At 42.9% G+C, this 72,089-nt stretch overlaps 4 protein-coding genes across 4 annotated transcripts; all 4 read right to left on the bottom strand.

The window, feature by feature from the left end:
- Window positions 1-27,328: 27,328 nt before the first annotated feature.
- LOC133367756 (olfactory receptor 14A16-like) lies at window positions 27,329-32,471 on the bottom strand. The gene is made up of 2 exons (XM_061591857.1): window positions 32,353-32,471; window positions 27,329-28,302 (listed from the first exon to the last, which is right to left on the bottom strand). Exon 2 carries the CDS (start codon window positions 28,295-28,297, stop codon window positions 27,329-27,331), a length of 969 nt encoding a protein of 322 aa, XP_061447841.1. The 5' UTR covers window positions 28,298-28,302; window positions 32,353-32,471.
- Window positions 32,472-43,984: 11,513 nt separating this feature from the next.
- LOC133367755 (olfactory receptor 14A16-like) lies at window positions 43,985-45,040 on the bottom strand. The gene has a single exon (XM_061591856.1). It carries the CDS (start codon window positions 45,038-45,040, stop codon window positions 43,985-43,987), a length of 1,056 nt encoding a protein of 351 aa, XP_061447840.1.
- A 5,325-nt stretch (window positions 45,041-50,365) lies between these two features.
- LOC133367754 (olfactory receptor 14A16-like) lies at window positions 50,366-57,789 on the bottom strand. The gene is made up of 3 exons (XM_061591855.1): window positions 57,699-57,789; window positions 56,577-57,557; window positions 50,366-51,006 (listed from the first exon to the last, which is right to left on the bottom strand). The coding sequence occupies exons 2-3, from the start codon at window positions 57,550-57,552 to the stop codon at window positions 50,366-50,368; spliced, it is 1,617 nt and encodes a 538-aa protein (XP_061447839.1). The 5' UTR covers window positions 57,553-57,557; window positions 57,699-57,789.
- Window positions 57,790-65,632: 7,843 nt separating this feature from the next.
- On the bottom strand, window positions 65,633-66,613 carry LOC133367753 (olfactory receptor 14A16-like). The gene has a single exon (XM_061591854.1). It carries the CDS (start codon window positions 66,611-66,613, stop codon window positions 65,633-65,635), a length of 981 nt encoding a protein of 326 aa, XP_061447838.1.
- Between the last annotated feature and the right edge of the window lie 5,476 nt (window positions 66,614-72,089).

The raw sequence follows: 72,089 nt of genomic DNA, 5'->3' as shown, positions 1-72,089 counted from the left end.
CTCAGTCAATGGGCTGCAGTGTGGTGGCTTGGCTGGTGAGGAATACTTTGGGATGGGCTCCTACCCACTTTGTCCCAGCTTGGTTCAGTGCAGACATCTCCGCATGTGGTGGTCATTCCCAACTCAGTATTTGAGGCAAGCCCTCAGGTGGCGGGCATGTGCAGACATGCAGTTTGGGACGCAACAATGGCCTCGGTTACCTAAGGGCATGGTCCTCAGTTTGGCAGGCATGTGCAGACATGCAGTTCAGGAGGCAATGGAAGGGCATGGCCCTCAATTTGGCAGGCATGTGCGGACATGCAGTTCAGGAGGCAACAATGGCCTCAGTTACTTAAGGGCATGGCCCTCAGTTTGGCAGGCATGTGCGGACATGAAGTTGGTGAGGCAATGGAAGGGCATGGCCCTCAGTTTGGCAGGCATGGGCGGACATGAAGTTGGCGAGGCAACAGAAGGGCATGGTCCTCAGTTTGGCAGGCATGTGTGGACATGCAGTTCAGGAGGCAACGGAAGGGCATGGCCCTCAGTTTGGCAGGCATGTGTGGACATGCAGTTCAGGAGGCAACGATGGCCTCGGTTACTTAAGGGCATGGCCCTCAGTTTGGCAGGCATGCATGGCATGCAGTTAATAAGGCAATGTCGGCCTTGGGTACATCTGCTTTGGTCAGACATACTCCCGCGAAGGGTTTGGTGTGGTGTCTGGAGCCCGATAGGGATGGACCAAGCGCGAAAGAAGGTCAACCGGCAAATTCGGTTGGCTATTCTGGGGCAGGGGGAGTTGGCTATTTCACACCCTGCATTCAGCATTGGATGGGTGAACTGTACTGGGCCGATGGCATTCACCTGTCTGACGCAGGTAACGTCTTTTTGGCAGACCTGCAGATGTGTCTGCGAGAGGTACTTCTCGGCAGTGGGTAAAAGGGGACTAAATAGAGATTTGTCCCCTTTTTGTGGCGGGAAGGTGCGGAAAGGGAAATAGGTAAGGACAGCTCAGTGGCCCCCTTAGGCACCTTTGGAGGTGATTGGTGGTTCCAGAGGCCTGTCTGTCAGAGCTTTGCAGCTTGAGAGCAGGATATGGGCTGCTTTTGGGGCCAACTTAACTCATCCACCCGAGGGTTGTGTGGCCCCGGGGGGTGGTGACCTAAGAAGGCCCCCCTACTCACCTACTGGGTGTGGCTGGTGGAAGGGGTAAGCAGATGGGGCTTGCCCTTGTCCCAAGCAGGGGCTGGTCGCCCGTGAGCTGTATGGCAAGATGCTTGCTTATAGATAGTTCCGCACCTAGGTTTCCCTCTGCAGGTCACTTTAAAAGGTGTTTTTGTATAGTTTAACAAAGTGGCCCTTGTTCAACCCAACCTGATGTGTCCTTGTCTTATTTCGCCCCTTCACTCGCAAATGAAGCCCCACTTACCTGCGCAGCATGGATAAGCGGGGCATAGTTGCGAGGAGGGAGAGATGCTGCTGCGGCCATCTTCATTAAGGGCAATCTTGTGTGTCGCAGCGTTATGTGTGCATGACGTGCGGCAGGGAGGGGAGGGGCCATGGGCCTATTTAAGGCCAGGCTGCCCCTCCTACCTCCTCTTTCAATGAGTGACACCCACCCTGCCCTCCCTCTCTTATAGTGTGTTCAGTGGTCGCTTTGGGACCGAGTAGGAATTTTTACCCTGCCCACCCTTGTTTGGCGGGCACGTTTTTTGCCTACTCCACACTGTGAGAGTGGGATGGAATCGGGTTAGGGGGCGTTGTGATTAATAGGTGAATTTGGCTAATTTGGCTATTTTGTTATGGTCGAAGTTTAATTGCCCTAGGAGGGCAGTTTATAATTGGGGCACTGGTGTGGGAAGGTGCAGAAAGGGAAATAGGTAAGGACAGCTCGGTGGGCCCCTTAGGCACCTTTGGAGGTGATTGGCGGTTCCAGAGGCCTGTCTGTCAGAGCTTTGCGGCTTGAGGGCAGGATATGGGCTGCTTTTGGGGCCAACTTAACTCATCCACCCGAGGGTTGTGCAGCCCCAGGGGGTGGTGACCTGAGAAGGCCCCCCTACTCACCTACTGGGTGTGGCTGGCAGAAGGGGTAAGCAGATGGGGCTTGCCCTTGTCCCAAGCAGGGGCTAGTCGCCCGTGAGCTGTATGGCAAGATGCTTGCTTATAGATAGTTCCGCACCTAGGTTTCCCTCTGCAGGTCACTTTAAAAGGTGTTTTTGTATAGTTTAATAAAGTGGCCCTTGTTCAACCCAAGCTGATGTGTCCTTGTCTTATTTCGCCCCTTCACTCGCAAATGTATTTTGTTGATAGGCTTTCATTTACTTGGCCACTGAAGGAGACCAAAAGATGGAGATTTGTGTGGCCTCTCTACTCCAGGAGCACTCATTTTAAATAGAAATGTTCGTCATGAGAATATAAGAGTGCTTTATTGTTAGTTGTCATTTTTATTTTACTTTATGTTTATTAAATATCTATTTTAAATTTGTAGTTTTATTTGGACTGTTTTTCTTAACTCTGTTCTTTCTCATAACCCTCCAGGGGCCACATGACAGTGATGGTGCTGTCATTCCACACACTATCATGCACACACAAATGGAGGCACACAGACCATGCTCCTCAGGTGACCCACAGAGATCAGCTTGGAGGGACAGTACCCCTCTCTGCTCAACCCATGATCAGTCTGATTAGCTGATGAGGGGGTCATTTAAATCCTCATCAAGGTGCTATTCCTCCCCCACACAGATACACACAATGTCTGCTTCCTTTTTATTCTGCTTGTCACCACTACTAGATTTGGTGGGGTTTAGAGGGGGCCCTAAATATTGATTCAGGAGCTTCAATTAGGTCCCTTTTTATACGTGTGTGTGTTAGCTACTCTTGTTCTAAATAATTGCATTTCCTCTACTCTGCAGAGTACAATAAATAGGACAGATATCAAATTAATATAAATTACACAGATCACCAATCCATATTTAGAAGAATTAGAATGTCAGTGCATGGGGGGGAAGTGGGGGCTTTCATTGAGAACAAATGGATAATATAGATGTGTGTGTGCATGTTATGTGCCTTCAAGTCAAATTGATGTTTATTTATTGATTTATTGCATTTATTTATTTATTACACTTATGTCCTCCCTTTTTCTCCAGGGAACTCAAGGTGATGTACATGATTTTTCCTCTCCTCATTTAATCCCCACAACAACCCTATGAGTAAGTTTGGCTGAGAGGCAGTGACTGGCTAAAGATCATCCAGTGAGATTCATGGCTAAGTGAGTTTTGAACTCTGTCTTCCAGGTCCTAGTCCAACACCCTAACCACTACACCATACTGGCTCTCATTAGTATGACTAATTCAGAATAATGTTGAGTTACACAATATTCTCAATTATAAGAGATTTTGTTTGCAATATCCACATGGTGTGAAATATAATTCAGAATGCCAAATCTAGTTCTCAACTAGACAGGAAATGTAAGTTATTAGCCGGTATATAATAATATAAAACTCCCAAATATCTTAAATTTTACAGTGTAAGATGGACACATAGCAGAGGCATTTTTTTAAAAGGCCATTTCCCATTTGGGCCTTGCAAATATTGCAGGTGTATAGGAAAAACCTGGGAGTTTATTAAGCCATTGGACAGGAAAGCAAATCTCCTGTCAGGATCCTCAACTCACCTTTAATATATCATAAGGCTGCAATCTATACTAATTTCCCTTTAGAAGTAAACCTCATTGAACTGAGTGATGATGATGCCTGGGTTTATATTGTGTGCAGGCTGGGGGAGATGGCGGCGATACTTTTAGCCACTTCATATCGGCTCATGTAAGAACCTGACTTATTAATTTTTCCCCCTGGCAAACAGCTCCTATTTGTAAGAGTGTACTAATCAAAGCAATACCCAACTTTTCATCTGCCAAAATTTTTATTTAAAGCTCTTCCAAAGCATTTTAGAAGTTCTTGGAGAGAACTCTTGATTTATGCTCTTCCTTCCTGTAGTTGCTTTGCCATAAAGCTTATCTCACAAGATAACATCCCCGGCGTCTTATTACTCCCCTGTGAATTCCTGAGAGAGATTTAGCCTCATTAGAGATTCGAACTTTTAAATAGAACTGAAAGCAAAACTTTTTTTAAAAAAAAAGAGACATCAAGCTGTTGTCTTTTCTCCACCGCCACGTTTACCAAATGGTCCTAACAAGGCAAAGATGTAGAGCCCTGGTGGATAGCCAGCAACTGCAGTCCTATCCAACACCACAATGAGTTCACCAGGTGAAAATCACTTTGTTTTTTCCACAAGACTCTGTCTTTGATATGCAAGACCCAAGAAGTCCAACAGCAGACGTGGACCCAAAGATGACACCGATAATAATGGACTGGTCTCTAAATTACATCAAGGAACCTGCATTGGGGAGATGCGACTCCCACTTTACTCCACTTAGCGTGGAGTTGGCAGACACTGATTCATCATTCAGAGGGATTTCAACAAGCAGCTTACAACCGTGTTCGCACCCTGTGCTGTTCTCTCCCATCATCTCTACTCCGCGCTCCTTACTAAACAAAAGCACGATGACCGAAGAACTCGTATCAAATATGCAGCCTGACAGCAATCTGGGCCTTTCACTATTGATCCTCGACAAACTCAACTTAATGAAGTCATTTTTTGAGGAGTCCAATGCCCTCCTAAAATCCCTGACAATAACAACAAAAAAATTTCTGCCAAATAGCCCATCGCTTCCAGCTCCTGATATAACTAAAGTAAACAACAAGGACCGTCTAAAGCTTACTGATTTGACCACCTATGCTGCCCAGCCAAAGAAATTCAAGAGGCGCAAGAAAGAAGAGAGAAAATTTAAGAAACCCAAGAACATGAAAAACTGCAAACACTTCACCCGGAAAAAGTTTAATTTCAAGCCTTTATTTGAAATCTTGAAATTATTAGACTCTATTTCCTCCTTGCCTCCCAGCAGGCCAGCTCATCTTGAGCCGGGACCAGCACAGGTTCCAAACCGCATAGATGGCGGCAAAAAAAAAACACTTTCCACTCTTATTCCAACTGCTCAAGACTCCCCCCCTAGTTTAAATGCTGAGGCTGGATTGCTTGAAAGCAAGATGCTCTCAACACTGACAGCTGTGAAATCTTCTTCCCAAAAGGTGATTGAAGCAAACTTTTCCAAGAGCCACATGAACCTCATCATGGAACAAACTAAAGTAGTCCTTCTCAACTTTCCCAAATTTCCAAGGGTACGCAGACAATATCCCGACAAATACCAGTTCTGCAAGTTTCTAACTTCTACTGCATCAGTTCATCTCACTGCTTCCGACATAAGCAACCTTTTCTTTCTTCACAGCAATTTTTCCACTACTGGTGTAATAATAACTTTTATAAACAAGGAGGTTTCGCAGTGGTTTTACTCTCTAAAACCACTTCTGGCGGACTATGGACTATTTATTGTCCATTCTTTTAATAATGTAGCCTCCCCCCTCCCTTTGGTGGTCATACCCCCTCGACGATGTAATTCTGCAAGTAAGCCTACTAACCTCCCTTCTGACTCGACTGTTCCTCCTAACTTGCCCGCTCCAGAGCATCAATGTTCTTCTAAGGACAATTGCAACGAATCACATGAGTCGGAAGACTTACAACTAATTGAAGTTTTTTCCGACCTCTCCCGAGAGGAACAAACAAAAATAATTAGCAGAATCGATCGCCTTAAGGCTGACTTGCAGCAACAGCAACAGCTGTCTCCCCGTATCCCTTGCAGCCCTACAGTAAAATCTCCCAAGGTTCCCTCTTTACCCCAAAATGGAGAGTCTACTCCATCCCCTGTTTCTTGGACAGAGAGGCATTTTCTGGCTCCAAACAAGATTGGTTCACTCTCCCAGCCCGTTCAGGTCTCCCGGCTCACTACCCGGAGGGATAAATTGTCCATCACAAATGTAAGCGTAATTAGACCTGATATAGATCAAATCCTCTCTCTAGATGATTCAAACCCTTGAACTTTCACATCATGTGGCGCCGATAAGGAACCACAGTCAGCCCCGGCAGATCCTCCTGTTTTTACGCCTTCCCCAGCTTTTAACCTATTATTTTGGAACATAGCCGGATGAAACAACAAAGCAAACGACCTGGAGTTATTATCTTTCCTCCACTCTTTCGACATTGTATGCCTTCAAGAAACATGGTTAACTGATGAGCAATTCCTCTATGTAAAGGGATTTAAATCCTGGGTAAATCCAGCCAAACGCCCAGCTCAGAAAGGCCGAGCTAGTGGGGGATTAGCATTCCTCATCTCCACTGCCACAATAATGGAAATACCGTATCCACCCCCAGAAAATTGTCAAGCCTTAATTATTTCCCCTAAAACATCCCCCCACAACCTTTCTCCCCCCAATTTTCATTTATATGTATTAATGTGTATTTTCCCCCTATTGGCTCAAGGCCAAGTCTTCAAAGATGGCAAGACTTTACTGAATTCATTGATCTAATTCAACAAAAGTACCCAACATATAATCTAATCATAGGTGGAGATTTTAATGCTAGGATGGGTTCTAGCTTGCCTATACCTCCGGACTTTCCTGACATCTGCCTAGGAGACCATTCATTTCTCCCACGTACCTCTCGAGACAAAGTAATAAATAGAAATGGGCATGCTTTATTCAAGATGCTACTTGGCGCTCGCCTTTTGTGCCTCAATGGCACAAAGTATGATTTGTCTAAGGGATTTTTCACTTTTATCAACAAAAGAGGAGGTAGTGTGGTGGATTACATCTTGATTTCTCCACAGCTACTTGATTTTGTAAATAATCTGTCTATTGCAGATAGACCTGATAGCGACCACCTTCCATTAACGTTGTTATTGTCCTCTTCTCTCAGTCATTTGAAAATTCCATCTAACAATGATGTACACCAGGGCCTAAATCGCCGAAGGTGGTCTCCCTTGTTACTGGAAGAGGTCAAAACAATCCTAACGTCCCCACCGTTGATAGATTTAAGACAAAAAGCTGCTCTGCCAACAAATGACATTAGGGAGATATTTGAGCAGATTATTAAGCACCTCAATCCAGTTGTTACCACATCTAAGATGCATTTAGCCAAGACTCAGTATAGCAACAAACCGTGGTTTGATAAGTTTTGCATGGCTAAAAAGAAGCAAGTTTGTTATCAAACACGCTTCACCAGGCAACATTATTCGGAAACGGCCATAGCCAAACTTTTATCTCTTAAAAAGGAATATAACAACTTATTGAAATCCAAAAAATCAACTTATACCACCACATTTTGGCAACGCCTTGGTCATGCGGCCCTCCAAGGCAACCAGGGGGACTTTTGGAGACTGGTTCACAGCTCCCTATCTGATAACCCCTTTTCATCAAGTCCTCAAATTCTCCCAGAAATATGGACTTCGCACTTCCAATCTATTTTTTCTGATTTATCCCCTCCATGCCAGTCTTCACCTATTTTACCTCCAAATTGTCCAATATGGCCCCCAGTGACTAATGCCGATATTGCCAACTTAATTCCATCATTACGCTTGGGGAAAGCCCCTGGTCAGGACATGATTCCAGCAGACCTGTATCAATCCTTTCCCTCCTGGTGGTGTCCCATTCTTGCAGCCCTATTCACAAAAATCAATGAATCTGGTTGCATCCCCACTGGTTGGACAATGAGTACAGTAGTCCCCATATTTAAAAAAGGCGATCCCACCTTACTGACCAACTATAGACCTATCAGCCTTTTGGATGCAGCATCAAAGTTATATGGATGCTACCTTCTAAATAAACTCCTGGATTGGGATAAAGAACAAACCATCATATCTGATGCTCAGGCAGGTTTCAGGGAAGGAGCCTCTACGTTAGATCAATTGTTTATTCTACACCATCTCATTACGCAAATAAAGTTGAGACCCCCTCATTCATTATATCTAGTGTTCATCGATTTAACGGCCACCTTTGATTCAATCAATCGCCATCTACTTTGGAGCAAATTAGATAAGGCAGGCATTGATAAAAGATTGCTTTGGCTCCTTCAAATCCTACATCACAATACCACCATAAGAATCTGCCTAGGTTATAACGGTCTTTTATCACAAAAAATCCCAGTGGAAAAAGGCGTCAAACAGGGATGTATACTGGCCCCTTTTTTATTTAATTTCTTTATTAACGACATTGTCCCAGCAATGTCTTCCTCCGCATTTTTTCCACCCTCAATTAAAGATAGGAAAATTCCGGTTTTACTTTATGCGGACGATCTACTCCTGCTTTCGCAAAATAAAATTGGCCTCAAGCGAATGCTAGCCCGCCTTCAAGACTACTGTGATTCCCAATGCCTGCAGATTAACTATAAAAAATCTAAAGTAATGATATGTGGGAAACATAGCAAAGCCAACAATACTTGGCGTTTAAATGGCCATATTATAGACCAGGTCCATACCTTTAAATATCTGGGGATACATATCAACAATAAATTGTCCTGGTCACATCAGTTGGCACACATTAAATTGCAAGCACTCAGGGCTCTTGGCCTGCTGAAGAAATTTTTCTATTCTAAGGGAGGCCAACTGGCTAAACTTTATATAATAAAAATCCTCCCGACTATTTTGTACGGATGTGAGATTTGGGGCCCTTCTTTGCGATCATCCCTTGAACTGATTCAAAACACTTTCTATAAACAAATTTTGAGCCTACCCAAGGGCACCCCAGCGGCCCATCTAAGAGCTGAACTTAATTCCCCCTCTCTAATGGCCAGGGTTGATCTAGCGTATCTACGCCTATGGAAGAAGTTTTTGGTTGCTGATCCTCCCTCTCTGGCTAAACTTTGTTGGGAGGACCAACTGGAAAAGGGGGGCTGGGCTAAAAACTTTGCCGCTTTGGGCGTACAGTATCTTTTGACCCCCCCTGCTTGCCAACCTAACTCCAAAGGCTCTGCGACAACAGATCTACGAATACGATGCCAAACAGGATAGTGTTGTAATCGCCACTTCCAAATTTTCTAAATGGTTTGCCCTGATTAGACCTAACCATGTGTGGCCCCACTACTTCAACATTTTAACTAGTGCACCCCTCCGAAAAGCATATACCGAGCTTTGTTTTCAGGTGATGCCTTCGGCGTATCTCCACGGCAGATACCTCGGCATCCCCTAAGCCGAAAGGCATTGCATAGTAGGATGTAAAGTTCCAGAAGATCTAATACATTATATGCTAGATTGTTCATTGTTTTCTTTTCCTAGAGCTAGATTTATTTTACCATTAATTCAATCAAACAATAATGATAACAGGACTCAGATAGTGATCTTTTTATTATCCTCCAATCAGCCACACATAATACTTTCCATCGCCAACTTTGCCTTGGCAGCAAAGAAACTCAGAGCTACCTATGTTATGAATAAATGTTGTAATCAAACTGTCTGAATTTTATCTACCCCTCCCAGAAAGGGTATTTTATTTTCTATTTTATTCTGTACGAATGCTTGTTCTTTTGTAACAGCCGATGTCTATATGCAAATATTAAAATAAAGTAAAGTATATTGTTGTGCGCCTCCCCCAATCTCCGAGCGGTGAGATTGCAGGGGTCCCTGTGCCCATCCAGGGTTTGGTTTCCTTTGAGAAGAAGGTCAGCAGAGACTAGCCGCTGCTTTAAAAAATTGAATTCTGAGGCATCCATCAATATTTCAAAAGAACACCTATATTAAGTCTGAAAACCTCGTTATTCCCCAAGTCATATTAGTATGAATCAGCCATATGGCCAGCTGTAGAGAATAAGATAATGTTGCTCTAAGTAACAAATATTTTCTCCCAGAACAGTATAGACCGAGTTGATAGCTGGTGGAGGGATTAAGTATTTCCAGTATACATCCAGAAAATCATTGTGCAATGGGCCAGCCCAAATACTGGGTATAAATAGGTTTAAGAATTGCTGAAATAGCTTACACACAGTAGTCTGCTTATTTCAATGTATGTCTCTTGCAAAGTTCCAAAGAGTAAAAATTATATTTTTAAAAAATTGTCTTTAGCCCTCCCTTCTGAGTAAAGCAGTGATTTTCCTACAAGAGCACTTATACAAATTAAGGATATTCCTTATACCGCTTGACTGACACCTGCAGACAGTAAGGTAAACTAGTTGTTGACACTAGTCATACTTGCAATGAACACAGAGGGAGAAATTGAAAGGCCTCACTGAGAAAAAATGTATGTAGCTTAACCGTTTGCCAAATCAGTTCAGTCATAAAAGATTCCAATTCTGTGAGAAATCCAGTTTCCAATATTCAAACATTTTTCAAGATATTGTATTGCAAATTGTAAAAATTTGCAAGAGCAAAATGTGTATATATCAAAACATTTGACAGGAAATATATGTCCTCGTAACTTAATCCCTTAGTCTTCAACCTGAACTGTCTACTCATAAGAAAACCATACTGAATTCAATGAGGCTTACAGATAAGAGTGTATTTGTAACTGAAGTTGCAAAAATGCATGCAATATACCAGTGTCTCTCTTTTATCCCTTTCTTCCATTACTTTATCATTCTTTCACCTTATTCTCACAGTTTAGATCGGAAGCCCTTCAGGCCAAACATCCAAAAAAGCCTGCCCAGGCTTTATGATTAGCAACTAAGGCTGCTCTAAGAAACATATTAGCCAGACAAAGACCAGGGGCAGGGACTCTTGGGCAGTGGTCCCACACTTATGGAACTCTCTACTCCAGGAAATGAGAGAACTTATTTTTGAAACTTAAAAAAAAATAACACACCATTTTAATTTCAGTGTCCTTTTTTATAATTACTGATGTTTTTCTAAATTGCTGTGATGTTCTTAACTGGTATGGTTCAATTTTAAAAGGAGTGTGATGTGGCTGAGAGTTTTATCATGTTGTATCTAGTAATAGGCAATTAAATTGGGCATGCAGTCAAAATATCTTCGGCTTATATTACTTCAATCAAACAGGTGGCATTAAATATACGTTTTAATAATTTCAACCATTCTCATTATGTGAAAAATTCCCATAGGACTGGCCGAACTACTTGCAGTATTCATGCATATATTGCTACCATTAGGACAGGGACAGCCAATATAATATCCTCCTGATGTTGTTGGAGTACACTATATGATCCATGGAAAGCACACACTTTAACACAGAGCCTTGGCCTATCCAAAATCAGATTCAGACACATATAGAGTAGATCACAATTTTCATGAGGCAAATAAAACAAAAACCACCATGTGACTAAAGGGCGGGAAAGCACTGCATGCTGGGATGCCTGTCATGTGAGCAGCTGCAGCTAGTGAAAAACTCCAGCAATCTTCTGGGTCCCCAGCCTTGCTAGTGGATTATTTCTGGTATCATTTATCATGAAAATTTGCTCTAAACTTGTACTACATTCCACTAGAATTCTGGAGCTAGCTTGTGTGTCGTGTGAAAGATCAAATATAATGCGCAAATTACCAGGTAAGAAATCATCAGAATAATAGAATAAAGTGCAGTGTGAAAGCACCCATAATCACTTCCCATCACCCAAGTCAGCATGGCCAGTGGTCATAGATGATGGGAGTTGTAGTCCAAATATTTGGAGGACATGAGGTCAGAAGTCTGCTATAAGCACTACACCACACTGATTCTCACAATTTGCAGGATAAATAATAAAAGTTGGCATCAGTTTTAAAAAATCATTTCAGTAGTGATGGTGCAGCTTTCATCACCACCTTGCCAACCCTTGTTCCAGCCTTAACTGGCAATACACAAAACAGTCAGAGAGAATAGAGAGTTCAAAGTGTAAAAAGAGAGAGAAAAAACTGACCCCTTTTGGACTTTTTTCTGTCAGAGTTCTAATGTGTTGAAATTAATTAAAAGTCAGCCATGTTCACAGAGTACCTGTAATTCTATTACTGACCTTGTTCCATACTCTGACCTTCATCTTTTCCAGTTTAAAAGTAAAAAAAAAATCTGGTCAATTTTTAATTAATATAAGAAATTTAGCATTGAACTCAATAATAAGGCCAGGTATGCTCAGTAAGAACCAACTGTCAGTATTCTAAAAGCCAGACTCACAGCTTCTTGGCTTGGCTCATCGGGGGCCACACCAACACCATACATTTATTTCACTTTTAACAGCTATGGCTTCCCCCACAGAATCCTAGGGAGTGTAGTTTGTGAAGGGTACTGAAAGTTCATAGGAGACCCCTATTGCCCTGATAGAGCTCCAGTGGCCAAAGTAATTTAACAGTCAGCTGCTCTGACTGAAGCTCTGTGAGGGGAACAGGGCATCTAATAGCAACTCTCACGACCCTTCACTAACGATACTTCTTTGGGAGAAGTCATAACTGTCTAAAGTGGAACAAAGGTCTGTTGTGGATGTGGCCACTGGCGGCTTTGGTTTAAATGTGGATGTAAAATAAAAAGGTGGGGAAAATGATACAGTGATACTGTCCTCAGTGTTTTCCTTTTTGGAAAGGAAAGAGGCTTGCCCTCTGCCCAGTGCTCACCCACTCAGTCTCCTCCCCTCCCTCTCTCCTTCCAACTCTACTTCTCCTCTCCCTGCCTATTCCCCAGGTCAGTTTCACCTATCCTAAGCATGATTGCATGGAATAAATCCCATAGAACTCAAAAAGCTTGCAAATGTTCAAACCTGCCGACCCTTCCTCCTCCCTCCCATCACCTCCCTTTTGCCCCTTTCTGCCTTTTTCCTTCACCCCTCCCCATCCCTTCCAATCCCCTCCTTCCCCCTTCTTCTGCTCCCTCTCCTCTCCTTCCTTCTCCCCCATAGTCAGTATTATTTATCCTAAGCATAATTGTATGAGAGTAAATCCCACTGAACTCAATGAGCATGCAAATAATTGCCACCATGGGCTCCTACTGGGAGGAAGGGTGGAATATAAATCAAAGAATAAATGAACAAACAAACAAACCTGCCCTCCTCCTATGGTCAGTTTTACCTATCCAAAGCATGATTTCAGGAGAATAAATCCTACTGTCGTGTCAAGGGCTGGACTCAGAAATCACACCAGTCGATGAAAGCAATTCAGTTTTTATTAGAGTAATATCCAGACAGAGACTACGTCTCCTCATGAAGCAACACAATACATGTGTCCTGTGACATGCAAGAGAGTTGACAGAACAAGGAATTCCCGCCCCCTTCTTATTAAGGGGGCTTTCTGGCGCGAATTCTCTCACTCCGCCTTAGGACAATTTCTTCCTTGCCCCTTCTCTCTCTCCCCCTGACCCGTTTTTCCCTTCTCCGGGTTCTGGGTGAGGGTGGAAGCTCTGCCTCCCCCTCCTCTCCTGAAGATTCTGTTTCTGGGATTGGAGAAAGGGGAGGGTGAGCGTCATGCCCATCAGACTGATTTTCCCTGGCTGAGGAGGGAGTGGAATCCCCCCTCCTTCTTGGTCTAACGGCTCAGTGAGAGGTGTGAGTGTGGGAAATTCCTGAATCATGTCTGTAACTTTGTCTGTTGGAGTTTCAAGGCCTCTGCGGTCGCTGGGCAACGCTATCTCTGGGAGTTCTCCCTCCCCCTGTTCCCTCAGCTCTGGGAAAGTGATCTCCTCCTCATCCCCTGAAGTGCTAAGGTCCCAATCCTGCATCCTGACACCATCCCCTATCTCATGCTGTGCCCCCCCTCACCTGCTGGCTTCGGACGATGGGGAAACTGCGTATGGAATTCTTTTACTAAATCTGGGGCATACACATCCCTTTCATTTTCCCAAGATCTGTCAGCTGGCCCATACCCCTTCCAGTGAATTAAGTACTGTAATTTATTATGCCTCCTTCTAGAATCCAGAATCTGTTCCACTTCGAACTCCGGCTGTCCCCCTACTAGAATGGGTGCTCCCGGGACTTCCAGTGGCCGCAACTCACTGGGAGGGGCTGCTTTCGTTAACAAAGAGCGATGAAACACGGGATGGATTTTGAAGGTAGCAGGCAATTTCAGTTTATAGGCCACGGGATTGATTCGTGCCTCCACTTCGAAAGGCCCCAGTCTCTTGTTCTGCAGCTTCCTACACTTGCCTGGCATCTGAAGGAAGCGGGTGGACAACCACACCTGATCTCCTGGCTGGAGGGAGGCCCCCTCTCTTCGATGTTGATCAGCAATTTGTTTGTACTCTAGTTTGGCTTCATTTAATTGTTGTTTAAGCACCTGCTGCACAGCCTGTAATTCCTGCAGAAATTCTCCTGCTGCAGGCACCAGCACATTTGATGCACTACTAGGGAATGCCTTGGGGTGGAACCCATAGTTAGCAAAGAAGGGTGTCTGTCCAGTGCTAGTATGCAAGGAGTTATTATAGGCAAACTCTGCAAAATGCAAAGAGGAAACCCAGTCATTTTGTTGGTACGAAACATAACAACGTAAATACCTTTCCAAGACCGCGTTCAGCCTTTCCGTCTGTCTGAGGATGATGCGCAGAAGAAAGTTTTAACTCCGTCTGCAACTGCTTCCAGACCGCTCTCCAAAACTTAGCTGTGAACTGGGTTCCTCGATCTGAGACTAAACTGTTTGGCAGCCCATGTAAACGGTAAATTTCCTTTATGAACAACTTGGCTGTTTCTTTAGCTTCTAAGGCCCCTGAGCAAGGGAGGAAATGCGCCATTTTCGTGAGGGAATCCACTATGACTAGAATGGCCGTCATTCCTTGGGACCTTGGTAAATCAGTTATAAAATCCATGGATAAATCTTTCCAGGGTTCATTCGGAGTAGGGAGGGGCTCCAACAATCCAGTAGGCCTGCCCGTGTCTGTTTTTGCTCGCATACAGACAGCACAGGATTTTACATAGTTCTCAATGTCTCTGCGCATTTGAGGCCACCAAAAGTCCTTGGCTACATTCTGTACGGTCTTAAAGATGCCAAAGTGTCCCGCTGTGACAGAGTCATGGCATTGACGCAGGATTCTGAGTCTTAGCTCTCCCTTCAGCACATATCTGGCGGCATTACGCCACAACAGCCCATCTTTCCAATGAAAGTTTACTTCTGGTCCCTGGCTCTGTTCCATCTCCTGAATGTACTGTTGTGTGTATGGATCCTCCTTTTGTGCCTTTCTGAGCTCCTCTTCCCAAGAAGGTTGACAAGATCCCAGCACCATTTTCTCTGGTGGAACCACGTACTGGGGTTGGTTGTCAATCTCACCTCCTTTGTATTGTGGCTGTCGGGACAGGGCATCTGCTCTCTGATTTTTTTCATGGGCATGGTAAATAATCTTGAAGTTAAACCTGGTAAAAAACTGTGACCAACGTATCTGCCTCTGGTTCAGCTTCCAGGCTGTCTGTAGGCTCTCCAGGTTCTTGTGATCTGAACGTACTTCTATCTGATGTTGAGCCCCCTCTAAGTATTGCCTCCAATTTTGAAAAGAATCCTTAATGGCTAGTAATTCTTTTTCCCATACTGTGTAGTTCTTTTCAGCATCCTTCAGTTTTCTGGAGAAGTACGCACAAGGGTGTAGCTCTGTTCCTTCCCCATTTCCCTGTAAGAGGACCCCCCCGATGGCAAAGTCTGAAGCATCTGCTTCCACAACGAAAGGGTGGGTAGGGTCAGCGAAGCGCAAGATGGGCTCAGAGGAAAACTTTGCCTTCAACTCCTCAAAGGCTCTTGCAGCATCCTCTGTCCATTGAAATTTCTTTTTGCCCCTTAGGCAGTCGGTGAGTGGGGCTGTTAACTTGGAAAAGCCTGGAATAAACTTTCTGTAGTAGTTGGCAAACCCCAAAAAACGTTGTACATCGTTTTTAGTGGCTGGTTGCCCCCAATCCAATATACAACTCACTTTTTCTGGGTCCATTTCCACTCCTTCAGCTGAGATGCGATACCCAAGGAAGTCCAAAGACTTGAGGTCAAATCCACATTTCTCTAGCTTAGCATACAGATGATTCTCTCTCAGTCTCCTCAACACAGTTTTCACATGCTGATCATGGTCTTCTTGATTCTTTGAGAACACCAGGATATCATCTAAGTAACAGATTACATACGTGTCCAACAGGTCTCTAAACACATCGTTCATGAACTTTTGAAACACGCCTGGGCTTCCCGAAAGCCCGAACGGCATGACCAAATATTCAAACTGTCCGTAAGAAGTCAAAAATCCTGTTTTCCATTCATGTCCCTCCTTCATCCTGATGAGATTGTACGCTCCTCTTAAATCCAGCTTCGTGAAGATTTTTGCAGAGCGCAGTCAGTCTAACAGCTCTGAAATCAGGGGCAGTGGGTAACTGTTAGGGATGGTGATTTGATTCAATGCATGATAGACATTACAAGGCCTGAGCTCCCCCCCTTCTTCTTCACAAACAACAGGGGCACTCCAGCGGGGGACTGTGAGGGACGTATGAATCCTCGCTTCAGGTTTTTTTCCAGAAATTCCTTCAGGGCCCCTCTCTCATTCTCTGTAAGAGAGTAAATTCTTCCCGATGGAATGCTGGCTCCTGGCACGAGATCAATCGCACAGTCATAAGGGTGGTGGTGGGGTAACATCTCTGCCTCTTTTTCATCGAACACATCTCGAAATTCTTCATACTTCGAGGGAAGGGTTACTTGCTTGGCCTCCTGCATTGCTCCAGCCAAGATGTCGGGTTTTTCTTCTGCCTGACAGTTTTGCTGGCAATGCTGAGAAGTGAACCACACCACAGCGTCCTTCCACTTTATCTGTGGGTCATGCTTGACTAACCAAGGCATCCCTAGGATCACATCAAAGGTCGAAAGGTCTGTTACATACAGCGAAATGAACTCCTCATGCCCCGGGATTTGGAGTTTCAATTTCTCTATTGCTCTCGTTACCCCCCTCCTTTCAGGGGCCTCCCATCTATAGTCTTCACCGGCAAGGGGGTGTCCAGTTTCCATTTGGAAATTCCATAACGTTTTGCTAGCTCTGCATCAATGAAATTTGTGGTTGCTGCACTATCAATTAATGCGGTGGAGTTAAACATCACCCCTTTGGAAGTTGTAATCCGAATTGGCAATACCAAGACTCCTCTTGATGGGGGTGTTGCCAGCTGAGGCCCTTTGTCCAAGGTAGCCCCCAGTCCACAGGCCTGTACATGGACTGGGTTCTCTAGTTTCCCGCCGGCTCTGTTTTTCCCCCTTTCAGTGCACAGTCTCTAGCCACATGGCCCGGTTTTGAACAATAGAAGCATAAACGTTCTTTACGACGCCTCTCCCTTTCTTCTTCCGATAGCTTCGGCCTGGCCCCTCCCTGTCCCTCAGTCACATTGCCTGATGTTCCTGGGGTCGGAAGGGTCTTACTGCGAGGTGCTGACACCGAATATCTCTGGACCTCCTGTTTCTTTTCCAGGCGCCTTCCTTCCAACCGATGGTCGATCTGTAGGCATAGCCAAATCAGTCCAGGCAAATTATTTGGGGGGGAGATTCTAGCCAATTCATCCAGGACTTCAGAGTTCAGTCCACTCCGATACATGAACATTAAGGCTGCATCATTATAACCAGTTTCCTGGGACAAAATCTTAAAAGTGTTGGTGTACTCTGACACCGTTCCTTTCCCTTGCTTCAAGGCCCCCAACTGCCTGGCCACCGTCGCCACCCTTTGAGGGTCCTGGAACATCTCAGTCATGGCTCGTATAAAGTCTTTATACCTTTCCAAAAGGCCATCCTTTTTGACCAGGTACGGAGTTACCCACTTGGCAGCTTCTCCTTCCAAGAGACTAATGACGAACACCACCTTGGCAACATCACTGGGAAACTCTGCGTTTCTGATGTCCAAATACAATTCACACTGAGCCACGAAGGTAGAGAGCTGTTCACTCTGTCCCGTATATTTAGGTGGTAATCCTATAGGGATCTTCACCACAGCTGACGGAGGGGCTGCTTGCATCTGATCTACTGTGGTTCTCAGGGTCTGATTGTCAGTCTTCAAAGTCCTGACAGCCGCTAACAAGGTTTGAACATCTGCCTGTAAATCCGCCACATTGGTCCTCAGCCGTCTCACTTCTTCCATCTCAGAAGTGGGATTTGTTCCCCCTGCTCCCTTCTCCATCTTGTCGTGTTCAAGCGGTGGGAGCATTGAGGGTGAAGTAGGAGGTTCTGTCAATCTGTCGTGTCCAGGGCTGGACTCAGAAATCAAACCAGTCGATGAAAGCAATTCAGTTTTTATTAGAGTAATATCCAGACAGAGACTACGTCTCCTCATGAAGCAACACAATACACATGTCCTGCGACATGCAAGAGAGTTGACAGAACAAGGAATTCCCGCCCCCCCTTCTCCTTATTAAGGGGGCTTTCTGGCGCGAATTCTCTCACTCCGCCTTAGGACAATTTCTTCCTCGCCCCTTCTCTCTCTCCCCCTGACCCGTTTTTCCCTTCTCCGGGTTCTGGGTGAGGGTGGAAGTTCTGCCTCCCCCTCCTCTCCTGAAGATTCTGTTTCTGGGATTGGAGAAAGGGGAGGGTGAGCATCATGCCCATCAGACTGATTTTCCCTGGCTGAGGAGGGAGTGGAATCCCCCCTCCTTCTTGGTCTAACGGCTCAGTGAGAGGTGTGAGTGTGGGAAATTCCTGAATCATGTCTGTAACTTTGTCTGTTGGAGTTTCAAGGCCTCTGCGGTCGCTGGGCAACGCTATCTCTGGGAGTTCTCCCTCCCCCTGTTCCCTCAGCTCTGGGAAAATGATCTCCTCCTCATCCTCTGAAGTGCTAAGGTCCCAATCCTGCATCCTGACACCTACTGGACTCAATAAGCATGCAAATGATAAATCCATTCTCAGCAATCTTGCACAGGATCCCATTTCTTACCTCCCGGATTAAAAAGCAGAGAAATTCACTAATAGGCAAAAAAAAAAAAACCTTGCAGTTTAAGAACGTACCTATAGCCCACAGATATTTATATCAAACTTTAAAAAGCAGGGAAATTGGGCAGCTATAGTGAATGCACCAGGGGAGCAGGAGACCTGACTTCCTCTCTGAGATATTGGAGTGCCCTACAAATTTGTCAAAATGCAAACACAATTTGGGCTGGACTTTCATAGTCCAATCCACATCCTGTGTAGCTTGGAAGAACTGGATAATGTGTCTCTGAACATATGGTGAGTGGTGGCAACACCTGCAATCAGCCCAAATAACAGAAAGAAGACATGTGCTGATCTGATCTTGTTTTAGCAGGAAGCAAGCAACATTATCAATACTGTTGATATAGTTCAGATAGTCACTTTAAATATGTCTGTTTTACTTTGCAATTTTAGTGGTTTCCTATAGTAAATCATTTTCTTTTCCTTCTGTGAATATGTGAAGTATAGCAACATTTTGCAACACTAAAAAATCTCCAAAAACAATTGTGGACTAAAGGCACTGACTATTTTGCAGAATAGTCTCCAGTGGTCATGAGGAGTGTCTCAGTTTGCACAAGACAAAACGGTGTGTGTGTGTGTGTGTGTGTGTGTGTGTGTGCACGTGTGTGCGTGTGTGTGTGTGTGAAATATATCCTAGCAAAATTCTAAGTGTGATCTGTTTTTCATTGACCATGCCCACCTTTCCTTAAGCACAGCAGGCTGAAAACATGCATCTTGGGTAGGCTAGGTTTGTTTTTTTTCCAACAGCTAGAGTCATTGCTTAAGTAACAACATATTGTAATCAGTTTGATTTTACATCTAATTCAACTGTTTGTGATTCAACTGTTAATGCACCCAAAATAGAAATAGAATATAACCTCCAGTTTGAAACACAAAAGGCTGTCTTCACCATCATATGACATTGACCAATAAAAAGGCTTTGAAATTAATAAAAATAAATTTGACACAGATTTCTAGGATGAATAATTCAGATTCTACTGTTAATGCACCCAAAATAGTTGCAGCCAAGGGTTGAACTAAGACACAGACACAGCAAGCTGGGTTAAGAAAGGGCCACTTTATTAAACTATAACAAACCCCTTAAACTATACTGCAGAGGGGAAACATAGGTTCAGGATCTGTCTATAAGCAAGCAGTTGCAATCCAGCGCTTGGGTGACCAGCCCCTGCTAGGGCAAGTGCAAGCCATTCTGCTTAACCCTTACCCCACCACACAATGTAGGTGAGCAGTGGGCACTTCCTACATCACCACTCCCGGGGCCCTACAACTCCGGATGGATCAGGTAAGTTGGCCCCAAAAGCATTCCATCTCCTGACCTCGGGCCGTAAAGCTCTGACACATAGGCCTCCAGAGCCACCAATCACCTCCAAAGGTACCTAAGGGGACCACCTAGCTGTCCTTACATACTTCCCTTCCCACACCTTGCCTCCACAAAAGGGGGACAAATATTCCTCTTTCACCCCACTGCCAAGAATCACATCCTGCAAACGCCTCTCCTGACATGAACCCACCCGTACACTACGCTAAACATCCAAGGCCCTCCTCCAGGTGCCTACTCCGAGGGAAGCTGGGAGTCTAGCAACAAGGGAGAGGGCCTTCTCAGTGGTGGCCCCCAAATTATGGAATGATCTTCCTGACGAGGTGAGCCCAGCACCAACACTGTTATCTTTTTGGTGCCAGGTCAAGACTTTCCTCTTCTCCCAGGCATTTTAGCATGTGTTTTTAAATTGCTTTTTAAAAATGTGTTTTTAAATTTGTATATTTGTTTTTAATGTTTTAAATTGTTGTAAACTGCCCAGAGAGCTTCGGCTATGCGGCGGTATACAAATGTAATAAATAAATAAATAGATTCTCATATAATGGAGCCATGTGAGTCCCCATAGCTGTGCCTTGTAGTTGCAGGTAGTGTTCACAATTAAATGTAAAGTTGTTGCAAGTCAGGACTAGTGGGGATAAATTTGAGATAACCTCTGTTGGAGGATTGTTCATATCTCTGGTGTTAAGGAACTCATTCAACATCTCATCATTATGTGGCATATTGGTGTAAAGAGATGTGACATCCAAATTAGCTAGTATAGTATTGTTGTGGAATTGATACTGCTTGTTTAAAGACTCAGTTTTAAGTAAGAAGTCATTGGTGTCTTTGATATATGATGGAAGGTTTTGCACCATATTTTCTAAATTTAAGTCAACTTACAGAGAAATTTCAGTAGCTGTGTTGCTACCAGACATAATTGGGTGACCAGGATTGTTGGATTGTTGTTAGATTAACAAGGAGATCAGCAGTCTCCTCTTTAGGAAGTTTAATATATGTATTGTAAATTCCTTAGAATAAAACCATACTTTTCAATAAACACTGAAATGGGTGGGCAGTGATTGGTGTACATCATGTATCTATTTGGACACTCTGCTATTTTTCCCTTTCTACCATCTACAGTAATCTTCATATATTCTTTGTATTGGCAAATGTATTTAATTACATGCTGTGCAGTCCAGATCCCTGAGCCATGAGCAGGAGACCTCCTAGAAGATAAACTGACCTCCTAAAGAAGACACCATATTCCCACTGTCAGAGAAGCCTTAGCAGTGGCAATCAGGTATTGAGTTAGCCAGAGGAGGGAAGGTGTATGTTTGCCAGCTGCTAAACTGAAGGGGCTGATGAGGCCTTTCTTGGTGAACTTGAATGTACATGCAGGACATTGGCTATTAATTTGAGAAAGGGAGAAAATGTTCGTTATCCAGAACAATTTTAGCATGTGTTTTTTAATTGTTTTTTTAAAAAAATCTTTTTAAATTTGTATATTTGTTTTTAATGTTTTTAATTGTTGTAAACTGCCCAGAGAGCTTCGGCTATGGGGTGGTATACAAATGAAATAAATAAATAAATGGCTGTAATAGCAGAATCCAAGCACAAGAAAGAGGAAAAAGTGGCTAATGAGTAATTATTAAATCCTTCATCCATGACGAGTCTCAGAGTGAATCATCTTCAAAGAGGAAAACAGGGACAATGAGGACCATAAAATAGCCACCCAGCTAGGCCAGGCAAATTATAGTATTTTCCTAATGACAAAACCCGAAAGCAGTAGTCTCATTCATGGGTTGCAAAGCAAGCTCGAATTTCATTGAATTATGGGAGAACTTCAAAGAACAGCACAGTTTGCCTGTTCTGCTGAGTTTCATATTGGTTGTTATTCTGCGTACCTATCTCCTGCTTTTATTCCAGTGTGCAGGGGCATGATTCTTTGCAGATCAATGGGAAAAGAGTAGTACCAGTTTTTATAAGCATCAGACAAAAAGTGTGACTAAAATTCTCTGGATAACTCTAGTGAGTCAGAGTTACTTAACTGTAAATTCTGAGAAGTCCATCAATATTTCAAAAGAACACCTATATTAAGTCTGACAACCTACAATAGTTATCACCCAAGACATATTAGTGTGAATCAGCCATGTGATCAGCTTCCGACAATGAGATAGTGTTGCTCTAAGTTACAAATATTTTCTCCCAGAACATTATAGACAAGTGTTGATAGGTGGTGGAGGGATTAAATATTTACAGTACACATGGAGAAAAAAGATTGTATAATGGGCCAGACCAAATATTGGACATAAATATGCTTAATTGCTGAAATAGCTTAAATACTCTGCTTATTTCAATGTAGGTATCTTGCAAAGGTGCAAAGAGTAAAAATGTTCATTTTTTTAAAAGGACTTTGACCCTCCTTTCTGAGTAAAGCAGTAATTTTCCTACAAGAGCAGAGAAGAGAAAGTGACAAGAGGTCTGAGCAGGCAGACAATCTATTCTCATTCATATAAAAAAGGAAGTTCTTTATATGGCTTGGCTGACACCCACAGACAGAAAGTTAAACTAGCTGTTGACATAGCAATGAACACCCAGAGAGAAACTGAAAAGCCTTATTGAGATATATATATATATATATATATAAACACACACACACACACACTTATTGCCAAATCTGTTCAGCCATACAGGACTCCAGTTCAGTGAGAAATCCAGTTTAAAATGTTCAAATATTTTTTCAAGCTATTGTAGTGCAAACTCCACACATTTGCAACAGCAAGATGTGTATCTATCAAAATATTTAACAGGAAACATATGTTCCTGTAGCTTAATCCCTTTGTCCTCTACTTGAACTGTATACTTATAAGAAAATCAAACTAAATTCAATTAGGCTTATAGATACTGGTATTATACAGCCACACGAGTGGCTGTATATTATAGCCAGCATGGATTTTTCACATTCTGCAATGTTAAATTGAAAATACCCCCCATGACATTCTGATGCTTCCCCTAAACTCATTTCAAAACAAAAACTTACAAAACATTCAGTACTGAACTCAGAAACACTTGCTTAACAACCCTGTCAATTTTCATGGTGATACACAAAGCAGTCTGAGAGAATAGAGAGTTCAGAGTCTAAAAAGAGAGAAAAAAACTTCAGAGCCCTTTTGGACTTTTTTCTCTGAAAGTTCTCATAATCTGTTGAAATTCATTAAAAATCAGCCATGTTCACAGAGTACCTGTAATCCTAATACTGACCTTGCCCCATACTCTGACCTTCATCTTCTGCAGTTTACAAGTTAAAAAAAAAACACCTGGCTGATTTTTAATTAATTTAAGAAATTTTGGCTGGAAGCCAATGATAAGGGTGGGCATGCTCAGTAAGAACCAACTGTCAGTGTTCTAAAAGCCTCACAGCTGCTGGGTTTGCCTAATCAGGGGGCCACACCCACACCAGACTTTGATTTCATGTGAGACAGTCATAGCTTCCCTCAGAGAATCCTGGGAAGTGTAGTTTGTGAAGGGTGCTGAGAGGAGACTGTTATTCCACTGACAGAGCTTCAGTGGCCAGAGTGGTTTAACAGTCAGCCACTCTGATTGAAGGTCTGTGAGGGGAACAAGGCATCTCCTAGCAACTCTAAGCACCCTTCACTAATTTGGAACCTTTTGGAGGCGGCAGGGGTTGCTGGGGCCAGGTCAGACTCTTCACTATGTGTCTGTGGTCGAGGTTAGTTTTCAGGCAGACTGGTGGTGCAAGGGTCACACCATCATTTTATTCTGCCCCAGGATTGGACACCTGCCCTGTGAGGGTGTTATAGTGTTCTTGGATGCCTGAGGCGTCAAGCATGGTTGTCTGATACTCATGAGGAGTGATCTCCCCACACAAAGTTTGGTTTAGTGTCACAAGACTTTGGAGCGGACCCCTTGGGGGGGTTTAGGGACATGCTGCTCCAGAATTTGAGTTGCCTACATGGTAGTGGAATTGCCTACCTGGCACAGTCTATCTTGGGTTTTCATAAATGCAGGTACAGGCCATCGGAAGGTGGACATATAGAATACATTCACCCCTGGGGCGAGCCTGAAGGTCCAGGACCCAACATTCACAATTGTTTCTGTATTGGCAGGTTGCTGGATGGGGATGGAGCAGATGAGCAGCCTACTCTGCAGCCATGGCAAGCTTACGTTGGTTCACAGCTGGGCCTCTGATGGTGGGCCATGGTTCGTTGGCTGGGTCAACAGAGTATGCTCTGGGATGGGCTTCTACCCACATTGTTCCAGCATGGTTCAGTGCAGACAGTTCCGCATGTGGTGGTCATTCCCCTGGGTGGGAATGACCTCGGTTACTTGAGACAAGGCCCTCAGATGGCAGGCATGTGACGACATGCAGTTCGGCAAGGCAACACTGGCCTTTGGTATGTCTGCTGTGGTCAGACATTCTCCCACGCAGGGTGTGGCATGGTGCATGGGATCTGAAGGGGATTGATTGGGCATGGAAGATCAACCAGCAGATTCGGTTGGCTCTTCTTCAGCAAGGGGGGTTGGCTGTTCCGCATCCCCACATACATCATTCAAGGGTTTAACTTTATAGGGCCGATGGCGTTCATTGGTCAGATGCAGGGAACAACGTCTTCTGGGGAGACCTGCAGAGATGTCCGTGAGATATTCTTCTTGGCAGTGGGGTAAAGGGGGACTCCTTTTGTGGCAGATAGGTGCGGGAAGGGAAGTAGGTAAGGACAGCTTGGTGGCCCCCTTAGGCACATTTGGAAGTGACTGATAGTTCCGGAGGCCTGCCAGGAAGGGCTTTATGGCCCAAGGGCAGGATATGGACTGCTTCTGGGGCCTTCTTGCCTCATCCACCCGAGGGTTGTATGGCCCCGGGGGGGTGACGTGTGTAGGCCCCCGTGCTCACCCAAAGGTGTGCTGGGGTAAGGGGTATGAAAAAAGGGCTTATACTTGTCCCAGTAGGGGCTGGTTCCCCGAGAGCTGTAAACAAAGTCTTGCTTATGGATAGTTCCGCACCTAGGTTTCCCTCTGCAGGTCACTTAAAGTTCTGGTTTTATAGTTCAATAAAGTGGCCCTTTGTTCAACCCAGTTTATTGTGTCTGTGTCTTATTTCAACCCTCGGCCACAATGTACCCTTGTCTCTCTTTTATGCTTTTCCCCCTTTAACTATACCATTATTTCACCCTATTCTCATAATTTAGATTGGAAGCCATCCAGGGCAAAGACTCAAAAAAGCCTGCCCAGGCTTTAATGATCAGCAACTGAGGCCCATCTATAACACATATTAGCCTGACAGGGACCAGGGACAAGGACTCTTGGGCGGTGGCCCCACACTTATAGAACTCACTGCCCAGAAAATGAAAGAACTCATTTTTAAAACTTTTACAAAATAACATACACCATTTTAATTTCAGTCTCCTTTTTATAATTGCTGCGGTTTATATAAATTGCTGTGATGCTCTTCACTTCTGTGGTTCAGTTTTAAGAGGAGTGTGATGTTGTTTAAATTGGCTGAGTATTTTATCATGTTTTATCTAGTAATAGGCAATTCACCTTTCTTGTCCTCCTTGGTCTCTCAGCGGCTTTTGATACTGTCGACCACAGTATCCTTCTACTTCGCCTGGAGGGATTGGGAATTGGAGGCACTGTATTACAGTGGTTCCATTCCTTTCTCTCCGACAGGTACCAACAGGTAGCATTGGGGGAGGAGGTTTCAGACCCTTGGCCTCTCAATTGTGGTGTGCCACAGGGCTCTATCCTCTCTCCCATGCTATTTAACATTTATATGAAGCCGCTGGGGACAATCATTAGGAGATTTGGGCTGCAGTGTCACCAATATGCGGATGACACTCAGCTCTATCTCTCGTTTAAATCTTCACCAGAGTTGGCTGTGGAGACCTTGTCCAAGTGCCTGGAATCCGTGAGTGGATGGATGGGAAGGAACAAGCTGAAGTTGAACCCCGATAAGACAGAGGTGCTACTCGTGGGGGACAAGAGAAGGTTGGGAGATGTTGACCTGAAGTTCAATGGGGTGAGTCTACCCCTGAAGGACCAGGTCCGCAGCCTTGGGGTTGTGCTTGATTCCAGGCTGTCCATGGAGGCTCAGATTTCGGCAGTGAGTCGGGCAGCCTGGTATCAACTACACCTTATACGAAGGCTGCAACCCTACCTTCCTGTTCATCAGCTCCCACTAGTGGTACACGCCCTGGTCACCTCTCGTCTGGACTACTGTAACACGCTCTACGTGGGGTTACCCTTGAAAACGGTCCGGAAATTACAACTTATACAAAATGCGGTGGCTCGACTACTTACGAATAGTCGCAGCCGGGATCACATCACACCAGTGTTGTTCGATCTACACTGGCTTCCAGTTGTTTTCCGAGCCCAATTCAAGGTGTTGGTATTGACCTTTAAATCCCTACATGGTTTCGGCCCAGTTTATCTTACGGAGCGCCTTCAACGCCACCAAGTATGCCGCCCAACAAGATCGGCCACACAGGGCCTTCTCTCAATCCCGCCAACAAAAACAGCCAGATTGGCGGGTACTAGAGAGAGGGCATTCTCAGTGGCGGCCCCCACTCTTTGGAACTCCCTCCCACACGATCTCCGGCACGCCTCTTCCCTAAATGTATTTTGGAAAGCCTTAAAGACCTGGCTTTTTCAACAGGCCTTCGGGATCTCCGGGGAGGGTTAATTTTTATAACTCAAATGCCTCCTGCCCTGTTTTAATATTGTTGTTGCAGCTGCATTGTTTTTACACTGTTTTTATATTGTATCACTGTATTTTATGATTTTGTATTTTAATGATTTTGTACGTCGCCTAAAGTGGCCATTGGCCAGATAGGCGGCACAGAAATTAAATTTATATATATATATATTTTATTATTATTATTATTATTATTATTATTATTATTATTAAATCAGGCACTCAGTCAAAATATCTTTGCTTTATATTACTTCATCAAACAGGTGGCATTAAATAAACAAATACGTTTTAATAATTTGCACCATTCTCATTATGTGAAACAGTCCATAGAACTGGGCCAACTACTTGCAGTATTCATGCATATATTGTTACTATTTAGGACAGGGACAGCGAACACAGTATCCTGCTGATGTTATTGGAGTACAGTTACTATCAGCCCCAGCAAGCATGGCCAATTATCATGGATGATTGGAGACGTAGCCCAGCTAAATCTGGAAGTTGCCACATTTCATAGCTCTGGTGAAGAATAATAGGGATGAGTTTCCTAGATATTTCTGTATGCATTCACAGGTTGCCAGAACACCTACATCTACACAAAAAAGAACAAATTCTTAGAAGAGTGTCTTAAACCCAATAGCTTTGACAGAGAACTTTTTATCTCTTTGTTTCTCATGCTATAGATTACTGGATTCAATAAAGGTGGAACCAAGGAATATAGCACTGCAAATGCTAAATCCAGATGCAATGAACTATCAGAGGGCAGCCTGAGGAAGGCAAAATATCCAGTGAATAAATATATGGAGACAACAATGAGGTGGGGAAGGCATGTTGAGAAGGCCTTTTGCCTTCCTTCAGTGGAGGGTTTCCTCAGCACTGCAGTGAAGATGTGCACGTAGGTTATAATGATGAAGATAAAACATCCTAAGCTAATGAAAACACTTAACACAATAACTCCAGTTTCAATTAGATACAAATCAGAGCAAGCCAGCTTAAGTAACTGTGGGATTTCACAGAAAAACTGATTGACAACATTGGAGCAAAAAGGGGATGCAAAGGTGCCTCCTGTGTTTAACACTCCATAGAGAAAGCCAGTGATCCATACACTAGCAACCATTTGGATGCAGGCTTTCTTATTCATCAACATTTCATACTGTAATGGATTACAAATAGCAACATACCGATCATATGCCATGACGGTGAGAAGAGAGAAATTTGATGCTGAAAAGAAAACATGTAAGAGGACTTGAGTAGCACACCCCAAGTATGAAATGTGTCTGGTATTCATGAGAGAATTGGCCATGGATTTGGGGATAATGACTGAAGCTTGGCCCAGGTCCTGCATGGCTAAGTTCATCAGGAAGAAGTACATGGGGGTGTGCAGGCGATAGTCAGAGGCGACTGCAGAGATGATGAGAAGATTCCCGATAACTGTTGCCAGGTAAAAAGCAAGGAACACAAAGAAGTACAGAATCTGCAGTTCCCGAACCTCTGAGAATTCCAGGAGAAGAAATTCTGTCAGAGAGGATTGATTAGCTATGCTTTGCTCCTTCACATCCATGTTGCCTTTGGAAGGAAAAAGAGGACAGGTATTAAATTGAGACCATGATATATTAACACCTGGAGCTTCAGTATTTTAATTTTTAGCATATTGTTATTATTTTTCAAAATCTAAATAATTAGAAGAGGAAGGAGGGAACAAGTTCTATGCAATAAATGCTATGTTTGAATGATGATAATGATAATGATATTTATGCTTGTAAAGTCTTTATTTGTGCAGATGTCACTAAGACAGAATTTTATTTTTCACTTCCGGGAAGGGTGACTTCGCTTGTGCCTGCTTTTGAGACGGGCTCCCGCCTCAAAAGAAGCTTATTCAGATATAAATCAGTCAGAACATTTTTTTTTTGACTGATGAAATTTCTCCCGGGCAGGGAGAAATGTAGAGATCAACCTCAAAAGCCTGTTTTTCTTGGGAGGACTGGATTTCATTAATTTATGAGAAAAGGTCCTGCCAGCAATGCCGGATGGACTTCCGAACAAGCTCTATCTGTTTATGCGATACGTTTATCTTTTCTTCAAAGAGAAAACAGACTAACAGGCAAGCACCCTTCTTTCCATTATTTTTTTTACTTGGTTTAAATTGTTGCAGCAAAAGGAGATTTGTCAGATTGATCGGCTTTGGAGAACTTCTGGGTGAGCTATAACTCTTCTCTGTTATTCACGAAATTAACAGCTTATCTCTGTTTTTGTTGCAAAAAGCTGTCCTGGAAGTGCATTCTAAAGATATAAACAGAAGAGGGATTTCTATTCCGAGGAACATTATATTGTCTGGGACTATTCTCTTTTTGGTCTATTTTATTTTGACGAATCTGCTTCTTCACGACGCCACTAACTGTTTTGATGCTGGGAACTAAATTTGTTTTGTATTCTTGAACATAGAGAGATAAGGCAGGCTGCTCTGTTTATACTGTGATGTCATCAAGCCTGGAATATTAACCCAATTGTTGTTGAAATAAGAAGTGGTTCTTCTTTATTTTTGTTTTGCTTTGTTTTCGTGGTTTTAAAAATGGCAATCAAGAAAGTGGCTGAGAATCTGGAAGTAATTATGTTTCAGAAAATAATGGATGAGATTGAGTTAACGAAACAAACCCTGCGACAGGGCAGTAAGGAGCTGTAAATTGAACTTAGCAAAATGACGCAGGAGCTTAAAGAAATAGGGGGTCCTGTGAGAGAGGAGAATGAGAACAGAGATGAGAAGAAAAGAAAAAATAAAGGGAAGATACAAGCTCTGGAGATTGGAACAAATGTGGAATTGGAAAAAGATCTGGAGTTTATGGATATTAGAAATAAAATCTACTGTTTCGAATTTAACGTTATCTCTGAAGAAATTAATGAAGATATTAGAGATAAAGTTATCAATGGCTTGGATAATCTTCTGGACTGGAATGACGTGATGGAGCTTGATATAGAGAAAATCTATAGAATTAACTGCAGCCATGTGACAATGGAAAAACTCTCAAGAGATGAGCCAGTGCATTTTGTAAAAAAGAAGAACAGAGATATGACTTTACAACAGTACTTCAGCAACTTATTCAGAATGGATGGCAAGAAAATATTTGGGATAGAGGAAATTCCCATCAGACTCTTATTATATGACTATGGCTACGACAGCAAGATTATTATGGAATACTGATAATGGAAGATTGGACACTGAAATTACTGGACTTAACAGGACTACTGAAGATGGAAGATGGAATTAATAGGGATAATGGAATAATGGCTATTGAAATTATTGGACCTAACAGATTTTGATGAGATGGATTAATTGAAATGTTTATTTGGACTATGGTTATGACAATAAGATTATTATTATTATTAACGAGATGGATTAATCGACATGTTTATTTGGAGGAAAATTGATAGATATATTTCTTAAAGAATTGAAACCTCTCTTTGACTTTTTGTGGAAAGAATAAAGTAATGTTTATGAGATTTGATGATTAATTAAGATAACTACTGGAGGAAAGTGATTTTATAATATAATTTAAGAGACAGGATTGTTATATATTGTAGACCTATAACTGATTTGATCTGTGACAAATGGGAAGTCAACATTTTATTTTTTTGTTTAATCATTTTTGTTTTGTTTTGTTTTTTGTCTTTGAATGTTTTATGATTTTGTTTTGTATGTTTTATGAAAATTTGAATAAAAATTATTGTAAAAAAAAAAAAGACAGAATTTTATTTTAAAGTCTGAGATTCTAAACAAAATAAACTGCCAGGTATGCCACCTTCCACCAACTGAGTTCCTGCCAGTGAATGAAATTCCACTTTCACAAAAGGGTTGTTCCACATTTACAAGTGATGCTAGGTTCCAAGCCAGTCGTACTATTTCCTCCCTCAAAGTATGAACAATAAATGGAAAAAGGTCATTTCATACCGTGTTAGAAACAAAGATGATGAGGTGAAATGAATAGTGATGATCATCAACAAGTGGTAATTCACCACAATGGACATACCTAATCTTTAACATACTGAAAAGTAGAGAGAGGAATGCTACCATTTCTTTGTTACTCTTGATTTTGTATCAGGCACAGATGCTTGGTAACATGTAGTAAACGTATAACTTACTGCTATATACAGTATGGCATTGGTGAAAGGCTGTAGCTCAGTGACAAAGTACATGCTTAGATGGAACAAACTAAGAATTCAATCACTGCTCTCTCTAGTAAGGACTAGCAAAGATCTCTGACTGACATCCTGGCGAGCTGCTGCCTGTCAGTATACTCCAGCCTGTTCCAAACTGGTGGCCTCTAGAAGGTTTCGACTACAACTCCCATTGACCCTAAGCATTGGTCATGCTGCCTGGGACAGATGGAACTGTACTGTAAAAGTGGTGGAGGGCACTAGGTTGGGGAAGGCTGTGGTAGGCATACTGAATCCAAGGAATGAATGGTCTGACCCAGCATGAGGAAGCTTCCTATGTGACAATGGTAGCATGCATTCCACCAGAGAGAAGGCTTTGAAAGAAGAGGCCATTGCTGCAAATAGGTGGTCCAGAAATGGTTACAGATGATGACCAAAAGGAAAATGAAGGTTGGCTTGTGGGGAGAAGGAGAGAGAGTTTGATGTTGGTGAAAAAGGTGAAAAAGTAGCTCTCTGGGAATCACAGCATTTCTTGATGTATGAAATATAATGACTAGAAATAAGGTGAAAATGGAACTGGACTGCCTTCAAGTCAATCCTGACTTATGGCGACCCTATGAATAGAGTGAGTGTTCATGGCAAGTGGTATTCAGAGGGGGTTTACCATTGCCTCCCTCTGAGGGTAGTCCACCCCAGCTGGCTAGGGCCTGCTCAGCTTGCCACAGCTGCACAAGCCTGCTCCTTCCTTGTCCGCATCTGCCAGCTGGGGGGCAACTGGGCTTCTTGGGACTGTGCAGCTTGCCCACGGCTGCACTGGTGGCAGAGCATGTAACCCCTGAGCCACTCACTGTGGGGTGATCTTTAGCTGGCCCTTGACTTCCAGGAGACACGAGCAGGGATTTGAACTCACAGACTCTGGCTTCCCAGCCAGGGTCTCCTCCCCACTGTGCTATACCAGCTTACAGAAATAAGGTAGTTGTTTTTAAAGAAAATTTAGCTTCCACTGTGACATTATTCAGCAATGACATAGAAGCAATTCACACACTCACAGCATATTCTTCCATTACTTCAGAGAATATTGACTTATAATGTGTGAATTCATACTCCTGAATATTTCAGGGCTTTCTTGGAAATGCTTCTTATTAAACTTCCAAATTCACTTTACATTAATTTTTGATGGCAGATCTTCATGCCTATTGTAGATCTCTTGGTCTTAGAAATTATGCAACATTCCTTTAATTCCTTGTTTATGTTCAAATATCCAGGAAAAAAAATCCAAAAAACAGAGAACTCACATAAGGCAGTGTACTTTTGTTTACGCCTTCTTCATGGACAGAGAGAGAGTTGCAGGAGAGAGTGACTAAATGTGGAAGAGAGAATATCACAGATGGAGTTGGGGTAGTGAAACAGCAAGCAGGAGATATTCATTCTTTTGATTGTAAAGAATTAATTAGATATAGGAAGTACCTTACTATTTTTGTTCAGAGATTTCTCTCAACTTCAGGTTCTCTGCTCCTCCAGTGATGTTAGCTTACTGCGTATGTGTCAAGTCATACATGCCATTTTATAAGAGTCCTCCTGTGTTCCGATCTGTGATGGTAGAGAGAATATATCAACATGAGGTGATTTCTTATCATCTCTTTTGTGTTCCCAGAGATTTGCTCCCAGAGGAATCCAACACAACTCGTTATTAGAGGCACACAGAAAGAGAGCTAACTTTTTCATGCTGGCTATATCAACTTTATTCCTTTACATGCAATTGTTATGCTTACTAATGACTATGCTATGTACATAGATAGGGAACCACATGAGGTGTAACCCGTTAACTATGGCATAGAAAAAATAAAACAAAACTAAATTGTCTGAATGTTCTTGAAGCTTTTGCACTGCACCCAGATGGTATCTCCTCACTTTGAATTAATCTGTAGCAGAAGCACTCTACCTCTGCTGTATTAAAGTCTGAGAATGAAAATATCAGGGAAGGTTTGGGTATCTTGTCTTGAGAATGTTTGGTGATCTTTATGCAATCTTCTATACAAGTCCTTGTAGGAAGATCTGCAACATCACCTCAAATTCTATTTTAAACCCAAATTAGAAAGCAGTTTGGAAATTTTGCTGGTCTCATCATATGAGGAAGATGTCTTTCCCTATCTGCTTATCACTCTCCCAAATTCACAGGAAGTGACTGACCAGAGTTTTGTCCCAATGAGGTGATATAAATGCTGCTGCTGTTATTGCTGCTGCTTTGTAATATCCCACTGCCCACCTCAAAGAAGCTCAAGTTGCCATGTGTTGTTCTCCACCCCCACAAACACACTCGTTTAATCCTCATAGCAATTCTAAGGCTGTGTACACACCATACAGTTGAAGCCCATTTAAAACACCTTCCCCCAGGAATCTTGGGAACTGTAGTTTGGTCCCTACAGAGCTACATTTCCCATCACCCTTAAGAAACTATAGTTCTTAGGATTCTGTGGGTGGGGAGGTAATGTGCTTTGAATGTTCGGTATGTACACAGACAAGGAGGAAGGTAAGCTTAAAAGATAGTGACAGGTTCAAGTTCACACAGTAAGCTTTGTGGCTGAGTAGGAATTTGAACAGAGTTCGATATAAACTAGATTTCCCAAACCTGGAGCTCTCCAAACGTTTCTCAGTACAACTCCCATCAGTACCAACCAGCATCACCAATGGTTACTTTAGTCCAAACCTACTGCGGAGCACCAGGTTGAAGGGGGCACCAGGTTGGAAAAGTGCAAGTGCAAATTTCAAAGAATGGCTGAGTTTTGGTTCTCATATTCTTTTGGAAAGTGCACATTTGATAGATTCGGCTTTAAATGGGGACAGAATCAAACTTTCCCCAATCCCTAGCTGTCTTACATTGTTTTCCACTGACCCCACCCCACCCAACTCCCTGGCTCTCATTTTACCCTCATAGCAACTTGAAGAGGAAGTTTAGCTTAAGAGATGGGGACAGATCCGAGATCATAAAGTGAGTGGGAATTTGGATGTAGTTCAGTGTGGTGTAGTGGCTTGAGTTTTGGGCTATGACCTGGGAGACCAGGGTTCAAATCCCTACACAGCCATGAAGCTCACTGGGTGACCTTAGGCCAGTCACTGCCTCTCAGCCTCAGAGGAAGGCAAAGGTATACCACCTCTGAATACCGCTTACCATGAAAACCCTGTTCATAGGGTAACCATAAGTCCATTACCATTTTCCAATACTCTAAGCTACAGTCCCTCAAAGTGGTGCCCTCCTGATGGTTTTGGCTTTTGATCCCATCAACCCCAGTCTGCGTCAATGATAACTGATTAGGAGGGGGTTCAATCCTGCAAGATGTTCCTTTGCAAGCAGCTTTCCTGAGAGATGAAATCCTCCCTCAGCAGCTCTTTGTATGGAAGATTTGACACTGCAAGGTGCTGCTTCAGCAAGTGTGGTGTTGTACAGGAAGAAGAGTCAGGCATCAGGTGGGAAGGCCAGGCAGGAAAGGAGCACCCCGAGCACTATATCCAAAGGCTTCTAACTCTGCCTTCACCCATGAAGATGCAGCTAGTCAGTTAGGTCTACCTAGGCCATTTTTGTGGTTAGTCCTTCCTATAGGATACATGCTTCTCCTACCTGCCTGATGCCCTACCCCCTGACAGCCCAAATCATCCTGAACCACCCACCAGGCCCAATGGCAATCAAGTGCTCTCTCAAACTGACTCAGGAGATGCCAAAATCTCCCCAGATAGTCCCAATTCTGTGCAGGACATGGCCAAATCATGTGCACAGCCCTACTTTGTAGGTCAAAACTAGTACTTTGACTTGGCCTGGAGAGGAAAACAAATCTCCTTGTACCGTAGGCCAGAGACCTCAACCCAACTTAAATGCATAGTAATGTTGTAATCTGTCACCATCAAGGAGTCCCAAAAGCCTGGGAACCAGCTATTGTAAGACATCCTGCAGTTGCCAATCTTACCAGGATTGGAAGACTAACCAAAACCTACCCCGTAAAGCTAGTCACACTGCCACTATTCCTTCTGTCCACCTGTTTGTGCCAGAAGACCCCAAAACAATAAGTTAAACAGACGTCCTTAAGATTTTAAAGATGCAAAGCTAAAGACCAGACTCCCTGCTTCTTGGAACCCTAAGCAAAAGAGTTATACCTAGGATTGCAAGGTGTCCAGTTTTCACCTGGAGACTCTAGATTTTGGGGGTCCTCTTGTTGGCATGAGGCCTAGTAGTTTTCCATCAAGTCCGAAAGTTAAGAGGAGTTATGTCTTTGCCCTGTCTGGGAACAGACAGTGAAGGCCATTGTTATGGTAACCATCAGGATATAGACTGGGGAAGTTCTAACAGAGTCTGTGAGTTGTGGTTCCTTCTGCTTCATGCCTCTGACCTGAGAGGCTGTCTTACTTTTGCTTTCGGAGAGAAATGTGCTGTAGAGCTAGAAGGGGGGTGAATCTGCTGAAAAGCCTTAATGTCTTAATAAAGACTCTTAACATGCTCTAATGCTCTGAAGAAGTTTCTTGCTCAACTTAACTCCAACGTAATGTATGCTGTTTCACGCAACAACGCACACACGCCAACACCTCTCTGGGTCTCTGGATCAGTCACCTAAATCTCCTGACTTTCAGCTTTAATTTTTTTAAAAAATTGTTTCTAGATGGCGTGGTTCAAGAGATATACACCAAAACATCAGCTGCCCCCCTGCAACTTCTGTTAAATGAGCTAGTCACTGGCTGCTCTAACCCTGCCCTTTCAGGTTTGTTGCCAGTATATGAAGTCAGGGTTGTGACTGACAAGGGATTCGTTGACCTCTAGGCAATAGCTAGAACCTATTGCAAGGCCAGAAAACTGTTTTTTCCTGCTTGTCGGAAAATATCAGGAGGTTTATATCTTTCCTCAATAGCAAAAGTTGTTCTCACTTGTGTGCAGCATATCTTAATGCCGTTGTGATGTGTTATGCTTTTCAAATTATGAGGGGTCAAACAACTTTACCTTTTCCTGTGCTGTTGAAGATGGCAGTGTTTTGCAAACCTTCCCAATATGAAGGTTTAATCCTATACTTGCCTTTCTGAGAGTAAAGCTGCAGTGCTAATCCCACATACCAGGAGTAAACCCCATTGAGTTCTGTAGGACTTACTTTTGAATAAACATGGTTAGGATTGTGCTGCAAATTTATGGGACTGTTGAGTGAACTTAGAAAAGGATTGTGTTTGAGTTGTAAATCTTTCTCTCCCCCATGAATCCTACCCTTTAAAGCAATTTGGCAGCACTTACTTAGGTGCCATTGCTTTTATTATGTAGGAAACTAATACTGAGTTTTTAAACAAATGTTCTGCAATAACCAACTGCTTTTTACAATAAACTATTATATAGGGTGTATGTATTTCACATCTCCAGTGTGTGTGAATATGGAGTCTTTCCAACATCCCTATGAGGTAGGGTTGCTGACTGGAAACCAAGGCAGTTCACAATAAGAAATAAAACCCTTTAAAATCCAATAACTATAAAAACAAGTATAAAACAGTTGCAAAACAGCTTAAAGTGGCATTATTCATAGTCTGGGTTAGGTGAGGTGGCAGTTCTGTGCATGCTTCCGTGTTTGAGAAAGCACTATTGAATACATTGGGACTTTCTTCTGAGTAAATATTCATAGGATTGCACTATAAATATCTTTACAGATTGTGTAAATAATAAAGATCTTTGATAGTCATGCTTATTTAAATATTTTTTCATACTATGTCCCAATAAGTAACTGATTTCACACTATAGTTATACATTATTTCCTGTACATTTAATTGTGCTCATCTTTTGGGGGGTGGTTATGGTTCCCATCTGTTGTTTTCATCCTGAGGGACAGATTAGGCTGATAGAAAGTGAATAGCCCATGGTCACCCACTAAACCTTATAGCTCTTTCCAATTTAAAAAAAATAATAAAAATATTTACATGCAGGCAAAGTTTATGAAGTCGATCCACACAATACATTTAAAGCACATCCAACTTGCATTTAAAGTGCATGACTTCCCTCAAAGAATCCTGGGAAGTGTAGTTTTCCCCTCACAATCATTGTTCCCATCAACCTTAACAAACTACAGTTACCATGATTCTGTGCTTCAAATGAATATTGAATGTGCTTTAAATGCATGCTGCAGATCTGCCCTATGTATACTATGCATTCATTAGTGAATTGATTTCTTTTAAAAAAAAGATTTTTAAAAACACAGGAAGGGCTGTAGCTCAGTGGTAGGACATATACTTTGCATGCAAAGGTCCAAAATTCAATCTCTGGAAAAGACTATTGACTGGAATCCTGGAGAGCCGATGCTAGTCCATGTTATCAGTACTGAGCTATGTGGTACCAAATGGCCTGACTTGGGATAAAGCAGATTCCTTTGTTCCTAAATGTGGAAAGAGACCCAAGGGCCACAGTGACTCCAACATTTATTTATTTATTTTATTTATAACATTTATATACTGCTTTATTGTAAAAAATAAACCCTCAAAGAGGTTTACAGAAGGAATTAAAACAATAAAATAATTGGCAAAAGCCGTTAGACAGGTATTTAAAACATTCAAAATAATAAAACCAACAATGAGTTAAAAACAGATAACAGATGTGGCACCTGTAACATGGGAAACATACCTTAAACTTGGCCTGGTAGCAAATCAGCAACAAGTGCAGATTTCAGAGCAGAACTATCATGTGCTGATAGGGTCTCACTCATTTCAGCAGTCGTGCCACAGCATTCTGCACTAACTGCAGCCCCTTGGTCAGGTTGTGCTGCATGATTATTGTGATCTTGGCTGACTGGCTGCTAGGATTTTTTTTAGTTTTGGTTTTTGGTTAGAAATCCTGACTGGTTGTGGGATGCAGGGTTTTCTGCATTATTCATAGGAATCTTGTTGTGGTTACTATGTTATTGCATTTAGGAAATCATCACTGTCTTTTGTTTTTCTTAAACCCACTGATGATGCACCTTGTTGGTTGCATGACACTTTGTTTCTTGCCCAATAGTGAACATTCCAGGCAGGGGGTTGTGCCAACCCTGCTTGAATATCAATAACTTTGCAGATGATACATAGTCAAGCTTTACCAACAGAACAATCCAAACCATACCTACTCAGAAGTAGGTCCTATTGAGTTCTATGGGGCGTAGTCCCTTAGTAAGTGTGTTTAGAATTTCAGCCTTCAGGGGCATCCATCTTTACTCCTGAGTGCTCCCATCTAACACCTCCACAACACTAGACTCCTTTCTTCTACAATGGTCTTCAGGTGACTTTCCTGGCCTGAGGGCACTTGAGCCCTTCTTGCCAGAAGCATGTAGGCAAGATTAAATGTTCTCTATCCAGGCTCCCTAATCATGTGAGAAGGAATGATCCCATCACTTCAGCTGAACCTGGGAATACCCTCATTTAGCTATGATTTCTATCTTAATTTCCATTCAGAGAAATGTTTTTGTTTGAATTGTGTGCAACTGTGGTGCTTAATCTATCATGCTTAATGACATCTCTAGGGCCCGCCCCTGTAATATCACTAAGGCCCACCCCATGACATTGGGAGATGCCTACACTGGGTCTGGTCTCGTAATGTACCTCTCATACTAGCCCCAGCACAGATCTCTCACTATCCCACTAGTAGGTGCCGCCACCTGACACTCTAATGCAATACTGCCCTGAGACTGTGCCTTAGTCTCCTCCACAGATTGCTACGTAGTGTCTGGGTGCACTTACAAGCCACAACCCCCCTGTATCTTTCTGCCTTTAAAGATTACAGCCCTGGCTTTATTTTGGATACCTGCTGCTGTTACACTATCCCTTCACCGCTGCCACCATTGATACTGTTCCCAGCTTGGCATTTGCTCTGCCCACCCTTCTGGTCTGTAATATCCCAGCCAAGGATCAGCTGTGTTAGTAAACCAAAACTATTTACTTAATTCACTAATAGGCAAAGAAAACCTTGCGGTTTAAGAACATACCTATAGCCCACAGATATTTCTATCAAACTTTAAAAAGCAGGGAAATTGGGCAGCTATAGTGAATTCACCAAGGGAGGAGGAGACCTGACCTCCTCTCTGAGATATTGTACTGACCTACAAAGTTGTCAGAATGCAAACACAATTTGGGTTGGTCTTTCACAGTCCAATCCACTTCCTGTGTAGCTTGGAAGAATTTGGTAACGTGCCTTGACATACCATTTAAATTTCCTTTTTTCTCATGCTGTAGATTACTGAGTTTATCAAGGGTGGGACAATGGAGTATATGAGACTAAATGCCAAATTCAGATGTGATGGGGTGTTAGAGGTGTGCTTGACATAAGCAAAGTATCCAGTGAATACGAATATGGAGACAACAATGAGATGGGAAGGCAAGTATTTTGCCGACTTGGGCTCCAGCTGGGAGGAAGGGAGGATATAAATCAAATAAATAAATAATAAATAATAATTAATATATAACTAATTCAGCATCCCTGACAGATGGCCACCCAGCCTATCTCTAAAATCTTCTAGGCTTCTTGCTCATCATCTTTTAAGAAATTCTGTACTACTGACAAATAGCTCATGCTGTCAGGAACTTGTCCCTAATGCTTCATCAAAATCTTGTAATTTATTTATTTGTTTAAGCCATTTCTATACCGCTTAATATTTATAAAAATCTCTAAGCTTTATGAAAGATAAAACGACTGCAAATATAAATATACAATAAAGCGACAATACAAAAGCATACCTAATACAAATTAACAAATAAATATTAAAACAATTGCCTTGCACTTCTCCACTCAATATCTCTTAACCTCCTGGCTCTCACCCAGGACTCCACCAATCCACCTTGGTTCTCACCCAGGGTCCAACACACACAAATCACCCCCAAAGTCTCACAAGCTTCCCAGGGGATCCCAAAAATGGCGAACAGAAGGATGTGGGGGCAGCTGGAGGCCCGGGCCACCCCTGCGCTGGAAGAAGCTGTTGACAAGGATGCCGTTCTTGCCGAGGCAGCATAGGTAGAAGTGTGGGGCAAGGAAGGCGAGCGCCAGGTGGTGGCGCGAGATGAAGCTGGTGTGGTCCATGTTGAAGTCCACCAAGTCCTGCAAGGAGCCACGACCCATAGTCACCACCTCCCACTACATCACAAACTCCAGGTCATGGCCCTGAAGATGCACCAGCACTGGAATGCTTGAGGGCCACAAGTTCACTGCCCCTGGCTTACTTCATGTATTCCCCAACTTAAAGTGCAATCCTATATGTTTCTACTCAGATGTAAGTTTCATTGAATTTGAACCTGTTGGTGCAGGTTCTTCCTTCTGGATCCACAGAGAAAGCTCAGCTAAACATACCGAACTCCTCCAATCATTCCTCACAGGATGCCCAGTATTATATCATTAAAGCTATATACAAAATTAATCTTGGCAGAATAAGACTGGAGAAGGTATTCAAAGATAATTGCCTAAAGCCTAATAGCTTTGACACAGCATTTTTAATATCTTTGTTTCTCAAGCTGTAGTTTATTGAATTTATCAAGAGTGAGACTATGGAATATATCATGGTAAATGACAATTTAGAGGTGTTAGAGGTGTGCTTGAGGAAAGCAAAGTATCCAGTGAATACAGATGTGGAGAAAACAATGAGGTGGGAAGGCAAATTCAAAAACCATTTTGCCTTTTGCCGACCTCGGCTCCTGCTGGGAGGAAGGGAGGATATACATCAAATGATAGATAGATAGATAGATAGATAGATAGATAGATAGATAGATAGATAGATAGATAGATAGATAGATAGATAGATAGATAGATAGATAGATAGATAGATAGATAGATAGATAGATAGATAGATAGATAGATAGATAGATGGATGGATAGATGGGTGGGTGGGTGGGAGGGAGGGTGGGTGGGTGGGTGGGTGGGACGGAGGGAGGGAGGGAGGGTGGGTGGGTGGGTGGGTGGATGGGTGGGTGGGTGGGTGGATGGGTGGGTGGGTGGGACAGAGGGAGGGAGGGAGGGAGGGAGGGAGGGAGGGTGGGTGGGTGGGTGGGTGGTTCGATCGATTGATCATAAGAACATAAGAACATAAGAAGAGCCCGCTGGATCAGGCCAGTGGCCCATCTAGTCCAGCATCCTGTTCTCACAGTGGCCAACCAGGTGCCTGGGGGAAGCCCGCAAGCAGGACCCGAGTGCAAGAACACTCTCCCCTCCTGAGGCTTCCGGCAACTGGTTTTCAGAAGCATTCTGCCTCTGACTAGGGTGGCACAGCACAGCCATCATGGCTAGTAGCCATTGATAGCCCTGTCCTCCATGAATTTGTCTAATCTTCTTTTAAAGCCATCCAAGCTGGTAGCCATTACTGCATCTTGTGGGAGCAAATTCCATAGATTAACTATGCGCTGAGTAAAGAAGTACTTCCTTTTGTCTGTCCTGAATCTTCCAACATTCAGCTTCTTTGAATGTCCACGAGTTCTAGTATTATGAGAGAGGGAGAAGAACTTTTCTCTATCCACTTTCTCAATGCCATGCATAATCTTATACACTTCTATCATGTTTCCTCTGACCCGCCTTTTCTCTAAACTAAAAAGGCCCAAATGCTGCAACCTTTCCTCGTAAGGGAGTTGCTCCACCCCCTTGATCATTCTGGTTGCCCTCTTCTGAACCTTTTCCAACTCTATAATATCCTTTTTGAGATGAGGCAACCAGAACTGTACACAGTATTCCAAATGCGGCCGCACCATAGATTTATACAACGGCATTATGATATTGGCTGTTTTATTTTCAATACCTTTCCTAATTATCGCTAGCATGGAATTTGCCTTTTTCACAGCTGCCGCACACTGGGTTGACATTTTCATCGTGCTGTCCACTACAACCCCGAGGTCTCTCTCCTGCTCGGTCACCGCCAGTTCAGACCCCATGAGCGTATATGTGAAATTCAGATTTTTTGCTCCAATATGCATAATTTTACACTTGTTTATATTGAATTGCATTTGCCATTTTTCTGCCCATTCACTCAGTTTGGAGAGGTCTTTTTGGAGCTCTTCACAATCCCTTTTTGTTTTAACAACCCTGAACAATTTAGTGTTGTCAGCAAACTTGGCCACTTCACTCCTCACTCCTAATTCTAGGTCATTAATGAACAAGTTGAAAAGTACAGGTCCCAATACCGATCCTTGAGGGACTCCACTTTCTACAGCCCTCCATTGGGAGAACTGTCCGTTTATTCCTACTCTCTGCTTTCTGCTTCTTAACCAATTCCTGATCCACAAGAGGACCTCTCCTCTTATTCCATGACTGCTAAGCTTCCTCAGAAGCCTTTGGTGAGGTACCTTGTCAAACGCTTTTTGAAAGTCTAAGTACATTATGTCCACTGGATCACCTCTATCTATATGCTTGTTGACACTCTCAAAGAATTCTAATAGGTTACTGAGACAGGACTTTCCCTTGCAGAAGCCATGCTGGCTCTGCTTCAGCAAGGCTTGTTCTTCTATGTGCTTAGTTAATCTAGCTTTAATAATACTTTCTACCAGTTTTCCAGGGACAGAAGTTAAGCTAACTGCCCTGTAATTTCCGGGATCCCCTCTGGATCCCTTTTTGAAGATTGGCGTTACATTTGCCACTTTCCAGTCCTCAGGCACGGAGGAGGACCCAAGGGACAAGTTACATATTTTAGCTAGCAGATCAGCAATTTCACCTTTGAGTTCTTTGAGAACTCTCGGGTGGATGCCATCCGGGCCTGGTGATTTGTCAGTTTTTATATTGTCCATTAAGCTTAGAACTTCCTCTCTCGTTACCACTATTTGTCTCAGTTCCTCAGAATCCCTTCCTGCAAATGTTAGTTCAGGTTCAGGGATCTGCCCTATATCTTCCGCTGTGAAGACAGATGCAAAGAATTCATTTAGCTTCTCTGCAATCTCCTTATCGTTCTTTAGTACACCTTTGACTCCCTTATCATCCAAGGGTCCAATCGTCTCCCTAGATGGTCTCCTACTTTGAATGTATTTATAGAATTTTTTGTTGTTGGTTTTTATGTTCTTAGCAATGTGCTCCTCAAATTCTTTTTTAGCATCCCTTATTGTCTTCTTGCATTTCTTTTGCCAGAGTTTGTGTTCTTTTTTATTTTCTTCATTCGGACAAGACTTCCATTTTCTGAAGGAAGACTTTTTGCCTCTAAGAGCTTCCTTGACTTTGCTCGTTAACCATGCTGGCATCTTCTTGGCCCTGGCGGTACCTTTTCTGATCTGCGGTATGCACTCCAGTTGAGCTTCTAATATAGTGTTTTTAAACAACTTCCAAGCATTTTTGAGTGATGTGACCCTCTGGACTTTGTTTTTCAGCTTTCTTTTTACCAATCCCCTCATTTTTGTGAAGTTTCCTCTTTTGAAGTCAAATGTGACCGTGTTGGATTTTCTTGGCAATTGGCCAGTTACATGTATGTTTAATTTAATTAATTTAATTTAATTTAATCAATCAATCGATAGTAGAGGGGATTCTCAGTACTCAGTGGCTCCATACTTATAGAACTCTCTACCATAGGATATAAGTGAGCACATTATTTGAACCTTTTCAGAAATATCTTACACTATGTTAATTTCAGTCCCCTTTTTTGTAGTTACTCCTGTTTTTATAAATGGTTCAGTTTTAAGAGGAGTGTGATGTGGTTTTAATTGGCTAAGTATTTTATCATGTTTTATCAATTAAAGGGGAAATTGCATCCTTAACAGGCAGTTAAATCAGGCAAGCAGTGAAAATATCATTGCCTTATATTACTACATCAAACAGGTGGCATTAAACAAACATGTTTTAATAATTTCATCCATTCTCATTATGTGAAAAACTACTTGCAGTATTCATGCATATACTGCCACCATTTAAGACAAGGACAGCCGACATTGTATCCCTCAGATGTTATTGAATTACAGCCAGAGCTTGGAAAAGTTACTTTTTTAAACTACAACTCCCATCAGCCCCAGCCAGCATGGCCACTGGATAGGGCTGATGGGAGTTGTAGTTCAAAAAAGTAACTTTTCCAAGCTCTGATTACAGCTACTAACAGCCCCAGCAACCATGGCCAATGCATTAGTTTGGGATGATGGAAGCTGTAGTCAAATAACATCAGGAAGGCACCACATTTCACACTCCTGGAGAAGAAGAATAGGGGATTAGGTACCCAGATGTTTCACTATGCATGCAGAAGGGACCAGAGCACCTACATCTACACAAAAAATTGAAGAATGCATTCATAGATGACTGTCTAAATCCCAATAGTTTTGAAAGGGAAAGCTTCATCTCCTTGTTTCTCATGCTATAGATTACTGGATTCATCAAAGGTGGAAACATAGAATACATCATGGTAAAAGCCAAATCCAGAAATGATGGTGTGTTAGACATGGGCAAGAGGTAAGCAAAGCACCCAGTAAATACAAATGTGGAAAAAACCATGAGGTGGGGAAGGCAAGTTGAAAAAGCCTTTTGCCTTCCTTCAACAGAGGGGATTCTCAGCACTGCAGTGAAGATGTGCACGTAGGTTATAATGATAAAGATAAAACAGCTAAATGCAATGACAGCGCCTAACAGAACAGCTCCAATTTCAATTCGGTTCAAATCAGAGCAGGCCAGCTTAAGTAACTGTGGGATTTCACAGAAAAACTGATTGACAACATTGGAGCAAAAAGGGGATGCAAAGGTGCCTCCTGTGTGTAACACTCCATAGAGAAAGCTGCTGATCCATACACTAGCAACCATTTGGATGCAGGCTTGCTTATTCATCAGCATCTCATACTGTAATGGATTGCAAATAGCAATGTACCGATCATATGCCATGACGGTGAGAAGAGAGATATCTGATGCCAAAAAGAAGAGCAAGAAGAGGACTTGAGTAGCACACCCTAAGTATGAAATGTGCCTGGTATTCATGAGAGAATTGGCCATGGATTTGGGGATAATGACTGAAACTTGGCCCAGGTCCTTCATGGCCAAATTCATCAGGAAAAAGTACATGGGGGTGTGCAGATGGTGGTCAAAGGCTACTGCAGAGATTATGAGAAGATTTCCAGTAATAGTTGTCAGGTAAAAGGCAAGGAACAGAAAGAAGTGCAGGATCTGCAGTTCCCGAACCTCTGAGAATTCCAGGAGAAGAAATTCTGTCAGAGAGGATTGATTAGCTATGCTTTGCTCCTTCACATCCATGTTGTCTGTGGAAGGAAAAAGAGGACAGGTATTAAATTGAGACCATGATATATTAACACCTGGAGCTACAGTATTTTAATTTTTAGCATATTGGTATTATTAAAGTAGAAGTAATTAGAATATGAAGGAAGGAACAAGCTAAAATGCTGAGATGATGATGATGATGATGATATTTGTAAACTATTGTGCTTGGATATCACTAAGACATAATTTTAATTAAACATTTGAGATTCTAAACAAAATAAACTGCCAGTTATGCCACCTTCCACCAACTGAGTTCCTCAGTGAATGAAATTGAGTCTTATTCCACTTACACAAGAATGTTGCTCCAAATTCACAGGCAATGCTACACTCCAAGGCAATCATATTATTGACTCCCTCACAATGTGAGCTGTAAATGGGAAAAGGCCATTTTGTACCATACCGGAAACAAAGATGATGAGGTGTATTTGAGGGTTAGGTTAAGTAAATAGTGATGATCATTGATAAGTGATAATTCATCACAGTGGACATAGCTAATCTTAAACGTTTTGCAAAGGAGTGAGACGGATGTTTCCACCTCTTTGTTAACCTTGATTTCTTGACCCAGTTACAGAAACTTGGAAACGAGTAGTAAACCTATACCTTACTCCTTCTGTATATAGGTTTGGTTAAAGGCTGTAGCTCAGTGACAAAATACATGAATAGATAGAAGCCAACAGTCCAATCACTGCTCTCTCCAGGAAGGACTGAGAAAGATCTCTATCTGACATCCTGGGGAGCTGCTGCCTGTGCGTATACACCAGCCTGTCCCAAACTGGTGCCCTCCACAAGATTTGGAATACAACTCCCATCAACCCTAAGCATTGGCCATGCTGGCTGGAACAAATGGAGCTGCCGTCTAAAACAGGTGAAAGGCACTAGGTTGGGGAAGGCTAGGGTAGGCATAATGAATCCAAGGGACAAATGGTCTGACCCAGCATGAGGAACTCCCTATGTGACAATGGTTTCCTGCATTCAGCCCGAGAGAAGATTTTGAAACAAGGGGCCATTGCTGGAAATAGGTGGCCCAGGAATGGTTACAGATGATGACCTGAAGGAATATAAAGGTTGTGGGGAGAAGGAAAGAAAGTTTGATGTTGGTGAAACTGGTGAAAAAGTAACTCTCTGAGAATCACAACATTTCATGACGCATGTGATATAATGAGTAGAAATAAAGATTTTTTTAATAAAAAAAATTAGCCTCCACTGGGGATAATGTGACAGTATTCAGCAATGACATTCAAGCAATTCACACATTCACAGTATAAAAGTCCATTAGTTCAGCAAATATTGACTTTAGTTTGTGAATCCCCTCCCCTGAATAATTTAAAGCCTTCTGAAATTCCTCCTATTAACCTTCTAAAATCACTTTGAAGTAATTTTTGGTGGCAGATATTAATGGCAATTGTACCTCTTGGTCTTAGAAATTGTTCAATAGATTCCTTTAATTCCTTTTTTTGGTTAAAATATACTGGAAAACATATCCAGAAAATAGAGAACTCACATCAGTGTCTGTGCTTTTATTTATCCAGATTCATGGATAGAGACAGTTCACTTGCAGAAGATAGTGACTAAATGTGGAAGAGATAATGTCACAGATGGGGTTTGGGCAGAGAGAGAGCAAGCAGGAGAGATTCATTCTTTTCATTGTAAAGAATTAATGATATATAAAAAGTAACTTACTATTTTTCCTCAGAAATTTCTCTCAACTTCAGGTTCTCTTTCTCCTCCAGTGATGTTAGTGTACAGGGTATTTGTCAAGTCATACATGTATGTTATAAAAGTCCTCCTACACTCAGATCTGTGATGGTAGGGAGAGTATATCAACATGTGGTGATTTATTAATATCTCTTTTGTGTTCCTAGAGATTTGCTCTCACAGGAATCCAACACATCTCAGTAGTAGAGGCACACAAAAACAACATTTTCTCTCCTTTTTATGAATATGTCAGTTTTTGAGTTCATGAGGATGACATAGCAAGATAGAGAGCTAACTTTTCCTTGCTATCTATATCAACTGTACTCATTTACACACAATTGCTATGCTTCACAATGACCAAACAATGTGAATTCATAGGTATGGAGCCAATGTATAACCCTTTATATGTGGCACAATAAAAGCAAAATAAAATAAAATTCCTGAATGTTTTTGCATTGCACCCAGATGGTATCTCCTCACTTTGAATTAATCTGCTGCAGAAGTGGTCTACCTTTGCTCTATTAGACATGGTCTGAGAATGAAAATATCAGGGAACAGTTTGGGTGTCTTGTCTTGAGAATGTTTGGTGATCTTTATTCCATCTCTTTTACAAGTCCTTGAAGAGAAATCTGCACTATCACCTAAAATTCTATTTTAGACCAAAATTGGGAAGCAATATTTCCCAAATTTTGAAATGCTCCTCATGTAAACATATGAGGAAGGCATTTTTTTCTATCCACCTCTCACTCTTCTCAATTCAAAGGAGGTGACTGACCAGAGTTTGTATCTCAATGAGGTGGTTTAAAAGGTGCTGCTGCTGCAGTTATTGCTGTTGTTTTATGCCATTGTTCCACCTCAGATAAGCTCAAGTTGTCATATATTGTTCTTTCCCCCCCCCACACACACGCTCTTCTTTTATTCTCAAAGCAATTCTAAGGCTGTGTACATACATATCATACAACTAAAGCCTATTTAAAGCACACTTCCAGGAATCCTGGGAAATATTGCTTGGCCCCCACATAAGTACAATTCCCATCACCCTAAATGACTTATGTCCCAAATATCTGAATGACTACCTTCTTCCCTACAGGACCTCTAGGGTATTAAGATCAGCAGAGGGCCCTTTTCGTGTGTCTGCTACCCTCGGAAGTTCCAGGGGGGGTAGGAGAGGGCATGCTCTGTGGCAGCCCCCAAGCTGTGGAACTCCCTCTGCACAGAGATGCTTCTGGCAACTCCACTCCACTATACAATTTCCAGTGAATGCTGAAGATGCACCTCTTTACTCTGGCCTTCGACATCTGAGATGTATATTTTTAAGATCCACACTATTTTCTCTGATGTTGTTTGGGTTGTTTTTAACTGTTTTTCATTATATATTTTTAAATTGTTGTAAACCATCCTGGGGCCTTTGGGTGAAAGGTGAGTAATAAATTCTGATAATGGTAATAGTAATAATAGGCCAAGATGATGGGCTTAATACCAGGGCTTACCTGAAAGAACACACAACAATAATTCAAGGTAGGTTTATTAAAAGTAGCTAATTCAAAGTTAGAGCATAAAAAGATCCAGAACACCCATAAAAATTACAGGAATAAAACACAATTGGGAATTATAAATGAGAAATCTATCTAAGCTTAGCCCTGTACATACCAGCAGGGCCGGCCCCAGACATGCCAGGGCCCTTGGGCACCAGCTTGTCCTGGGCCCTGGCATGCATGTGCGCACACACACATACATGTCTGCACATGCCCAGGGCAAGCCCCAGACATGCTGCAGCCCTTGGCCAAAAGCCTGCCCCAGGCCCCAGCGCTGCCCTTCCGCGATTCGTGCACGGCGAGAGCTTTGGGACTCCGCTATTCCCTTGCTTAACCTACCTTGTTCTGCAGTTGTGCACGCAGCGGTGCCCTTAAGAAAGATGGCGGCTGAAGTTTTTCTAAGGGGCTGAAGCCTCTGCCTCCATCTTGGCTGATGGCACGCATGCATGCTGAGCACTCGCATCCCTGCCCCGAAGCTCTCGCCGTGTGATCCACAGCAGTGATTCTGCCGCAGATCATGGAAGGGGAGCAGAGGGGCCCCTCAGGGACTCCTGTAGCCTAAGGGACCCTCAGGCCAGTGCCCTACCTGGCCACCCCTTGGAACCAGCCCTGCATACCAGCATAGGTAAGTAAGAAGATTGACCTCACCAAGAACTGAATAACACATCATCAAGTTGTTGCAGGTGTCAGTGAAGGTGTGAGATAAAAGCTAACTTTTTAAAGGAAAAACTCATAGCAAATGGATAGGAGCCTCAGGGCCAATTAAAGAACTCATGGGGTGGAACTTTTCAGGGGTTCCCTGGCCATAGTGTACTTGCAGTTTCTCAGCTAGCTAGCAGTCCCATTTAACTAGCTTCAGCTGTTGTGTTGAAGGCTGCTCCAAACATAACACAAATGCCTACAGAATAAGGTCATTTCTTTGGTGATGAGAACAGGCCTCTGCCCAGCAAGAAAATCATTCCTATAACTCAGCATGGCAAAGCCATGTTCTGAGGCCAAAGAACATGGTTTTGTGAAACAATCTATATTCATTTACCACTGGAAGTTAAACCTCTTTGAATTCCGTGGCAGGTATGTCTCGGTTGACATGTGTATGATGACACTGTAATTTTGTGTAACTGGAATGGCAACTAAAGATAAATTCAGACACAGCTAAAGCAACAGTGAGCACCAGCCAATATAAGCTGACAAAAACAATGTGATTGGTGTAGGTGAGTTGGAGGAGATGAAGGAGGCTGACTAACTTACACAAACAGAAGTGGGTGTCTGATTATTCCAATGCACCAATAAAGCAATTAGTGTTTTACAGAATTAGAGTTAGGAGTGACTACAAAGGTCATCTTGTCCAACTCCCTACTGATGTAGGAAATCCACTCATACAGCATCCCTCACAGACAGGCATCTAGCCTCTGCTTAAAATTTTTAAAGTCTGAGAAACTCTGCTATACTGTCGAATAATAGTGCATGCTATCAGGAATGTCTTCGTAATGCTTAGTCAAAATCTGCTTGAATGTAATTTGAACCTATTAGTTCTTGTTCTACCTTCTTGAGCAACAGAGAAGACTGAGCTAAACATAACCAGTGCCTTCAAGGATGCTGCATAGAATTTCCACTTCCTTATCACTGGAGTTATACACAGAATTCACCGTTGCAGAATATCACTTGAGAAGGTATTCGTAGAAGAATGTCTCAAACCCAATAGCTTTGATAGAGCATTTTTAATATCCTTGTTTCTCATGCTGTAGATTATTGGATTCATCAAGGAAACCTGGAATATATCACTGAAAATTCAAAATATTAGAGGACAAACTGAGGAAGGCAAAATACCCAGTGAATACAAATATGGAGACAACCATGAAGTGGGGAAGGCGTGTTGAGAAGGCCTTTTGCCTTCCTTCAGTGGTGAAGATGTGCACATAGGTTATAAATTCAGAGCTTGGAAAAGTTACTTTTTTGAACTACAACTCCCATCAGCCCCAGCCAGCATGGTCACTGGATTGGGCTGATGGGAGCTGTAGTTCAAAAAAGTAACTTTTCCAAGCTGTGGTTATAATGATGAAGAGAAAATATCCTAGGCAATAATAACACTTAACACAATAACTCCAGTTTCAATTAGGTACAAATCAGAGCAGGCCAGCTTAAGTAACTGTGGGATTTCACAGAAAAACTGATTGACAACATTGGAGGAGAAAGGGGATGCAAAGGTGCCTCCTGTGTGTAACACTCCATAGAGAAAGCCAGTGATCCATACACTAGCAACCATTTGGATGCAGGCTTGCTTATTCATCAACATTTCATACTGCAATGGATTACAAATAGCAATGTACCGATCATATGCCATGACAGTGAGAAGAGAGAAATCTGATGCTGAAAAGAAAACATGTAAGAGGACTTGAGTAGCACACCCCAAGTATGAAATGTGCCTGGTATTCATGAGAGAATTGGCCATGGATGTGGGGATAAAGACTGAGACTTGGCCCAGGTCCTGCATGGCCAAGTTCATCAGGAAGAAGTACATTGGGGTGTGCAGATGGTGGTCACAGGCTACTGCAGCGATGATGAGAAGATTCCCTATAACAGTTGCCAGGTAAAAAGCAAGGAACAGAAAGAAGTGCAGAATCTGCAGTTCCCGAACCTCTGAGAATTCCAGGAGAAGAAATTCTGTCAGAGCGGATCGATTAGCTATGCTTTCCTCCTTCACGTCCATGTTACCTGTGGGAAGAAGCAGGAGTTTGTTGAAATGGAGAGCCCTTTGAATTTTAAGTTATTTTTTTATTATTAAATCTAAATTATTTGAAGATGAGATTGTGTCCTGGGAAGAAAAGCTGAATTTGTTTATGACAATGATGATTGTGAGTACTTCTACCACTATTATTATTAGCAGTGGTGTTATGCCACTGAGGCAGTACTATAGTGAGGCTGTAAGAAAGTTACATTGACCAGGTCAAATAATTGTAATCTCAATATCAGCAGGGCAAAGTAAGCCAAATAAATAAATAATATAAAAACCAACCCCTATGTGAAGATCTACATGGAAGTGGCTTTGGCCAAAGGGATCCTCCTATCATGGCCCATTTCAGAAGACCCATTCCACCTTTGTAGAGGCCAGGGCAGCATCACAATCAGCCTAAGCAAGAAATGAGTGAGACATGGAGCAGGTACTTCTGCCTGGTACTAATGAAGCTCTCTTGGAGTTGCTGAGATTAAATAGCCCAGATTTAGTAGTCATGGGGGGAGGGGAAGAAGCTGAGACCCTGCTATGCTGTGGCTCTCCTGAAGCATCTTCCTTTAGTAGCTGGGAGGCACAAGGGAGTTGGACAAGAGGCTTCCTTGATCACCCATAATCTCTGGGACAGGGTTATTGTAGGACTGTCCTACTGGGGATTGCCCTAGAGTTTCCTGCAAAGGGGCCAGCAGGCTCGGCCAGGGCCATTCACTTTACAAAGAAACGTTTTTGACTACTTCAGCAGTTGCTTCTACTGCAAGCTCTAGACTTACAGATCTAAAACATAAGACTTGGGAGAGACCCAAAGACATCATCATCCAAACCAATACGCATTCCAATAATATTATACAGGGTTTTTTATGCTACTACCAGCCAATTAAATTTACCCTGTAAGATAAGTGGTAGCCAGTCCAATTTTTTCAGCAACAGTGGAATGTAAATATGGAGAAAACTCTCTCTCTCTCTCTCTCTCTCTCTCTCTCTCTCTCTCTCTCTCTGTGTGTGTGTGTGTGTGTGTGTGTGTGTGTGTGTGAGAGAGAGAGAGAGAGAGAGAGAGAGAGAGAGAGAGAGAGCGTAGAGCTGAGACAGGTGGGGAATCTGCTATCCCTTGCTATTTCCTGCAAAAGGACCAGCAACAGAACCACTGGACATGTCACTCCCCTCTGTGTGTTAGATATTGTAGAAAGTCTATGGAGTAATTAGTCTAGCACTTACATGATCCATCTTGGGTATTAGCTATAGTGGGGATAGGTTTCAGAAGGTTCCAAAATGGGAGAGAGGCTTTCTTCTAGGGATGGATTCTGGCCTCTGCTGCCAATTCATCACCAATAAGCCCAGTGCCCACCCACAGAGAAGGAGGTGGTGGAGAGCATTCCCTCCCCCTAGTGAAATGATACAGTGGAGGCCACAGTGACAGCCTCCCCACCAGACCAGACCACAGATAAGGAAGAAGAAGAGGGGACACTACACCATGGGGAAATCAACAGGTTGCAGACTGGGATAGGGAAGATATCTGCTTAATTCTGAACCCCCCCTCCCTGTGAAACATTAGCTTTGTTGCTCTCTGATCAGTTTTGCATTGTTTTTCTTTGCATCTCTCAAAAATAAGTTGCAGAGCATTACAGGATCTGAATACATTCATCCTGGACCAACCTTGCAGGGATCACATAATGTTGATGGGTGCAGCCATTCCATAGTATCAAATGCACACACACAGAGAGAGAAGCACTCACAACACACTTCTCATCTGAGCCATAGAGATCAGCTGGGGGGAGGGATTACTCCTCTTTTTGTCACTACTGCCAAATGTGATGAGTTTTAGTGAGGGGGCTAAAAAGATTGTTTGAGAGGCTTGGATTAGGTCCTGGGCAGATAACCTCTCGTGTTCTAAATAATGGAATACCCCTCCACCTTTCAGAGACCAACAGATAGGACAGATGTCAAACTGGATATGGATTACACAGATCACTAGCACAGTTTGAAGAATTAGATTTTTTTCAAACTTTTTATTTCATTTTTGTTATACAAATATATGTTCATTATAAAACTGTCATAATGCATGACAAACAGACAAACAAGCAAACATTTAATGAACAGAGCATGGGAAAGGAGGTGTTCATGGAGAATAAACAGATATTAATGTACTGTTAATTTCTGGGCAATTCAGCATAATGTGGAGTTATACAATATTTCAAACTATAAGAGGTCTAGTTTACAATATTAATATTTTGTGGAATATATTTCAGGATGTCAAAGGCAGTTCTCAACTTGAAACGAAATGTAATTACCTGTGTATTATACTACGGCTACTACTACTACAACAAATAATGATAATGAGAATGACAATGACAACAAAACAATGACAATGACAACAACAACAACAACAATAATAATAATAATACACGACCTCCCAAATATCCTGAATTTTAGAGTGTAAAGGGTGGCATGTAGTATAATTATCACCAAAATATTATTTTCCACTGGGAGCTTGCAAATATTGCAAGCTTGCAAGATATATAGGAAAATCTATTTGTCAGGGAAAGAAATATTCTTGTGCTTTAAACCAGCAACCCCAACTTAACTTAAATGTTTTAAACTTATTTGTTTTAATGTTTTTAGTTATTGTAAACCGCCGAGAGAGCTTCGGCTATGGGGCAGTATATAAGTACAATAAATAAATAAATAAATGTGCCTTAAAGCTGAAATCCATACTCATTTACCTCTTGAAGTAACCCTCATGAAATTCACAGGCAACTATGTCCAAGCTGACATGCATAGGATTGTGTTGTAATTCTGTGTAATTGTGAAAGACAACAAAAATAAATTCAGACAAGACTACAGTTATAGTGAACACAAGCCAAAGTGAGCTGGCAAAAAAAAAGTGTGCAGCAGCACTGGAGAAGTGGAAAGAGGCTGACTTTGTGATATGAAGAGTATTTTGTGTCTATACAAAGATAATTTTGTGTCTTTCCCAAAATGTACCTATCAATGAATTAGTGTGAGTCACAGAAGCTGAGTCGGGAGAGACCAGAAAAGTCATCTTGTCCAATCTTTCTGTTCATTCAGGAAATCCACTAATACAGTATCTATCCCTGACAGATGGCCACAAGTTTATCATGGATGAAATATATCATGGTAAATGCCAATTTAGAGGTGTTAGAGGTGTGCTTTGGTAAGGAAAGTATTCAGTGAATACGGATGTGGAGAAAACAATGAGGAGGGAACGTAATGTAAAAGTACTGCCTTCAAGTCGATTCTGACTTATGGCAACCCTACAAATAGGGTTTTCATGGTAAGCGGTATTCAGAGGGGGTTTACCATTGCCTTCCTCTGAGGCTGAGAGGCAGTGACTGGCCCAAGGTCACCCAGTGAGCTTCATGAAGGCAAGTTCAAAAACCATTTTGCCTTTTGCCACCCTGAGCTTCTGTTGGGAGGAAGGGAGGATATAAATCAAATAAATAAATAAACAAACAAATAAATAAATAAATAAATACCAGAGGGGATTCTCAGTACTCAGCTGAACATTTGGACATAGGTTATAATGATGAAGGTAACACAGCGCGACCCAATGACAATGCTTACACAACAGCTCCAATTTCAATTTGGTACAAATCAGAGCAGACCAGCTGAAGTAACTCTGGGATTTCACAGAAAAACTGACTGACAGCATTGGAGCAAAAAGGGGATGCAAAGGTACCTATAGTGTGTAACACCACATAAAGAAAGCAACTGATCCATATACTAGCAACTATTGGGATGCAGGCTTGCTTATTTATCATTATTTCATGCTGTAACGGATTGCAAATAACAATTACCCCAACATAGGCCATGACTATGAGAAGAGAGAAATCAGATGCTAAAAAGAAAAGAGGACTTGAGCAACACATCCAGAATAAGAAATGTGATGTGTGTTCATGATGGAATTGGTCAAGGTTTGGGGGATATTGTCTGAAATGAACCCTCTCAATGGAATCCTGTACATGTCTAATCATAGCAAATTGATTTCAGTGAGACTTACAGATAAAAATGCATTTAAAACCAAAGTTGCAAATATGCATGGAATGTAACCTTGTCTCTCTTTTATCCCTTTCTTCCATTACTGTACCATTCTCTCACCCTATTCTCACAATTGAGATTGGAAGCCTCTCATGGCAAAGATCAAAATAGGCCTGCCCAGAATTTATGATCAGCAACCAAAGGCCATCTATAACACATATTAGCCTGACAGGGACTTTGGGGCAGTGGCCCCATACTTATAGAACTCTCTACCATAGGAAATGAGTGAGCACATTGTTTAAACCTTTTCAGAAATATCTTACACTATGTTAATTTCAGTCCCTTTTTTGTAGTTGCTCCTGTTTTTATAAATGGTTCAGTTTTAAGAGGAGTGTGATGTCGTTTTAATTGGCTAAGTATTTTTATCATGTTTTATCCATTTAAGGGGGAGATTGCATCCTTAACAGGTAATTAAATTAGGCACTGGTCAAAGCAAGAAGCATGTGTCCTCTCCATGTCATCTAATGATCTAATTTTATGGATAGTTGAATTCCCAGTCACTCAGATGACTTCTACCAAGCATGCTGTACCTTGCAAAGACAAATTTTGTTACACAGAGTTGTATTTTTCCCTCCTCTGATGATACCCCCAGAGGCTGAAGGCAGAAGTAATCCCCCGGCCCCCGCCCAGAGAAGTGAAGTCAGTTTGCAGGAGGGATTGCTGTTTGAGGTGTGTGCAAACTCACTACACTTTTGCATCAGGAGGAACTTTATGTAAGATCATACAATAACCCATGGCAAGAGGTGGAATCTGATCACAGAACTCCTAAATCTAAATTTCACTTTCTATAACCTGGACCACATGGTATAGGATTGAAAGCTCTGGGCATCTAATTGATCTTCCTGTTCTTTTCCATACCAAAAAATCTCCACAGCAGCCATTTTTCTTCTTCAACTATTTCAGAGGAACATTTGGGGTTCTGATACATGTGTCTGCTTATATGGCTCTATCTATCTATGACAGTAAACAAGCACACTGACAAGTTTTTACATTGTTTCTATTTTTTAAATTGTGTTTTAAATTAATTTTTGTGTTTTAAAATTTGTATATTTTTAATGTTTTTAATTGCTGTAAACCGCCTAGAGAGCTTCGGCTATGAGGCGGTATATAAATGTAATAAATAAATAAATAAATAAAATAAAATAAAATTGCCTTATATAACTACATCAAACAGGTGGCATTAAACAAACAACTTTAATTAACTTCATCCATTCCCATTATGTGAAAAAGTCCCATAGGAGTAGCCAAACTACTTGCAGTATCCATGCATATATTGCCATCATTTAGGACAAGGACAGCCAGCATTGTATCTTCCAGAGGTTATTGGACTACAACTACCATCAGCCCCAGCGAGCATGGCCAATGCATTAGTTTGGGATGATGGGAGCTGTAGTCAAATAACTTCAGAAAGGCACCACATTTCACACTCCTAGAGAAGAAGAATAGGGGATGAGGTACCCAGATGTTTCTCTATGCATGCACAAAGTATCAGATCACCTACATCTACACAAAAAATTGAAGAATGCATTCATAGATGACTGTCTAAATCCCAATAGTTTTGAAAGGGAAAGCTTCATCTCCTTGTTTCTCATGCTGTAGATTATTGGATTCATCAAAGGTGGAAACATAGAATACATCATGGTAAAAGCCAAATCCAGAAATGATGGGGTGTTCGATGTGGGCAGGAGGTAAGCAAAGCACCCAGTAAATACAAATGTGGAAAAAACCATGAGGTGGGGAAGGCAAGTTGAAAAAGCCTTTTGCCTTCCTTCAACAGAGGGGATTCTCAGCACTGCAGTGAAGATGTGCACATAGGATATAATGATAAAGAGAAAGCATCCCAAGCCAATGACAGCACTTAACACAACAGCTCCAATTTCAATTAGGTACAAATCAGAGCAGGCCAGCTTAAGTAATTGTGGGATTTCACAGAAAAACTGATTGACAACATTGGAGCAAAAAGGAGATGCAAAGGTGCCTCCGGTGTGTAACACTCCATAGAGAAAGCTGCTGATCCATACACTAGCAACCATTTGGATGCAGACTTGCTTATTCAACAACATTTCATACTGTAATGGATTGCAAATAGCAATATACCGATCATATGCCATGACGGTGAGAAGAGAGATGTCAGATGCCAAAAAGAAGAGCAAGAAGAGGACTTGAGTAGCACACCCTAAGTATGAAATGTGCCTGGTATTCATGAGAGAATTGGCCATGGATTTGGGGATAATGACTGAAATTTGGCCCAGGTCCTTCATGGCCAAATTCATCAGGAAAAAGTACATGGGGGTGTGCAGATGGTGGTCAAAGGCTACTGCAGAGATTATGAGAAGATTTCCAGTTACTGTTGCCAGGTAAAAGGCAAGGAACACAAAGAAGTGCAGGATCTGCAGTTCCCGAACCTCTGAGAATTCCAGGAGAAGAAATTCTGTCAGAGAGGATTGATTAGCTATGCTTTGCTCCTTCACATCCATGTTGTCTGTGGAAGGAAAGAGAGGACAGGTATTAAATTGAGACCATGATATATTAACACCTGGAGCTACAGTATTTTAATTTTTAGCATATTGTTATTATTTTTAAAAATCTAAATAATTAGAAGAGGAAGGAGGGTGTCATGAACCTGTATATGTTCATGAGTTATTAAAATCCATAAATGTAAAATCTTGGCTCAAGCAAAGAACTCTGGGAGTTTTAAACGTTAAGAAAGACGGGCCTCTGACAGAATAACACATTAGATTTCGGTTTCCAGCTGAGGACGGTTAAGAAGAAGCCTAAACAAGAACCACCTGGCTATCTGTGCTGATTAGCAAGTGCCTGGCACTCAAGGCCATTCTTGGCCTGTGAAGTTTGAAACACTGTTTGGGAGGGGGGCCTGGAAGGCACGAAAAAGTGAGAAACATCTAGAAAGGGGTTACATCAGAAATCTCCTGATTGGTTAATGAATCCTGGACCGTTAGGATTCTTTTCCTTAAGTATAGGGCTAGAGACCCATAGTTGTTGTTCCCTCAGGAAGGTTTTGAAAGGTTCCTTCGGAGTGTTGCCTATGGGAGGTAACCTATGCCTGGTTCCCTTGCTTTGTGTTTAACATCAATCTCTCTTAGGAGAGACGCCCTTCAACCATCTACCTCATGTGTAAGTATTAGGTTAGAAAGGTTGTTATTTTCCTGTTGTGTGTATGAACTCTCTTGTATGTACCTAAACCCCTGTTTGGGTGTATGGTCTTAAAGGATTACTTGCTGCTATATTTTGATGTGCACTTATATATTTTTAATAAAGCTACTTCTATTTAACCTGGTGTGTTCATTGAGAGAAAGGGTGGTTCTGAATTCAGCACCTTGACCATCTCAGTCACGTAACTACCAAAGAGGGAAAAAGAAGTTAAAAGCTTGATTCTACTTTGTGGGTTTTACCAGAGGTTTCCTGACAAGGAGTATAAGTTTGGCTCTTGTCTTTTTGGACCTTGGTTTATCTATTGTCTGGGCTCAGAGATCCCCTAGCTCTGAGTGGAACCAGTAACAGGGGTGGTGGCAGCCTACCTTCTACTTTGCAGGGTTGGTGTTGGAGTACACAGCCTTGGCAAGGGTGAATTGGTATTTCTGTTCCAGAACAATTGCCCTAAGGGTGGGAATTGGGTCTGATGCATGGTCTTTGTGCCTTGATGGCAGGGATTCATGACAGAGGGAACAAGTTCTATGCAATAAATGCTCTGCTTGAATGATTATAATGATAATGATATTTATGCTTGTAAAGTCTTTGTGCAGATGTCACTAAGACAGAATTTTATTTTAAAGTCTGAGATTCTAAACAAAGTAAACTGCCAGGTATGCCACCTTTCACCAACTGAGTTCCTGCCAGTGAATGAAATTCCACTTTCACAAGAGGGTTGTTCCAAATTTACAAGTGATGCTAGGTTCCAAGCCAGTCGTACTATTTCCTCCCTCAAAGTGTGAACAATAAATGGAAAAAAGCCATTTCATACCATGTTAGAAACAAAGATGATGAGGTGAATTTCAGGGTGAGATTAAGGCTGCTTTCACACATAGGGCTGATTGCGTTAGTTTAACGGATTAAAAAGATAGCACTTCTGTCCCTATTTCTAAAATCCCTTTCACACTGTAGTACCTGTTGTGTTACAGAACAACAGCTTTTTTAGGTTGATATATCAGCATTTCACTCAACCATCTTTCACACAGCCGGTTTTCGTCCCTCACCCATGCGCACAGTTCCTCACTGTGTAGGAGCTCTCATCCCATCATCATGCAAGCCCTCTCCCTTTAGGATCTGATTTTTAAGATTGTTTTAGTTGTATCAAGACAGGGATGTGTGTGGGAAATACTGCTGCTATCTATGCCAATGCCGGAATACCACTACACTGCTTGTCAGGCAAAAAAAACAATCATGCTTGACTAAAGGGCAGGAATGCACTGCATGCTGGGATGCCTGTCATGTGAGCGGCTGCAGCTAAGGAAAAAACTCCCATGATGTTCCATGTTCCCAGGCTTGCTAACAGATTATTTCTGGTATTTATCACAGAAATTTGAGCTAAACTTCCACTGCATTCCACTAGAATTCCATAGCTATCTTGTGCGTCATGTGAAAGATCAAATATAATGCACAAATTACCAGCTAAGAAATTGTCAGAATAACGGAATAAAGTGCAGTGTGAAAGCACCCTAAGTGAATAATGATTATCATTGTCAAGTGATACTTCATCACAGTGGACACACGTAATCTTTAACATATTGCAAAGTAGTGAGAATGACTGTACCATTTCATTCTTTCTCTTTATTTCGTATCTGGCACATATGCTTGGTAACATGTAGTAAACCTATAACTTACTTCTTCTGTATATAGGGTTGAAAAAAGTCTGTAGCTTAGTGATAAAGTACATACATAATTGGAACAAGCCAACAGTCCAATCACTGCTTTCTCCAGGAAGGACTGATAAAGATCACTATTTAACATCCTGGGGACCTGCTGCCTGTTAGTACACACCAGCCTGTCCCAAACAGGTGCCCTCTAGAAGATTTGGAATACAACTCCCATCAACCCAAGCACTGGCCATGCTGGCTGGGACAGATGGGAGCTGTAGTCTAAAACAGGTGAAGAGCACTAGTTTGGGGAAGGCTGTGGTAGGCATACTGAATTCAAGGGACAAATGGTCTGGCCCAGCATGAGGAAGCTTCCTATGTGATAATGGCTGCCTGCATTCTGGAGAGAGAATGGTTTCAAAGGAGGGGCCATTGCTGCATATAGGTGACCTAGGAATGATTACAGTTGATGAGCCATAGGAATATAAAGGTTGTGGGGAGAAGGAAGGAGAGTTTGATGTTGGTGAAACTAGTGAAAAGGTAGCTCTCTGAGAATCACAACATTTCATGATGCATGTGATATAATGAGTAGAACTAAGGATTTTTTGTTTGGTTTTTGTTTAAAAGAAATTTAGCCTCCACTGGGGATAATGTGACAGTATTCAGCAATAATATTCAACCAATTCACACATTCACAGTACATTAGTTCAGCAAATAATTACCTTAGTTTGTGAATCCCTTCCCCTGAATATTTTAGAGCCTTCTGAAATTCCTCCTATTAAACTTCCAAATTCACTTTGCTTTAATTTTTGATGGCAGATCTTAATGGCAATTGTACCTCTTGGTGTTAGAAATTGCACAATATTCCTTTAATTCCTTCTTAGGTTAAAAAACACAGGAAAAATACCCAGAAAACAGAGCACTCACCTAAGTAGATGTACCTTTATTTATCTATATTCATGGATAGAGAGACAGTTCACTTGCAGGAGAGAGTGACTATGGAAGAGAGAATATCACAGATGGGGTTGGGAGAAACAGGGAGCAAGCAGGAGAGATTCGTTCTTTTGTTTGTAAAGAATTAATGATATATAAAAAGTAGCTTACTATTTTTCTTCATAGATTTCTGTGAACTTCAGGTTCTCTTTCTCCTCCAGTGTGAGTTTACTGTGTATTTGTCAAGTCATAGATGCCATTTTATAAAAGTCCTCCTATACTCAGATCTGTGATGGTAGGAAGAATATATAAACATGTGCTGATTTATTGACATCTCTTTTGTGTTCCTAGAGATTTGCTCTCACAGGAATCCAACACATCTCAGGAGTAGAGGCACACTGGGAAGAGAGCTAACTTTTCCATTCTAGCTAAATCAGCTGTACTCATTTACACACAATTGTTATGGTTCACAGTGACCACGCAATGTAAATTCATTGGTAGGGAGGCACTCCAGGTACTGTATAACCCATTATCTATGGCATACAAAAAAAATGCCTGAATGTTCTTGAAGTTTTTGCATTGCACCCAGATGGTATCTCCTCACTTTGAATTAATCTGTTGCAGAAGTACTCTACCTTTGCTGCATTAGAAAAGGTCTGAGAATTAAAATATCAGGGAAGGGTTTGGGTGTCTTGTCATGAGAATGTTTGGTGATCCTTATTCAGTCACTTTTACTAGTCCTTGAAGTGAAGAAAAATCTGCACTATCACCTAAAATTCTATTTTAGTCCCAAATTAGGAAGCAAATTTTCCAAATTTTGAAATGCTGCTCATGTAAACATATGAGGAAGGTATCCTTTTCCTATCCACCTATCACTCTCCTCAATTCAAAGGAAGTGACTGACCAGAATTTATATCTCAATGAGGTGATTTAAAAGGTATTGGTGCTGCTGTTATTATATGCCATTGTTCCAGGTTGTCATATATTGTTCTCCCCCCCTTTGCTCTCTCTCTCTCTCTCTCTCTCTCTCTCTCTCTCTCTCTCTCTCTCTCTCTCTCTCTCTCCTCAAAGCAATTCTAAGGCTGTGTACATACCATACAACTAAAACCTATTTAAAGCACACTCCTGGGAATCCTGGGAAATATTGTTTGGCCCCCACAGAGCTACATTTCCCACCACCCTTAACAAACTATAGTTTCTAGGAATCTTTGTATGGGGAGGTAATATGCTTTAAATGTGTGGTATGTACCCAGACAAAATAGAAGGTTAGCCTAAGAGATAGCACCGGGTCCAAGTTCACACAGTAAGCTTTATGGCTGGGGAATGGCCATAGCTCAGTGGCAGATAGGTGACAGTTTCAATCCAAGTATCCAAGCATCTCCAAGTAGAGCTGGAAGATTCCTTCCTGAAACCCTGAAGAGCTGCTGCCAGTCAGTGTAGAGGGAACTGAGCTAGATGGTGTGACTAAGTGCAAGGCAGCTGCCTACATTCAATATCATAAACTAGACTTGCCAATCCTGAGGCTCTCCAGATGTTTTTGAGTACAACTCCCATCAATACCAACTAGCATAGCCACTGGTTACTTTTGATGCGAGTTGTAGTTAAAAATTACTGGAGAGTGCCAGGCTGGAGAAGTGCATAGCAAAATTAAGATAAGTGCAAAATTTGAAAGATGCCTGAGTTTTGGTTCTCTTATTGTTTTGGAAAGCGCAAACTTGACAGATTCAGCTTTATATGACAGAACTGAATTTCTCCCCCATTCCCAGTTGTGATACATTGTTCTCCACTCACCCACACAGACAGACTCACACACAGAGACACACACACCAGCCTTCATTTTATCATCAGAACAACTCCTAAGAAGAAGTTTAGCTTGTGAGATAGGAACAGATCCAAGATCACAATGTGAACTTTATGGCTGAGTGGGAATTTGAATCTAGTCCAATGTAGTACTCTAAGCTTGACTCCCACAGAGTGGTGCCTTCCTGGTGGTTTTGGCTTTTGATCCCATCAGCCCAGTCTGCATGGCCAATGGTAACTGATGAGGAGGGGGTTCAATCCTGCAGAGTGTTCCTCTGCAAGCAGATTCCCTGCAGGGAAGCCACTTGCAAGGAGCACACAGCACCTGAAAGATCAAATCCTTGCCTCAGCAGCTCTTTGCATGAAAGATTTAACACTGAAGGGTGCAGTGTCAGGGGTATGTGGTGTTGTGCAAAAATAAGATTTGAACCAAAAGAGAGAGGAACCCTCAAGGTGACACAGCAGCAACTTTGGCAATCAGGGAAGCCACTTGCAAGGAGCACACAGAACTCTGAAAGATCAAATCCTCCCTTCAACAGCTCTTTGTATGGTATGTGTCTGAGATGTATATTTTTAGGATCCACCCTATTTTCTCCGATGTTGTTTGGGTTGTTTTTAACTCTTTTTAATTACATGTTTTTAAATTGTTGTAACCCGCCCTGGGATATATGGGTGAAGGGCAGGTAATAATAATAATAATAATAATAATAATAGGCCAAGATGATAGACTTAATACCAGGGCTTACCTGAAAGAACACACAACAATTATTTGACGTAGCTTTATTAAAAGTAGCTAATTCAAAGTTATGGCATAAAAAGATCCAGAACACCCATGAAAATTACAGGAATAAAACATAATTGGGAATTATAAATGAGAAACCTGTCTAAACTTAGCCCTGTACATATTAGCATAGGTTAGTAAGAAGATTGACCTCACCAGGAACAGAATAACACATGACTCAGATGTGCAGGTGTCAGGGAAGATGTGGGGCAAAAGGCGGGGTAAAAGCTAACTTTAAAAGAAAAAAATCATAGCAACTGGAAAAAAGACTCAGGGCCAATTGGAGAACTCCTGGGATGGAACTTTCAGGCACTCCGTGGCCATAGTGTACATGCAGTATCTCAGCTAGCTAGCAGTCCCATTTAACAAGCTTCAGATGAGGCGTTGAGCACTGTTCTCAATATAACACAAATGTTATAAGCTCATTTCTTTGCTGACAAGAATAGCCCTTTGTCCAGGAAGAAAATCATATTTGTAATTCAGCATGGCAAAGGCATGTTCTGAGGTCAAAAACCATGATTTCCTGAAACAATCTATACTCATTTACCACTGGAAGTAAACATCTTTGAATTCCCGTGGCAGGTATATCTAAGTTGACATGTGTATGATGACACTCTAATTTTGTGTAACTGTGGAATAGCAACTAAAGATAAATTCAGACACAGCTAAAGCAACAGTGAACATCAGCCAATGTGAGTTGACAAAAAGAGAAAAACTGACTTGTGTAGGTGAACTGGAGAAGATGAAGGAGGCTGACGAAGATACAAAAACAGAATTTTGTGTCTGATTACTCAAATGCACCAATAAATTTATTACATTTATTTATTTATTTATTTCATTTGTATACCGCCCCATAGCCAAAGCTCTCTGGGCAGTTTACAACAATTAAAACATTAAGAACAAATATACAAATTTAAAAACACATTTTTAAAAAACAGTTTAAAAACACATGCTAAAATGCCTGGGAGAAGAGGAAAGGCTTAAACTGGTGCCCAAGAGATAACAGTGTTAGCGCCAGGCGCACCTCGTCAACATAATCATTGCATAATTTGTGGGGCACCACTGAGAAGGCCCTCTCCCTTATTGCCGTCCTCCGAGCTTCCCTCGGAGTAGGCACCCGGAGGAGGGCCTTGGATGTTGAGTGTAATGTATGGGTGGGTTCATGTTGGGAGAGGTGTTCCATCAGGTATTGTGGTCCCAAGACGTGTCAGGCTTTATAGGTTAAAACCAGCACCTTGAATTGAGCTCAGAAACATACAGGCAACCAATGCAAGCAGGCCAGAATCGGTTTTATATGTTCTAATCGTCTAGTTCCTGTTAGCAACTTGGCCGTTGCATTTTGCACAAGCTGCAGTTTCCGAACCATCTTCAAAGGCAGCCCCACATGGAGTGCATTGCAGTAATCTAACTTGGAGGTTAACAGAGCATGGACAACTGAAGCCAGGTTATCCCTGTCCAGATAGGGGCATAGCAAGGCTACCTGAGCCTCAAGTGACAGAGATGGTTCTAGGAGAACCCCCAAGCTACGAACCTGCTCTTTCATGGGGAGTGCAACCCCATGCAGGACAGGTTGGATATCCACCATTCCATCAGAAGAATCACCCATTAACAGCATCTCAGTCTTGTCTGGATTGAGCCTCAGTTTATTAACCCTCATCCAGTCCATTGTCACAGCCAGGCACTGGTTCAGCACATTGACAGCCTCACCTGAAGAAGATGAAAAGGAGAAATAGAGCTGTGTGTCAACAGCATACTGATGGCAACATACTCCGAAGCTCCGGATGACCGCAACCAATGGTTTCATGTAGATGTTGAACAGCATGAAGGACAGAACTGACCCCTGAGGAACTGGTAAATGAACTCACCAATAAATGAACTGGTGTTTCACAGAATCAGAGTTAGGAGTGACCTCAATAGTCATCTTGTCCAACTCCCTACTGATGCAAGAAATCACTCATGCAGCATTCCTGACAGATAGCCAAGTAGCTTCTACTTAACAGTGTCTGTTCTCCCCTTCTGAGAACTTCTGTTCTACTCTTGAATATTAGTGCATGCCATCAGGAACGCCTTCCTAATGCTTAGACAAAATCTGTTTTCATGTAATTTGAAACTATTAGTTCTGCTTCTACCTTGTCGAGCAACAGAGAACACAGAGCTAAACATATCGAATTCCTTCAGCCATTCTACATAGAATTTCCACTTCCGTGTCATTAAAGTTATACACAGAATTCACCTTTGCAGAATATGACTTGAGGAGCTATTCACAGAAGAATGCCTTAAACCAAATAGCTTCGAGAGAGCATTTTTAATATCCTTGTTTCTCATGCTGTAGATTACTGGATTCATCAAGGGTGGAACCATGGAATATATCACTGCAATTGCCAAATCTAGGTGTGATGGACTATTAGAGGGCAACCTGAGGAAGGCAAAATATCCAGTGAATACAAATATGGAGACAACCATGAGGTGGGGAAGGCATTTTGAGAAGGCCTTTTGCCTTCCTTCAGTGGAGGGTTTCCTTAGCACTGCAGTGAAGATGTGCATGTAGGTTATAATGATGAAGATAAAACAGCCTATGCCAGTGACAGCATTTAACACAATAACCCCCGTTTCAATTAGGTACAAATCAGAGCAGGTCAGCTTAAGTAACTGTGGGATTTCACAGAAAAACTGATTGACAACATTGGAGCAAAAGGGTGATGCAAAAGTGCCTCCGGTGTGTAACACTCCATAGAAAAAGCTGCTGATCCATACACTAGCAATCATTTGGATGCAAGCTTGCTTATTCATCAGCATTTCATATTGTAATGGGTTACAAATGGCAATGTATCGATCGTATGCCATGACTGTGAGAAGAAAAAAGTCTGATATTGCAAAGAAGAGAAAGAAGAGGACTTGAGTCACACACCCAGAATAGGAAATGTGCCTTGTGTTCATTATAGAATTGGCCATGGATTTGGGGGAAATGACTGAAACTTGGCCTAGGTCCTGTATCACTAAGTTCATGAGGAACAAGTACATGGGGGTGTGCAGATGGTGGTCAAAGGCTACTACAGAGATGATGAGAAGATTCCCTGTAACTGTTGCCAGATAAAAAACAAGGAACACAAAGAAGTGGAGAATCTGTTGTTCCCGAACCTCTGAGAATTCCAGGAGAAGAAATTCTGTCAGAGAGGATTTATTAGCTATGCTTTCCTCCTTAACATCCATGTTACCTGTGGGAAGAAACAGAAGGAGATTTGTTGAAATGAGAGCTCTTTGAATTTTAAGGGTTTTTTATGATTAAACCTAACCTATTTTAGGCTGTGTCCTGGGCAAGAAAAGCTGAATTTGTTTGTGGTGATGATGATTGTGATTACTTCTACTAATATTATTATTAGCAGTGGTGTTATGTCACTAAGGCACTATTATATTTAAGAGCTTGAAGTGTGAAAGAAATAAACTGCCAAATATCCCACCTGACCTCCAGCCACTGAGCCTGTGAGTGTGTTAACTTGGGATGTATGTCACTTACCCAAGAGTGTTGCCAAATTCACAGTTAATACTAGCCAATCATAGTATTGCCTCCCTAACAGTGTGAAAATAATGTGATAGCTTAATTGTAAAAGGGAAAAGGCCATTTCATAACTTCTTAGATATAATGGTGATGAGGTGAATTTGAGAATGAGGGTAAGTGAAGAGAGATAAGCTTCTCACTGATAAGAGCTAAAATGACATTTTTAACATTCTGCTGATTAGCAAAGAGGATTTGACTACTCCTCTGTTTCCCTTGATTTCTTATATACTTGGTGAAATCATAGTAAGCCTCTAATGTACTGGGAAAGATCCCATCTCAGTGACAGGACAGTAGATGCTTACCCAACTCTGTCCCTGGCATATGAGAAAGATCACTGTCTGACATCCTGGAAGGCTGCTGCCACTCACGGTAGACCAGCCTGCTCCAACACCAATACCCTCTAGAGGTTTTGGACGACAACTCCCCAAATCCTTGCTTGCTGGGGCTGATGGATGTAATAGTCCAAAATGTTTAGAATGTACCACATTAGGGAAGAATGGTGCACAATGAAACATAGAAAGGTGCCTTGTACCAAGTCAGACCATTGGTCCAGATAGGTCAGTATTATTTACACAGAGCCAGTGTGGTGTAGTGGTTAAGGTGTTGGACTATGACCTGGGAGACCAGGTATTGAATCCACACACAGCCATGTAACTCTTTGGGTGACCTTGGGCCAGTTACTGCCTCTCAGCGTCATGAAAACCCTATTCATAGGGTCCCCATAAGTCGGAATCGACTTGAAGGCAGTACATTTACACACTGATTGTCCATGGCTGCAGACAGGAGACTTTCCCTGCCCTAACTGCGGATGCCTGAGATTGAACGTGGGACCTTCTGCATGCAAAACCCTAAGCTACGGCCCTTCTCCATAGGCAATGCTGAGGTAGAGGTACTCATTGTCTGACTCAGCCTAAGGAAGTTTCCTTTGTGACAGTGGTTTCCTGTTTTTAACCAGAAAGAAGACAGGTGATTGAGGAATTGTTATAGATGAACAGCTAAAGGAAAATGAAGGATGAGAATGAGGGAAAGGGGGAGTTGATGAAATTGGTAAATGTTATACTGGTGACAGGCACAAATAAAAAGTAATAATATATGTGATATAAGGAGTAGCTAGGTTGAAATGGAAGCTAGGATTTAAAAAAAGAAAATTTAGGCTTCAGGGGGAATAATTATTTAGTAAACTAACACAAAATATTCAAACATTCTCAGCATATTTCTATTAATTTCGAGAATATATAAAAGGATGTACAAATCATTCCCCTTGAGCATTTGACTACCCTTTCCAAGACTTTAGGGAATATATTTTTTTTTAAAAAAAAGAAATTCTCCCCTTAAAGTACTCAGTGTTTTGCCTGACGCGGAACGTCCAAATTCAATTCCAATGTCACTTTATACTAAATTTCAGTGGCAGGTTTTGAGAACAGCTGTAGAACTCCAGCTTTCAAATTATGCAACAGATTCCTTTAATCCAACTTGCAGTTCACTTGTGTGTGTAAAAATATCCAAAAATATCCAGAAAATAGACAACACAAAAGTCAAAATACTTTTTGCTATGTCAGATTCATGAAGAGAGAGAGAGAGTTGCAGAACAGATTCACTATATGTGGGGTGAAAATATGACAGAGAGATGAGAGAGGGAGAGGGGATGAATGGGGAAGAGAGAGTCATTCCTTTTGTGATAAGCACAACTGGGAAATAAGAAAAAAACCCACATTAATCCCGTTCCGTGCCCGGGACTTACCGGGCAGAGGGGCGAGCTTGCGGCCGCTGCTGATGTCTGGGCCGCCATCTTGGGGGATGCGCGCGCACACGGCGCGCTGGTGCGCCATCGTGTGACACGGCAGGGAGGTGGGGCGGCTGAAGGCTATTTAAGGCTGCCCCGCCTGCTGGCCTTGGGAGGCCCTGCGGCGGCAGCGCAGACACTACGAGGCGGCAGCGCAGGATCGGATCAAGCAGGGCGAGGACTACAGGCTGGGCGGCCTTTGGCCGGCAATTTTAAATTTTAATTTTAATTGACGCGGGGGCGGGTGGTGCACGACCCCAACCATCGATCCTTGGAGCGTGCAGGGCAATTAGGTTCCCCCCCTGGATAATTGGGTGCCGGGAGGGTGCATAGAATAAGCAGGCCGGGCCCTTTCACGACGTTTTGAAAGCATGTCATTTTGTAACCGGGGCCCCTATCTCCCTCTCTAGACAGGGTTGGGCCAGGGATACCCAAATCAGCTAGATATGCCACCCAAGAAAGGGCAAGGGGGGCCAAAAGGGAAAGGAAAGGCCCCCAAAGCGGGGGGGAGATGCCCACCCCCAGCGGCAGTGGGGGCAAGGAGTGAGGAGGGGCCACCATGGGCAGCCATATTAGCCAGCTTGGAGGCCCTAGAGCATGGCTCAGGCCATCCTAATGCACCTCAGGACCAACCTGTGACAGAGAAGGCGAAGGACCCACCACCTAAACGTTATCCGGGGGAAAACGCAGCGGCCAGTGAACAGGGCTGATGCAGGGGCTGTTGCTTCCATCTTAGCGCGACTGGATGCGCTGGAGGCTGGGCCCAGGGCTGAGGCGAGGATGCCCAGCATAGAGACAGGTGCAGCTCCCACCTTGCAAGCAGCCCCGACAATGCAGTCCACAAAAGGACCTTCGGTGGAAAGCACACAGGGTGAGTCCTCTATTGTGCCACACCAACAAGGGCAGCAGCAGTGGGGCTGGGCCCCCTGGGGGTACCCCTACTGGCCCTTTTCCCCACCAGTGGTAACCGAGGGATATGGGCAGGCAGGGACTCCCGCTGGCGGGGGGGAGGTTACGCCACAGCAGCAGCATCCCCTAAGGGAGGCCTGCGAGCAGGTCTGGCACCTCGCCGCTGGGACGGCGATGGAAGGAGGGAATCAGCCCGCCCTGTCTGCCAACCCCCCTGCAGAGATATCTGACCCCCTGGGATCAGTCAGAGAGGGGGCCATACCTTTTGGGGAGACGTCTGCCCCACTAGGTTTTCATCTGCTGCCTGCTACGAAGGACAGAATATGGAAGGGAGAGTACGTGGACCTATTCTCACTCCTGTACAGGGAGCCGGTTGGGAAGGATAAGGATAAAGGGGAACATGCAGAGCCTGATAGGCCCAAGCGGCGACGTGTAGAGCGCTCTTGGTCTAACTGGCTGCCTGCATTCCTTACGTACATGGGGGTGGTAATACAGAGGCAGCCTCATAGGGCCTCGGTACTGATCAAATACCTCGATATCATATATCGGGGCTACTCTGAGTTCCAGGGGACGGCATGGCTGGACTACGACCAGGTGTTCCGTATGAGGGCGGCTTTTGATACATCCCTCCCCTGGGACAAAAAGGAGGCTGACCTGTGGCTGCAATTTATGGCACATTCTAAGCCCATGGCAGGTGATAGAGCAGACAGTGGCCATCTCTTGGCGCGCCAGGCATCAGCAACTCCTTCCCGCGGGCCTGCGGGGCAGGGGGTTCAACCCCGCCTGCTTTGCTGGGAGTTCAGCTCGCGGGGCCTCTGCGGTTGGAGCCCGTGCAGGTTTAGACATGAATGTGCCATATGTGGGGGCCCCCACGCCTGCACTAGCTGCCCCAGAGGCCACCCCTTCAGGGGTGGAAACAGGGATTCGGCTGGCGCAAGAAAGCCAGGAGCTGCAGGCGCAGCTCAGGGAAAGGGGCCCCAGCCCAATTAAAATCGCTGAGCTCCAACACTTACTCCACCTTTACCCCCTAGTCCAAGATGCCCAGTTTTTACTCGAAGGTTTCACAGTGGGTTTTCAGATCCCCTATTTGGGTCCCAGGCGACCTTTCATATCCCGCAACCTTAAGTCAGTAGAAGGCATGGAATCAGTTCTGAGGAAAAAAATTAGGAAGGAAGTAGTAGCCGGCCGGGTTTTGGGCCCTTTTGCAGCACCACCCATCCCCTCACTCAGAGTTTCCCCATTGGGCCTCGTCCCCAAGAGGGCACCAGGCGAATTTCGCCTGATACACCACCTGTCCTTTCCACAGGGTGAGTCAGTCAATGACTTCATCCCAGCAGAGCTGTGCTCGGTCTGCTACACATCATTCGACTGTGCTGTACGAATGGTCAGGGACTGTGGGGTCGGGGCCCTTATGGGAAAGTGTGACATCAAGTCTGCTTTCCGCCTCCTCCCGGTCCACCCACAGGACTTCGAGCTGTTGGGCTTGGCTTTTGAGGGTGAATATTACGTGGACAGGGCATTGCCTATGGGCTGCTCTATATCATGCTCTGTTTTCGAGCGCTTCAGCTCCTTCTTGGAATGGGCGGTCAATAGGCGCGCAGGCTTGCAATCAGTGGTACACTATTTGGATGACTATCTGTTTGCGGGCCCTGCGGACTCAGGCACCTGTAGGGCGTTTATGGCACATTTCGCGGGGCTGGCTGGGGAGCTGGGCGTCCCTCTCGCGGCAGAGAAAACTGAGGGCCCATCCACCGCTCTCACGTTTCTGGGCATCGAGATAGATACAGTGGCCCAATGCTGCAGGCTCCCTCATGACAAGTTGGAGGCCCTCAGGGAGAAGATCTCAGAGGTGGTCAGTTCTAATAAGGTGACATTAGCCACGCTCCAACGGCTGGCAGGCCATCTGAACTTTGCCTGCAGGGTTGTAGCACCCGGCCGTGCCTTCCTGCGGCGCGTATATGACACCATGGCTGGCCTATCACGATCCTACCACCACACACTGGTGACAGCCGCTCTTAGGGCTGACCTGACAGTGTGGTCCACCTTCTTGCGGGAATTTAATGGGGTCTCCCTATGGAGAAGGGATCGCCTGTTGGAGGCAGAGCTACAGGTGCACTCCGATGCCTCGGGTGCCTTCGGTTTTGGGGTCATTCTTCATGACTCATGGTGCCACGGCAGCTGGCCCCAGGGCTGGACACTGGCTGGCCTGACCAGAGACCTGACGTTCTTGGAGTTCTTCCCCATTGTTGTGGCCGTACACCTCTGGCCCGACAAGTTGGGTAATTCCTCAGTCCACTTTTGGTGCGACAACCTCCCCACATTGCACGTTATTAACACCCTGTCCTCTAGAAACCCCAACGTTATGTGTCTGGTGCATTTGTGCTCCAATGTCTTCACTATAATATCCAGTTCCTGGTGCGCCATGTTCTGGGTATTGA

The sequence above is a fragment of the Rhineura floridana genome, chromosome 11, assembly GCF_030035675.1.
Source record: "Rhineura floridana isolate rRhiFlo1 chromosome 11, rRhiFlo1.hap2, whole genome shotgun sequence".
In the NCBI taxonomy this organism is placed as follows: domain Eukaryota; kingdom Metazoa; phylum Chordata; class Lepidosauria; order Squamata; family Rhineuridae; genus Rhineura; species Rhineura floridana.
Note: the sequence above shows the minus strand (reverse complement) of the source record. Positions and strands in the feature narration are given on the sequence as shown.

Bases quoted from the DNA above. Each gene is read 5' to 3' on its own strand.
- LOC133367756 (XM_061591857.1), bottom strand. From the start codon at position 28,297: ATGGATGTGAAGGAGCAAAGCATAGCTAATCAATCCTCTCTGACAGAA.
- LOC133367755 (XM_061591856.1), bottom strand. From the start codon at position 45,040: ATGGATGTGAAGGAGCAAAGCATAGCTAATCAATCCTCTCTGACAGAA.
- LOC133367754 (XM_061591855.1), bottom strand. From the start codon at position 57,552: ATGGATGTGAAGGAGCAAAGCATAGCTAATCAATCCTCTCTGACAGAA. The intron at 51,007-56,576 runs GTAGGTGATCTG...TTCTTCCCACAG, and splicing joins CTTCAATTTTTTGTGTAGAT to GTAACATGGACGTGAAGGAG.
- LOC133367753 (XM_061591854.1), bottom strand. From the start codon at position 66,613: ATGGATGTTAAGGAGGAAAGCATAGCTAATAAATCCTCTCTGACAGAA.